This window comes from Vigna umbellata, chromosome 5, assembly GCF_029865625.1.
Source record: "Vigna umbellata cultivar VRB3 chromosome 5, Vumbellata_1.0, whole genome shotgun sequence".
NCBI classification, from domain to species: Eukaryota; Viridiplantae; Streptophyta; class Magnoliopsida; order Fabales; family Fabaceae; genus Vigna; species Vigna umbellata.
In genome coordinates this window covers 39,647,177-39,719,265 of record NC_142169.1, presented here as the reverse complement: position 1 = coordinate 39,719,265, position 72,089 = coordinate 39,647,177, and the positions used below count along the sequence as shown (strand labels likewise).

General features: G+C 36.2%; 2 protein-coding genes across 8 annotated transcripts; both read right to left on the bottom strand.

Annotated features, from left to right (window-relative positions):
• Positions 1–12,217: 12,217 nt before the first annotated feature.
• Positions 12,218–14,903, bottom strand: LOC124819751 (coniferyl alcohol acyltransferase-like). The gene is made up of 2 exons (XM_047291323.2): positions 14,420–14,903; positions 12,218–13,401 (listed from the first exon to the last, which is right to left on the bottom strand). The coding sequence occupies exons 1-2, from the start codon at positions 14,867–14,869 to the stop codon at positions 12,436–12,438; spliced, it is 1,416 nt and encodes a 471-aa protein (XP_047147279.1). The 5' UTR covers positions 14,870–14,903; the 3' UTR covers positions 12,218–12,435.
• An 18,533-nt stretch (positions 14,904–33,436) lies between these two features.
• On the bottom strand, positions 33,437–56,274 carry LOC148198337 (uncharacterized). Of its 7 annotated transcripts, none has more exons than XM_088116495.1 (5): positions 56,081–56,274; positions 55,692–55,954; positions 55,552–55,606; positions 55,059–55,138; positions 33,437–33,467 (listed from the first exon to the last, which is right to left on the bottom strand). In XM_088116495.1, the coding sequence occupies exons 2-5, from the start codon at positions 55,865–55,867 to the stop codon at positions 33,464–33,466; spliced, it is 315 nt and encodes a 104-aa protein (XP_087972621.1). In that variant the 5' UTR covers positions 55,868–55,954; positions 56,081–56,274; the 3' UTR covers positions 33,437–33,463. The 7 variants fall into 7 exon arrangements, 6 of the variants coding, with proteins under 6 accessions (XP_087972621.1, XP_087972618.1, XP_087972615.1 ...); XM_088116492.1 differs by lacking the exon at positions 33,437–33,467 and adding an exon at positions 44,242–44,753; XM_088116489.1 differs by lacking the exon at positions 33,437–33,467 and adding an exon at positions 44,760–48,396.
• Positions 56,275–72,089: the final 15,815 nt, after the last annotated feature.

Below are 72,089 nucleotides of genomic sequence, written 5' to 3'. Positions count from 1 at the left end.
TGCTCAGGCTTCCTCTTCACCTTTCTAGGGTTTTATCTTTCATTCTTTCATTGTTATTCATCTAGGTTCACCATGAATATGGTGAACTAAACTCTGTATGTTTGTTGGGGAATCAATGTAATCTTTTGAAGCTCTCATATATGGAATTTGTTTTTACATCTTTTATTTAAGATCTATGCTTTCTTTCATCATTAGTTAGGGTTTTTCCTCTTTGCTCAATGCTTGCGTTGTTTAACTCATTCGATGCATGATTTTTGGTTTTGTCGATACGGGCACGTACGAGGAAGTCTAGATCCGGGGAATTTCTCCCAATCTTATATTGGTTGTCGTTAAGCTCCTGCACTTATGAACTAATTATTAGGAATGCTAGGAATTGTATGAACTCGTAATTAGGGAGAAGCCTTCTTGAAAGGTACTTTAGAGAGTGGCATTAACAATGATGATTTGAATGTTGAATTCCTAAAATATATGAGAGTGGATAAGATGAAATTGACCCCCAACAACATATTCATACATATATTTCATTGAAAGTGTTTATCTTTTGCTTTTGCCATTGATCAAAACTTCATGCATACATATTTAATTTTCGTCTTTTGCATATAAAAATCCAAATATTTCGTCTTTAAGTCTTAGCTAATCAATAAACCACACAACTAAACTAGGCCGTGAGTCCTTTGGGAAGAATGATACTTGGTCTTACCAAGTTTATTACTTGAACGATTCGGTCATACTTGCCGATTGAAAAACAAGTTTGTGACATCATATTTTGGTGTTCATAAATTTGTCCATCATCCCCTACAACGGCGCCAAAAACTTGATGACAAATTTATGAACACCGAAAAACGGCGCCAAAAACTTGTTTAACAATCGGCAAGTGTGATCGAATCGTATCAAGTAATATAACTAGGTAAGACCAAGTATCGTTCCCCCAAAGGACTCACGGCCTAGTTAACTATATGATTTGTTGAATATTTGAGACTTGTGAACAATTGATTGTAAGTTTTAAATGCATAAGACAATAATTAAACATGTATGCATGAATTTGATCAATGGAAAAGAGGAATACAAACACTTTAATGAATTAGATGGATGAGTATGTTGTTGGGGTTATCAATTTCATCTTATCCACTCTCATATACTTTTAGGAATTCATCATTCTTTTCATCAATGCTAATGCCACTCTTTAAATTACCTTGCAAGAAGGCCTATCCTTAATTACGAGTTCATACAATTCCTAGCATCCCTAATAATTAATTCTGAAGTGTAGAAGCTTAACGACAACCAACTCTCATATTCCTATGTCTAGGCAATATGCTATTGGGAGATTTTCCCCGAATCTAGATTTCCTCATACGTTCCCATATCGACAAAATCAATAATCATGGCATTGAATGAGTTAAACAGTGCATGCTTTGAGTAAAGAGGAAAAACCCTAACTAATGATGAAAGAAAGCATGTATCTTAAAATAAGATGTTAACACAAATTCCATATATGAGAGTTTCACAAGATTACATTCATTCCCCAACAACAATACAAGGTTTAGTTCACCATATTCATGTTGAAACTAGATGAACAATAATGAAAGAATGAAAGATAGAACTCTAGAAAGAGAAGAGGAGAGTTATCACCATCTCCCAATCTACCCCCAAGGGGTGAAAATTGTGTTTCTGCTTCCTCCCAACATAAGATTCAAACCCTAGGAAGACCTAAAGCTTATATACTATTCATAATATTACAGAAAAGTGGGCCTAAGCCGAAAAGACCACCCCTCAACGGTAAACTGCCGCTCAGCGGTAAGTGTGTGTGTTGAATTCTTCCCCTCAACTGCATTTTAACCCCTCAGCGGAGCCAACGGGTGTTTCTGAGTACCGCTCAACGGTAAACTGCCGCTGAGCGGTACTTGCGGCTTCTCTTTTTGCACTTTTTGAGTTCTTTTCTGATTCCATCTCTATCCTTCTTCAGTTCTTTCACCAAATTCACCTTAAAACCTGCATAAAACACTGAAATCAAGCATAAACCTGTCCAGCTCTCTTATTTCACAAAATATGAACAAAAGTATGATTCCAAGCTAGTTTCTAAGTGTTAAAGGTTGCTTTTAGTATCAATTTTAAGCATGAAAATAAAAGTTTTTCAACTATTATCAGAGGGGAAAATAAAATATATCCAAATATACTTCATCGAAATGTACTTTTTGATCCAGCGAAATGCCGCATTCGACGTTAAAACATCATTCAGTGAAAAAACAATAAATATCTTTAGATTCATTTTAAATGTTGTGTTTTAAGGGGGTATAGGACGTCAATTATCACAAAAAATGGATGTGAACAATGAATAAACTCCAAGTCTTTGCATCAAGGGTACTCGACATTCGACGTCAATTGTGTAAATTGATTCCAAATTTAAATTGTCCATAACTTGCACCCTCTCTTAGAAAAAAGATAGCTTTGAAATCTAATAGAGGAGTGCAACTTATGGACAATTTAAAAAAGAATCATACAATTTTAAATGATGAAGTTGAACAACATTTTTATATAATTATTTTAGATCTTCAAATTGTTTCAACATTAAACATATTGTGAACCATATTCTTTTTCCTAAGCACTTCCTTTTCAGTAAGATATGTCAATCATTTATGTACTACAAAAACATTTTGTTAACTTGAACTTGAAAGGGCTCCTTCGTATGAAATGACGATGAATGAACCATTTTCAAGTTCAAGTTATCAAATTGCAATATGAAGAACAAAAATGCTTAGATATCTAAGGAAAAGAAAATGCAAAGGAGATGAAAAACATGAATTCTAATATGTTCAATACGAAAACAGGAGGCAGGGATTATGTGAAATGCAAGCTATATTTATAGATGAACCGATGACGTATATCGTGTAATTATGCTTAGTAACTACCACACTCCACTTTCTTTTATGAACGTCGATGCCCTGCCGAATTCGACGTTCAAACATCATTCAGAAAAAAATCAATAAATTTAATTTGATTCATTTCAAAACAAAATGACGTCCCGCTCCCCAGAAATTGTCTACTTTTCAATCACCCGCGAAGAAGGGGAGATTTGAAGGGTTTGAAGTTAAAAAGTTTGATGTGCCACTCTATATTCATATAATTCCACTCACTACTACAATAAGGGGAAACGACAGCGGTTATTTTTGCTTATAGGCAGCGGTTCTCGAACCGAGGCATATGCAGGCGAGGCAAAAAGCCAACTACTTTTTGCTTCGGGTGCGAACCGAGGCATAAAAGGAGAGGATTTGGCCTCGGTTCATCCTTAACCGAAGCAGTAGAGTTTTTGATTTTTTTTAATTTTTTTTTTCGTAGGACTTTATGCCTCGGTTCCCCCTGAACCGAGCCAGTATGTCCCACTCTACTGCCTTGGTTCAAGCTACAACCGAGGCAGTAGAGTCCTTTTTTTTTTCACCGCAAGCCTTTCTGCTTCGGATGTGACTATAACGGAGGCCATAAGGGGCCTTTCTACCTCGGGTATGACCTCAATCAAGGCATATAACCCTTTTTTTTTAAAATGAGGTCTGTTTCTACAACATTCCCAACTACAGAAACAGACCTGCATATATTTTTATAGCCAGAATAGTCCACAATAATCCAGAAACGTATATTTTGAATGAACATTATATTAAAACATAAATATATTCGATGGAATCATAAATCAACTTCTTAGAAGCTTAAATCAATTCAATGTAATCATAAATCAAGTTTGAAGCATAAATCAATGAAATGTACAAAGTTAAACTAATAATAATGTAGAAAAGCATAAAACAACGTAGAACTTACTATATCGTAATATCTATTACATACTATTATATAAATGAATTACATATTTAGCCAGTGTTTTCCTCACAAATTGAATTGACTTCTCTGGAATTGGAGCAGTCCTATTAAATCTCTGCATAAAACACAATGATTTCAATGTAAATCCTTAGAAACTCTCTTGTATGGAATTTGTTCCTCAAGATCATTTTTATGATACATGCTTTCTTTCATTAATAGTTAGGGTTTTTCCTCTTTGCTCAAAGCATGCATTGTTTAACTCATTCGATGTCATCATTATTGGTTTTGTCGATATGGATACATACGGAGAAATCTAGATCTGGGGAATCTCTCCCAACAGTATATTACAAACCTAGACATAGGAGTATGATGGTTGGTTGCCTTTAATATTAATGAAAAGAATGATGAATTCCTAAATACAAGAGAGTGGATAGGATGAAATTGATAAACCCCAACAACATATTCATCCATATATTTCAATTCACGTGTTTTGTTTCTTCTTGTCCATTGATCATCACATGCATACATATTTACTTTTCAGTCTTTTGCATTTGAAACTTACAACAATTTGTTCACAAGTCTTAATTAATCAACAAAATCACATAAATGTTGAGGGTCTTACCAGGTTTATTACCACGTTTATTACTTGATACGATTCGATTACACTTGTCGAGGGTTAACAAGTTTTTTACTCCGTTTTCGGGGATTGAAGATTTGTTCATCAAGTTTTTGGCACTGTTGTGGGTGACTCGTGGTTTAACTAGTCTATTTGCGTAATTTTTTTATTATTTTTGACTTGTTGTGAATTTTGTTTTTCTGTTTTTATTTTTCTATTTTTATTTTCTGTTTTTATTTTTTATTTTTGTTGTTATTATTTTATTTTATTTTCTGTTTTTATTTTTCGGTTTTTATTTTCTGTTTTTATTTTCTATCTTCTTATCTTTTCAATTATATCTTTTGATTATTTCTTCCATTTTCTATCTTTTTGTGCTAACAAAATTTTTCTAGGGTTTTGTTTCCTTGTGTATGCAGGGTAATATTCGGTCTAGAAGCAAAAAGATTTCTAAACCTCTTCTTGAAGGCCTGGACGAAAGTAGAAGGAGGAGGAGAATTCAAACTTCAAGAGAACTATTCCCTTCTCTTGAGACACTCTTACAACCTTCACCACCAAAGTCTTGCCATAGCATTGAAAATATGGCAGAGGAGAATAATGGTAGACAAACTCTTGCAGATTACACCACTTTGGTTGGCCCTCAACATTTTAACAGTATAGCATGGCTGAGGGTCAATGCTGCAAACATGGAAGTGAAACCAGCATTGATACAATTGGTGAAAAGTAATCAGTTCAATGGGCTATCACATGAAAGCCCATATTAACATCTCACCACCTTCAATGAAATTTGTAACACCGTGAAGATAAATAGAGTGTCGGATGAAGCAATCAAGCTTAGCTTGTTTCCTTTCTCATTGGGAGGCAATGCTAAGTTATGGTTAAATTCTTTTCCAGAAGGTAGTTTTACAGAATGGGAAGTTGTGGTTGCAAAGTTTTTGAATAAGTACTTCCCACAATCTAAAGTCAACAAAGGGAAGCAAGAGATCTCTTCTTTCAGACAAGGCATGGAGGAGACATTAGGTCAAGCATGGGACATGTACAAAAGTTTATTGAGAAAGACTCCCATGCATGGTTTTGATGAAGCAGCAATAGTTCTACCTTTCCTTGGAGGTCTTGGTTCACAAACCAAGTTGATGTTAGATGCCTCAGCTGGAGGTAATATTAGATGTAAGACTCCAGAGGAAGCAACATAATTGATAGAGAACATGGCTGCTAATGACAATGAAATGCATAGTGAAAGAGAAGCTCCTATTCAACAGAAAGGGGTTCTACAATTGCAATCAAATGATGCCTTACTTGCTCAAAATAAGATTATAACTCAACAGTTAGAGAATCTAATAAAGACACTTGCTCAATTGCCAAAGGAATTAAAAATTGTTGCTCAAGTTCAACAACAGATGTGTGAACTATGTGGTGGTGACCATATCAATGGTCAATGTGCTTTTCCAGTGGAGGCCCTAGAATATGTAAATTTCATGAACAATCAATTTCCATACTGCCAAGGTAATTTCAACCAAGGGTGGAAACCTCACCCAGGCATGGGTCAAGGTCAGGGACAATCTGGACAAGCTGGGCAATCAGGACAATTTAATAGGCCATAACAACAACCATCAATATGGCAAGAGATATCTACACTTACTGAAAAACATACAAAGTTGGAAGAAACTCTTAACCAATTTATGCAGGTAACCATCTCTAATCTTAACAACACTCAAGCATCCATTAGAAATATGGAGATGCAAATCGGACAATTAACTAAGAAGTTGGAAGAAAGGCTTGATAAGAGTTTTGGGGCTAATATTGAGGTTAACCCTAGAGAAGAGTGTAAAGTTTTAGTGAGTGTAGATGTTGAAAAAGTTGAGTTAGAGAGAGTAAAGGAAAAAGAAGAGAGAGTGGAGAAAAAAGAGGTGGTTGAGAGAGAAGAGAGAAACAAAATTTGTGTGAAGATTGAGAAAGTGAGTAGAAAAAGAAAAGAAAAAAAGAGAGTAAGAGAAAAGAAAATTTGCGCTACCTGGGAGACAACCTAGTTGATTTACTATATTTTGTTTGTTTGTTTTGATTCTGCTTTAGTTGCATGTTACGGATTGAATGTATGAGTGATTTGATAACTTAAATGCATGAAGTGAGTGAGAGGCATGAGTATAAGGCACCTAGGGCAAGCTAGGAAGAAGGAGAGTATGTCACGCAAGTGCCGCTCAGCGGAAATTTCCGCTGAGCGGTATCACTGCAACATGGGTTTTTGGGTTGCCCTTAGCGGGACTGGAGTCTATTAGGGTATTTTTATACCCTAGGGTGTGGTTTTGGTTTTATTTTTAGATTTCTTTCCTCCCACACACTCTTAAACACTTTTCCAAGAGTTCTCTACACCTTTCCCTTGATCCCCATTTACAAAACCTCTATTCCACTCACTTTCTCACTAGGGTTCCATCCAAGTTTGGGGTTAGGTTGCGTTGAGGGGTTTTGATTTCCCTCATCGGTGATTAGGAATGATTGTAGGGTGTTGTTTGTGGTTTACTAATGCTTAATGATGTTTCTTTTGGTTTTATGAATGGTGTTTGATGTAGGGATGGCCTCCTCATCGGACAAGATTCAAGACTACAATATTCAAAAGGAAGGAGAAGGAACCAGATCAACCCTATTCCAGCAAGTTCCTTTCCTGCAAGCATGAGCAACACTTCCTCATTGCCCAAGATAGCATGGCCAGAGGAGAACGCCCAAGATAGCAGAGCTGAAGCAGCTGAAGCTTCAGTTATGGAGGAAGATGAAGATGATGATGATGATGACGCACTTGAGGATGCTGAAGATAATGAAGAGGAGGAAGATTTAGATGACAACACCGATTGATGAGGAGCTCAGATAGCATTTCCTGATGAAGGCTATCAGCACTAGAGCAGGATCTTTTCTATCTTTGGTTTTGTAATATTGAACTTATTTGCTTTTGTTTTTTTTAGAATAGGGTTGATGTACTCAATTTGAAACTTGTCTGTTTTGATGGTTTGTTTGTGACTATTGTGTGATAAGTAATGCTTGATGTGTTTTAATCTTGATTGATGTTGAGAATGTGCACATTATATGCTTATACAGGTGGTTCACAAGCCTTGTGAACAAATGCAAGATGTTATGATTGTGATTATGATGCTAAGCAGGATGTGTATGTGGAATGTGAATGAGCTTATATGTGAGATTTTGAGCTTCAGAGTTGTTGTTGAATGTTATTACTTTGAAAGCATGGATGAATTTTCCCAGGTTTTCTATGATTGAATCACTTGTTTGTTTGCATCATATGATCAAGGCCATTTGTTGGTAACCCTTTTATTAGCCAAATGTATGATTGTATCCCAATCAAAAGAGAACATTGTGTGTTCTATCCTTTGAACCCGTAATCTTGAACAAGATAGAAAACCCTTTTTGAAAAGCTTTACCTTGAGTTAAGATGAAAATATTCTGCGGTATTGATAAATGTTCAAGTTTGGGGTTGTTGGAAAATAGAAAGGGAAAATAAAAAGCATTGAGCCAAAAGTTAAGCATGTGAAAAGCAAAAGAAGAGGAAAAGAAGAGCTCAATGCAAAAGAAAGTTGGGAATAATCAAGAATGATTGTGTTTAGATGATTCTCTTAACTCAAGGGTTTTGTGATCCAGAAAAACCAATTGTTATTGTTAGCCCAACCACATTATAAGCCATTGAAAAGTCCTTGTGATGATGTTTGCTTGTAAGCGTTTTTGATTATGGTTAAATGAAAGGCAAAGTTGATTCATGTGACATTGTAATAGTAGAGTGAATAAGTGAATATCTCCTATACACTTGTGTGTTTGAGTGAAACACTTTATCTAGTGAGGATAGATTCCATGAACACATAAGAACATCTTTGCTTAGTTGATTGATCATTCATGAAAATAACATTTGTTGGATAGTATGTGTTTGAGTGAACACTAAAAGCATGTGCACATCTTGATTGAAGTCTTGATGATGAGCTAAATTGACGTCAATTACAACCTTTATGACTTAGAAATTAGCTTGAACTCATGATTTTGTTGAATTGTTGGAAATAAGATAGTTGAAGGTGAATTTAATGGTTTTGCGCTAGATTACCTTGATTTTGTAGGCTAATTGAAAGGTTTGAAAGAAGAGTTGAAGTACCGAATGATTGGAATGTAGAAAAGTCAACCAGTCAACCCAAAAAGTCAACCAGTCAACCAGAATGTAGAAAAGTAAACCAGAATACAGAAAAAGTTGCGACCGAGTGGCGCTGAGCGATAATTTCCGTTGAGCGCCAGCTTTCAGGTGTCGAAATCACCACTGAGGGGCAAAACCAGGCGCTGAGGGGAAGAATTGGTCACGCGCTATTACCGGTGAGCGACACTTTTATGGGCTTGGGCCTAATTTTCTGTACTTTTTTTAGAATAGTATATAAGCTTTAGGACGTTCTATTAATATCTTTGGCTGGAACGAAGCAGAAACACAATTTTCATCACTTGGGGGTAGAATTAGAGATGGTGACGGCTCTCCTCTTCTCTTTCTCGGGTTTTTTTATCTCTTCCATTCTTTCATTCCATTGTTCATCTAGTTCTTCCATGACGATGGAGAACTAAACTTATTTTGTTGTTGGGGAATCAAAGTAAATCCTTAGAAACTCTCTTGTATGGAATTTGTTCTTATAGATCATTTTTATGATACATGCTTTCTTTCATTAACAGTTAGGGTTTTTCCTCTTTGCTCAAAGCATGCATTGTTTAACTCATTCGATGTCATCATTATTGGTTTTGTCGATATGGATACATACGGGGAAATCTAGATCTGGGGAATCTCTCCCAACAGTATATTACAAACCTAGACATAGGAGTATGATGATTGGTTGCCTTTAAACTTCTGTGCTTCATAATTAATTATTAGGGATGCATGGAATTGTATGAACTCATAATTAAGGATAGGCTTTCTTCACCGAGACATCGGGTTTAAAGTAATTTAGAAAGTGACATTAATATTAATGAAAAGAATGATGAATTCCTAAATACAAGAGAGTGGATAGGATGAAATTGATAAACCCCAACAACATATTCATCCATATATTTCAATTCACGTGTTTTGTTTCTTCTTGTCCATTGATCATCACATGCATACATATTTACTTTTCAGTCTTTTGCATTTGAAACTTACAACAATTTGTTCACAAGTCTTAATTAATCAACAAAATCACACAATTGTCTAGGCCGTGAGTCCTTTGGGAGAACGATACTTGGTCTTACCAGGTTTATTACTTGATACGATTCGGTTACACTTGCCGAGGGTTAACAAGTTTTTGACTCCGTTTTTGGGGATTGAAGATTTGGTCATCAGTTGGTTGCCTTTAAGCTTCTGTTCACTATAATGCATGATTAATTGCTATGGAGACAAGACATTGTAAACTAGTGATTATGTTTAGGCTTTCTTTGTCGAGACATCGGGTTTAAAGTAATTTAGAAAGTGGCATTAACATTAATGAGAAGAATGATGAATTCCTAAATACAAGAGAGTGGATAGGATGAAATTGATAAACCCCAACAACATATTCATCCATATATTTCAATTCACGTGTTTTGTTTCTTCTTGCCCATTGATCATCACATGCATAGATATTTACTTTTCAGTCTTTTGCATTTGAAACTTACAAAAATTTGTTCACTTGTCTTAATTAATCAACAAAATCACACAACTGTCTAGGCCGTGAGTCCTTTGGGAGAATGATACTTGGTCTTACCAGGTTTATTACGTGATACGATTCGGTTACACTTGCCGAGGGTTAACAAGTTTTTGACTCCATTTTTGGGGATTGAAGATTTGTTCATCACACAACAAACCGGTGCCTAAACCATTTAAAATTCATATTATATGCCTCAGTTGGCCTTCTACTCGAGGCAGTAACATCTATAGGCATCGATTCATATATAACCGAGGCATATAACCGCTCAATATTTACAAAATTGTCATCGCCCTTTTATACGCTTCGATTTCAGTAGAACTGAAGAGTATATAGCACGTTGAAAAAGCTTATTTTTACTAGTGTGACTATTAGGAGTTGATGAACTTTTTAAAATATTTATGTATTGATTTTTATTTTAAAACTTAATTGTTTGGTGTGGGTTGAATGATATCATCATACAATAACCAATTTGAATTAATGATATAGATGTTGAATGATTGCATTGTCTGAATTGGTAATTCTGAGTGCATCGATTCCTTCATTGGCAAGTATATTGTGATGGGTAAGGAGCATAAGCAATAGCACTAGAAATTGTCATAATCATTACCGACGCACTTACCGATTTATCCATCGGTAATGAAAAACATAGTCATTGATTTACCGACAAATCTTGGCCGTCAATAATGTCTGCATGTTTCGTGCTTCATTACCGATGACCCATGGCCCTTGATAATTACCGACGACCATTATCTTTCAGTAATTATCGACAGCCTAAGGCTCTCGATAATTACCAAGGGCCATAATCTGTTTGTAATGTTTTCCGACAAGGTATTACCGATGAATTTTGTGCGTCAATAATTCCTTTTTTTTTTGTAGTATATTAATTTGAAATAAATGATAATAATCAATTGAACAATAACTTATGGATAACCTATGATGAATCTATTTTGGAAAAGTAATGGAATTAGCCTCTTTTAACATAATTTTTTTGAAAGTCTTTATATTGATATTCAATATTAATTCCATTAGGATAACTTTTTTCTTTTACCTTTCAGTATTTGCATTATTTCTTACTAACTTTTTTAGTAGGATTTCATAAAAAAAACATTTCGTATTTGTTGGAACAAGACTCAAGATTAACTTAACCCTATCCAGTTTTTTAACTACTATCTTCATAATATTGTCTTGGTTAATTAGTGATAATTTGATAGGTCAAAAATAGTGTATCACTCACCAAAATCAATCTATTTTTCATAATAAGAATAACCTTACCATCTTTTAACATATTTGTCCATTCTATAGTTGAAAATTAATATTTAAGACTCAACTTTTTGCATAGAAACATAACATTAAACTACCATTTGACAAAATTCACAAATATTTCCAAAAATTCCCAAATTTTGAATAGGAACAATGAAAAATCAACACTATAACACAATCATTAGCTTCCCTTACTTTCAAAGGACCACTCACAACTTTAGGAATCCCGAAATGTGTTCAAGCCCGTCAACCTAGAGACAGTGAAAAGAAACAATTTAATCAAACCAAACGAACCATAAATTAACCAGGAAAGAAAACAAAGACTCCAAGAGCATGTAACCAAAGAAGAATTACATCCACTTCCGAAAACAAAGTGGGTATTCGAAGAAGGTGAAATTTGACTTGCCCCAAAGAGAATTTTGTTTTGTCATACTCGAAAGAAGCTTTGCAACTATTGAAAAATACATCATTTGTTCAAGAATAGGAGGAGATATGAGCGAGTTCATAAGGGAGGGAGATGGAGTTTTCATAGAGGGAATTGAATGAGAACATGAAATTGCAGCCTAACTTTGTTAAAGAAGTTGACCTTGGTTTTACAAGAAGAAAGAAAAGAGGTTTTACAAAAATTAGATTTTATTTATTTAGTAAAAAAAGTTAAGAAAACTAAACATCATCTAAGAGTAGACTAAGTGAACACTTTCAACAATTAATTCATTTAACATTAATTTTAAGTTTTTAAATTTTTTATGAAAATAATTAAAAACCTTTTACATTACGTTACAATCGATTTAGTCAACTTGAATAGTATCACAATTTGTCCTACACTAATATTTAATATTTAAAAGTTAGTTTAATGATAATACATCGAGGAAAAGTAGTACAATTTTTTTTTCACTTTCAATTTAAAGTTACACTTTTAAGCATATTTTCTTGCTGTGTTCATACATGCGAACTCTCCGTAGACATATATAGCCTTTCCAAATAAAAAACGTTGCATGTATTACAAACCCAACCAACAAACCATCTATCTATGATACCACAGTATTTATGTTTTGGTGACATGAGAATAATCTAAAAGAGAGCTCTAGAATATGAAGTTAGGGTTAAGGTAATCCCAAGTGATGGGTCTAAAAACATCACCAGCCTCACATTCTATGACTTCCAATTGGTCCTTGGTAAGATGCACGTACACAACCCAATCACCATTCCCTAGAGGGCTCTTCATTGGCATCACATAACCAGCTTCACCACCCCAAGGAAAATAGAATGACCCAAACACAACCTTCCCCCACCCGAAATCCATCTTCCCCTCCAAAAACCTTTGCCCACAAGACACCACAAAGCTCCCTCCTTCACTTCCATCACAGTAAATCCTTGCCAACCCTCCCTCTGGTCTATGACCCTCCACCCAATCAACCAGCCCCAAGAAATGCTCCTCCGTCGTCGCCTCCGCCAAGAACTCGTGAACCGCATCAGCCACAAACCCTAATGGCTTCTCCATCAACTCCTCCACCACCTTCTCTCCAAAGGGTATCGAAAGCACGTTCCCGAAGTAATTCCCCATCAACGCTTCCTTCACTTTCTCACTTTTCCACAGTCTTCTCCTTCCATCAACCACGACTCCCACTTTCGCCACCATCCTTTTGCCGCTCCCCTCTCTTGAAGCCGCACGTGCAACCATCTTCCACAACAACGCACAAAAACACTCCAGCTTCGTACGTTTTCCGCCATTGCCACTCGCAAGGGCTTGCATGCTGTGAAGTTTCTCAGAAGTTACGTAGTATATGCGACTCAAGAGAGGGGCGGTTACGGTTTGAGATGGGGTGAACTTCGAATTAGGGGTGTACATTTGGTGAAGGGAAGTTGGCACAGAACATGGACGACGAGGAGTGAGGAGGGACCGACAGAAACATGGGCTCTTAGTTGTGGCCTTGGTGGGATGGGTCGTGTCGGCCCATGAAGTCAGAAACATGTTTGCTGAATACCCATCTGCAATGCGATGATCAAATGAACATGCTACAACTATTCCACCGCACTTTAGTGATGTTGCCTGCATTAGGGTAAATTCATGTAAGAGAATTAATTAAACTACTCTAATCCTAGTTTTCTGTTTTCTTTTCCTATCACGTTTTTTTTTTTGTGAAATCAATTTCTCTCATTTAAATCGGTCTCGTTCCATGAAATAGCAGCCACATGTTGATTAAGACAAAGTTGCCAAATAGAGAAAAAGATGGTTCTTAAAATATCCTTTTTCGTACAAAAATATAGCAGCCACGTGATAATAAAGAATAAGCTGCCAAATAGTGTCTGAGAAAAACATGTTCCCAAAATCTCCTTTTTGAAGAAAGAAATAGCAGCCACACGTTCTACGTCACGAAACTAAATATTTAAATAGCTGCCAAATAGCTGCCAAATAGTGTCTGTTTATTTAAATTAATAAATAAATATTTCTATATTTTATTTTTCTTATATTAAAAAATTACCGTTTTAATATTAAAATTTAATTTTTTTATCTTTGTTAATAATTTAGATAATTGAAAATATTTAATTATTACGATGTATATGTATTAATGACGATGAGTTAGTGTTATAATATTTAATTATTCGGTAATCTTTAAAATAAATCTTTCACTTTTTATGTTATAAATTGAAATTTAAATATTTAATTATATAATAACATTAATTTTATATTAATTATTTAATTATTAAATAATTTAAATAAAATTAAAATAATATAATTAAATTTATTATACTAATATTATATTTTAAAAATGTAAAATTGACCGTTAATCATATACATAAATGTAATATTTTAAAAAATTTTAAAATATGTGGAATGCAGTCAGAGTATACTTTTTCTCATGGTTAAACTAACATTAGTTCAACAAGTACTTCAAGTGTTGTTTTATATCAAAGTAGTTTCAAGTTTGATTTTTTTTTATCTGTAAATAGTATTTTATATCTATAAAGAGAACATTTTAAGGTCAAAATGGTTTCAAGTTTGACTGCTATGTATATTTAAAGAAAAAGTTTTATAACCAAATAAAATATAAAAAATGAAGTTGTACCTGTACAACAAGCACACCATTTTTCTTCTTTGGAACAAACTTGCCTTCAATAGATTGGTCTGGGTTGTAAAAGTTGAGGTTCTTGAGTTCAACATCTGCCTGAGCTTCAACAAAATCAACACCACGATTGTTACAGAGAACTTCAGGTTCACCCATGCTGTTGAGCATGACTTCACCTGCAAACACATAATAAGAGATTAGGGTTTGAGCCAAGGCCTTCTTCAAAGACTCCACCATGGTTCCAAAGCTGCTTTTGTTGGTGGCACTATCTTCCATGGGTTTGGATGTGATAATAGGGTTCTTGTAGCATAAGAATACTCCTACATCCAATGGAGGTAGAAGCAGGTCAAGGTTAGAGAGTGGAAGCCAATGTTCCTGCATTGGTAACACTGCTGCCACCACCTCTTCATTCGTCACATGCACAGAGAAATCACCATTTTCAGAACACATTTTTTTATTAAGACGTGAAGGGTGGTGTGAAGGTTTATTGGGTTGGTGTGGTGAAGTTGTTTGTCCAAGTGGTGCATTTATAAGCGTGGTGATGAGAAGATATATATGGTGGGATCAAACCACGTTCTGCTGTTACTTTTTCATTCCCTGGATTGGAATGATCCACGTCAAATAAAGTCGAATTCACACCCAATCGTATTTTTAAGGCAACAAGTAGTTCTTTATATATTCATTTCAATGAGTCACTGTATAAAAGGAATTTGTGTTTGTTTTTATTTGTTTTTTCTATTAAAAAATTTTCAACTACTTAAAATTGAATATTTTAGTTCTTAACGAAATGAATAAACTTTTATTTTGATCCTTGCAAAGTGCATATTTTTATTTTAATTTCTTTAAAATATGAAATGATATACTTTTAGTTTTTATTAAAGCTCATTTTTAAATAAATAAATAGCACATCTTTTAGAAATCTGGATTTCTATTTGGTGACATCAAACCAAACATGGATATATAGTACGTATATGTCCACCACATGTCAATGTTATTTGAAATAAATTTTTACGACGTAGAATAATTTAATGACTTAAAAGTTTATTTTTTTACATAATAATAAAATTGTTTAAAAAATATGTTAATAATATTTGTTATTTGTTAAACTCATCATATTCGGATTCTAGAATCACTAACGTGTCATCACATGTTCGAGATGATATGTCTTGACATGAGTAAAAGTGTTGAAAATTTCTTATATTTATAATATATAAGTGAAAATAAATCTTATTTTACATCTAGTTTAGTAAAATTGAATTGAACTTAAAACAAATATATCTTTAGTTGATTATTTATGTTATACAAATCAAAACTAATTAATTTTACAAAATCTAAAAATAAAATACTATATTATTATATAAACTATTTCGAGACCAAATGTTTTTTAGTTGACAATGTTAATTATTAATTAGTATTTGTTAATATGGGAAGTTGAATCCATAATCTCTCTTGCCCTCTCTTCTAAACCCACCAAACAAAAATTGCTAGGTGTGTACATAAAGAAAATAATCCTAAAAACTACTCCATTTTAGCTATGTCGAAAGAGAATTATAAAGAAAAATATAAAATATGTGCAATAAAAAGAAAAGTCTGCCTTTCCTGACTACATCAACCTCATCATAACCTAAACTTTACTTCCAATTCTAATTTATTCAAAACAACTCATACACAAGAATCCCACATTCACATAATCCATTATCTTCATCAACACCAAACAATGAGCAACCTCAACAAACACAGGCACTAATCCAAGCAAGTTTCACCAACACGAAATGTTGCATTCTGTATAAATCTGCATTATGAGTCACGCTGAATGCAAGCTCCACTATGCCTAAACTCGATCTACTACCACAAACATTATATGAAACCAAATTGCCTTGCGCATCGCTACAAAACGTGACTGATAACGGTTGAATTTATCGTTATTTATGATGCAATTTTGATAATAAATCAACCCTTTTTGACTTAGAAACTTGCTTGAACTCATGTTTTTAGTTTAGTTTTGTGAATAAGTGAGTAGATGGTATACTTATGTCGGAACAATCGGTACCGTTATAGAGTTGTGCAGCGGAATAAAATAAGCGGAAAGCGTGTAGTAGTCAATAAACAAGATAAAATAGTCAGTTTAAAAATCTTTATTTTCTTAGAGAACTTTTATCAAACAGTTGATGTGCTAAGAGTTTAAAGAGTATAGAGTTCAAGAAAATCAACATAGAAATTTTATCCTGGTTTGAATCAAAAGATTCTACGTCCAGTCGTTAATCACTATGAATAGTGATTAACCTTTTTCACTAAAATAATGTTTGTACAAATTACAAGATATGAAGTAAAGATTAAGAAACGAGAACATCTTTCATTTGATAAACGAACGGAATAACCCTCTTTCGACAAACGAACCGGAAGAACCTACTCAGCCAACTTGAAGAGAACCACTCCGACCTTAGACACACTGTAAGCGCGAACTTCTCCTATTCACAAGACTTGACATAAGCAACTCTATCACTTGAGAACTTCCTCAAACAAACTGTATTATCAAATGACATCGATCCCTTTTCACTCTCAAAGAGCTTCCCTTAGGCACAAAGCTCTAATACTCTCAAAATGAAAAGTTTTTAATTGCAAGAGTTGAGGAAAAATCTATTTATAAGCCCAGGGTCAGAAACTAAAAAGACATCTCCCAACTGCCACAAATAATCTATTATTGTAAGCGATAATCGATTATTTGTGTTCGTTATGGGGTTTTCAAAATGTGATAATCGATTATCCTGAGGCATAATCGATTATTCCAGAGACTTGGACAATATTAAATGAAATAGTGATAATCGATTATTCTGTGTAATAATCGATTATTTGCGCGAGAAACTCTTTTCTAAATTGGCTCGTGATAATCGATTATCACTCTTGATAATCGATTATTTGCGTAATGACTCACTAAATACGAAAACTTCTAAGAGTTTTTACATCATTATAATTTATTCTATACATTTGCTTCTACAAAATGCGTTTAACAAAGATGCACTTAGATTCTTTAATTCTTCAGCTTTTATCATCATCAAAACTTGACAGTAGCTTCAAGCTACCAATGCTCCTCATTGGTAACAATCTCCCCCTTTTTTATGATGATAAAAAATATCTTCTTGTTAAAAGCATTTCTAATTTCCTGCACAAATTTCATACTTACAAACATACAAACATGTTAGTAATAACTACACTACTTAAATTAGAAGTTTTCTCCCCCTTTTTTATCATAATCAAAAAGTAAAAAAGTGGAGAAACTCCCCTAAAATTTTTCTCTCCCTCAACAAAAGAATTGATGCATTTCAAAACAAAAATAAAATTGAAATTTCATAACATGAAAGAACATAATACCTCATGGAATATAAGAAAAACAGAAATTCAACTCTATTTAAGAAGTACAAACACTATTAATTAATCCATAATAGAGATAAAAAAAATAAGATATCTAACAAACTCATATCTTCCCTCCTTTTTTTATTTATTTTTATGACAGTTATCACAAGATTATCACAAAAGATCTCAATGAAAAATTTCACCGCCCCCTTTTTTTATCATAAAAAATCATCTAATCTTTATGCTCCCTAAATTAGGTAATTAAAAAAAATTAAGTCCTTTTAGTTTATTAAAACTACTTCCCCAAAAGTAATATTCCCTTTAAAATTAAAAACAGATTCCCAAAAAAAATTTAATTTTTTTTTTTACGTTTTAACTTAAGATAATCGATTATTACACAAAATAATCGATTATTTACGTTAATTTCCGAAAAATGCAAATTTGGGCCAAATTTTCAACCTAAGACACATATAACATTCATAAATTATTTCAAAGCTCTTAAAAAATACTAGGATACCATAGAGTCTTCTTTTCCTTTTGAAAAATTAACCTGTAAAACAAAAACAATAGAGTTTTGGTCCCCATAATCTAATTTGGGTCCTTTAAGGTTAGAGGCAAATTACTTTATAATAGGAATCCAAGCATATTTTCCATTTGGAACATCAAAATGTTTAATTCTACATTTGTTAGAAGTGTGCCCCTTTTTCATACAGTAAAAACATGTGACATCGTTTGGGTGTCTATAACACATCGTTCCTTTTTCAACTCATACCCTACGAGTTCTTTTAATTTGGTTCTTACTTTTAAAAACACTTTTGTTTTTATAAACCTTTCTAACAGTTATAGGCATTTCAACATTATTATTTCCAGTTGCAACTTCAAGAATATTTTCAAGAATATCAATATCAAGCATATGACTCTTACATGAAAGACATTCAACAGGATGTTCAACATTTGAAGACCCTTTCATTTCCAAGATGCAAATTTTATTTCTCAAACTTACTTCCTCATCTAATACCTTCTCATATTTAATTTGCAATTCTTTAAATTCCTTTTTCAAATTTTTATGAGCAACATTCAGTTTCTCAGATTCATCAAGCAATTCAAGAAAAGTCTTTTATACATCAAATTCACTAGTGTCAAGGCTAGAGCAACTTATTTGTCTTGTAGTGTCATCAATATTGACCGTCAAACACAAGTTGGCTTCTTCATTGGAGACATTTGAACTAGAAGTTCTTGATGCATTATCCTTCCAAGAAATGTAAGCTCTTTTCTTCTTGAGAGACTTCTTTTCTTCATCCTTTTTTATGTTTGGACAATCCGCATTAACATGCCCTTTTTCTCCACGACCATAACACTTGTAATTTGAAGAAGATCTTTGTTTCTTCTTTCGGTCCTTTTTAATTTGTTCCTTGCCTCTAGATTTCATGAACTTGTTGAATTTTCTAAACTAAACATATGAATCATATCCTCGTCATCTGAGTCTCCATCTTCAGATTCCTCATCCTTTTCTGAACTCGTACTTTTTTAATGTTCAGATTTGAAGGCCAATGTTTTCTTCTTTCCTTGGACTTCCTCAGCACTCAGTCTATTCAACTTGAGCTCGTGCTATGCAACTTTCCAAAAAGCACAACCATAGACATGGATGTCAAGTCCTAAGACTCAATTATTGCAGTAACCTTTGGCTGCCACGTCTTGTTCAAAGATTTCAAAATTTTAACATTTAATTCGTTAGTGTCAAATTTCTTACCTAAACCAAAAAGATGGTTGACGATATGTGTGTAGCGTTTTTGCACATCAGCGATGGTTTCACCCTGTTGCATCCTAAACAAATCATACTCTTATATTAGGGTGTTCTTCCTAGCATGCTTCACATCGTCAGTTCCTTCATGGGTTACTTGAAGAACTTCCCACATCTCCTAAGCCCTTTTGCACACTGAAATCTTGTAAAATTCATCTAATACCAAAGCAGAGGATATTATATTGCGAGCTTTGATATCAAATTAGGCTCGTCTATTTTCTTCAGCAGTCCATTGCAAATATGGTTTTTCTTCCTCTACACCATTCAAATTTATAGTAGGAATAAAAAGACCATTCAAAACAACTTCCCAAATACACCCTCAAAATAAACTTGGTTATGACCGCCCATTTTAAAAAAATTTGAAAAACTATCAAAGCAAGCTCTGATACCAATGAAATCGGTACAATTATAGAGTCGCGAGCGGAATAAAATAAGCGGAAAGCGTGTAGCGGTCAATAAATAAGATAAAATAGTCTGTTTAAAAATCTTGATTTTCTTAGAGAACTTTTATCAAACAGTTGATGTGCTAAGAGTTTAAAGAGTGTAGAGTTCAAGAAAATCGATTATCCTGAGGCATAATCTATTATCCTGAGGCATAATCGATTATTCCAAAGACTTGGACAATATTAAATGAAACAGTGATAATCGATTATTCTGTGTAATAATTGATTATTTGCGCAAGCAACTCTTTTCTAAACTGGCTCGTGATAATCGATTATCACTCTTGATAATCGATTATTTGCGCAATGACCCACTAAATATGAAAAATTCTAAGAGTTTTTACATCATTACAATTTATCCTATACATTTGTTTCTACAAAATGCGTTTAACAAAGATGCACTTAGAGCCTTCAATTCTTAAAATGCGTTTAACAAAGATGCACTTAGAGTCTTCAATTCTTCAGCTTTTATCATCATCAAAACTTCACAGTAGCTTCAAGCTACCAATGCTCCTCATTGGTAACAACTTAATGATTTTATCACTAAATTTTCTTAATTTTGTAGGTTGTTGGTATGATTTGGAAGAAGAGCAAAAGTATCAAGGAGTTAAAACTCAAGAGGGACAAATAAAGTTCTAGAGAAGAAGGTTGAAGAAGCTCGTAAGGCACCTGGTTGCCCCTTTAAGGGCCCTCAGCGCAGGATGTCATGCATCACCGCCTAGGCGCCCCATTAAGGTGTTGAGCGCCAGCCTTCAAGTGCCGCACCACGCTTGGGCGCCCCATTAAGGGTGTTGAGCGCCAGCTTCCTTATGTCGCACACTGCTTGGACGTCCTCTGAGGGGCCCTGAGCGCCACTCCTCTCGCAAGCTCGCCCGGTTGCACTAAGTAGGGGCCCTGAGCGCCAACATTATTGGGCTTGGACTTTATTTTTGCTCTATTTAAGAACTTGCACGCCCTAGGGTTGGTATCTCTTGATGGCTAGAGCATAGAAACACATGTTTTTCCCCTTTGGAGGCAAATTTGTGGATGCGGGAGCTCTCCTCTTCAGTTTCTAGGGTTTTTCTATCTCTTTCATTCCATTGTACACCTAGTTTCTTCATGATGATGGAGAACTAATCTTATTTGTTGTTGGGGAAGATGTAACCTCTAAACTCTCATGTATTTGAATTTGTTCTGAATTATTATATGCTTCTTTCATTATTTGTTAGGGATTTTCTCCTTTGCTCTATGGTTATTATATTTGGCTTTCTTTATTATCAGGAAATACCTAGAAACCAAGATCTGGAGAATTTTTCCCAAAAAAAGTATTGCCCAGGGATAGGGATAGGAGATTTGGTTGTCTTAAGCTTCTATTCGTAATGTAGAATTAATTATTAAGGATGTAAGGGATTCTGGTCTAATAATTAAGGATAGACTTTCTTTGCCGAGAGATTTGGTTTTTAGTAATTTAGAGAGTGACATTAACAATTTAATGAAGAAGATGAATTCTTATATCCATGAAAGTAAAGGTTCATCTCTTGTGGTATCAAGAGAGGTGGTTTCTAACCTCTTACAAATTGTTTCTATGTGATTGTAATTTGTAATTGTTTTGTGAGCAGTGAACTGTTTATCTTGATTTGAGATAAGCGACTGGATGTAGGATTGATAAGATTCGAACCAGGATAAAATCATCCGTGCAAATTTCTCTCAACCTTACTCCTTTTATTTATCATTATTATTTGCTTAGTAAGTTAAACTAAGTAGAAATTTTAAAAGGCACACGTTGGTATTAAAACCCAATTCACCCCCTCTCTTGGTTTGTTATCCCACGTTAACCATTCCGCTGCAGCCGCTCTGACATCCCTGCTCTGACAAAGTTGACTTACACAACGACTACTATGAAAAGAAGAAATAGAAGACACAAGTATCAAGGCTATAAACTACAAACTCAGTCTAACGGATAAATATCCATGAAGCCTATAAATATAAAATCTCTCAAGAAGAAAATCAAGAGGATAAATTAAGAGAATATCTTAAGAAAGGAGAGCTTATCCATCTTTAAGAGAAATGAGAAAGAGCTCAAGAAAAAGAATACAATTGAGCAGAAGAAAAGAGAAAGAGATACTATCGAGCTTCATTGTCAAATTGGTTACTACTGTAAGAGAGAAGAAAGAATCACTTGCGAGTGTTTAGATTGCATTGTATTGTATTCAAATCTTCTCATTGAGAGATATAGTCTGAACTACTTGTAAGTAATCGTTAATTGCAATTCTGTAGAAAATTAAAACACTTACAACTGAACTCAATTTGAGTTGAGGAATCTAAGCGTGATAGTCTAGTACCAGGAGTGGTTTGAATACTCAAAGAAAATCTCGGTAGGGAGCTAAGTACCAGGAGTGGTGAAAATACTCAAAGGAAAATATCGGCAAGGTGCTGAGTACCAGGAGTGATGCTAATGCTCAAAGGAATCTTGACGAGGTAGTTGAGTACCAAAAGTAATGCTCATACTCATTTGTAATCGTGTGAAGATTATAGTGGAACCCTCTGTAGAGGAGACTAAACGTAGCTCAATTGGAACGAACCAATATAAAGTTTCTTGTATAATTTTCTCTTCTATTAACTAAACGATCCTCTTTGAAAACATGTAGTTGAGCTTTATATTTCAAATACAGGAACTTCCAAGCTAAACAATTATTTTTCTTTATGAAAGTTCTTACAAAACACTATAGTAGATATATTCTGAATAACATGACACTTATCAACATTTAAACATATATCTCAAGTCGAGTGTCTACGCTTTCAAAAGAATATTGCAAGATCTTGATATCATGCTATATCAGAAGGGTTGTGAAAGCGTTTTTTTATATTGGTTATAACTAGAATCAATGTAGAAAGTTTTTTTCTTTATTACAAAAATATCACGTCTATTTTTTATGCCTATTATAATTACAACTTGTATAAAAAAATGGTATCTTATTTACCATTATGTCACCGTACCATTTTTAATACTTAATGGATTATAACCCGTATAAATAGTTGCCATAAAAAGTACTTTTTTACATTAGTGAATTAGATTTAAATTCAATATCAACTTTCCATTTAAAAAGGTTTTTTTCTTAATGAAAAGAAGAATATCATTGCCAATGGGTCTGGGGTTAATTCAATAATCAACTAAACATTATTACATTTTTATACTAAGTAAGAACGGCCACTAATTAATGTTCTTTTGGTTAAAGAAAAAAAGGAAAAATGGAAAAGGAAAATATAGATTCGAAAATTAAAATTTAAACTTTTTAATTATTCTAATTTTATTCCTACTTATCTTACTATTTTTTTTTCTTTTTCTTTTTTTTTCTCCAACTAAGTTTTCATTTATTTTTATTCATATAATGTGGTGAGGAAGGAATCAAATGAATTATTAGATTCTCCTTTGTTTTTATTGATCTGAAGATAAGCGAATGATTTGTTGTGTGGATCTCAGTTTAAAACATTCAAAATGATCAAGAAAGATAGTGACGGTGGGGAATGCTGTTTCTTCTTATTTAACTGTCATTTGTATAGGAAACACAGAGTAAGTTCTTTTTTTTTATCAGCAAAGTATTTGTATTTATATATATTAATTAAGCATTTTGAAGGGTATATATCTTTATATTTTTGAGGGTATATATTAATTAAGAATTTGTGTAGTAAACACAGATTAAATGCGTTTATACTCTTTTTGCTGTATTACATAAATCACATCATTGGTTATATATGATTTATAATAAATTATGTTGAAGGGTATAATGTAGTTTGTCTTTACTAATAATCGTCTCTATTTTACTTAAAAAAAACGTGTCAAGTTACATGCATGTTTCTCTTTATATTTAATTTTGTTTAAATTTTAAAGCAATATACTTTGCTAATTCTTTAATCATCTAACTATAAAATATATCTCATTCTTTCAAATTATATATAACTACCTATTAATTTTTAACTCATTTTTTATTTTTCTTTTTTTTTTTCATTTCTAAACAACTTATAATCCTAATTCTATTTCTCTTTTTTATTCTCTTATTTTACAAATTTCCAAACAAAACCCAAGAGGCATAGATGTGATACTCGACCTAATAATTTATAACTTCTTGGAACTATACTAGATTTTTTTAGTAACTGGTATGTGTCTTCTTGCAATTATATTATATTCATACTATATTTCTTTTCTAAGAAATTGACTTGACTTATGTACTTCGTGATGATGAATATACACAGAGAAAAATAAAATAAAGGTAACTTATAATTGAAAGAGTAAAAATAATTTTAAAAAATTAGTAAGTTTTTTACATAAAGAAGATCAAGCTAAGAGAAATTGAAGACCTCCTTAAGCATGCAAAAGTTGTATGCAGATGAGAAGAAGAGCTTTGAAATTCTTTGCAAATAATCATGTGGTCTTGACATTGGTGTAGGAATAGAGCCACTGACATAAATAATGTGTTCTTGACATTGGTGTAGGAATAGAGCCACTTACATGTATAATCACGTGCAACTAGTGAACAAAATCTATCATTTGAAATCAAACTATTAGTTAGTATCATAGATTCATAAGTGAAACTGTTGCTTGGTAGAAACATCAATATGGTTAAAGTGCATTGGGATATGAAATCAAGTGATTATACATGGGAGATGGAAGATAATTTTGACCCGCTCACTAAGAACCCGACTCATACGGGTTGAACCTGTGGTGAGTCGGTGATTATAGTTGAAAAACTGTTATTTTTATACTTAATTTTGACATAAAACAACCTTTATGACTTAGAAACTAGCTTGGAATCATGTTTTTGTTTATGTTTTGGAAATAAGAGAGTTGGATGGGTTTTATGCTTGGTTTTCCTTATTTTTGCAGGTTTTAAGATGAATTGAATGGAAGAAGTGAAGAAGCCAGAAGTTGGATTAAGAAAAGGAAGAAAATGTTCATAAAAGAAAAGCCGCAAGTACCGCTCAACGCCACTTTTACCGCTGAGCGACACTCTGAAGTCCCGCTGTCACCGTTCAGGGGCAAAGCTGCAGCTGAGCGTCAAATAGAATAACCGCACTTACCGCTAAGTGGTAATTACCGCTGAGCGCCATTTTAATGCGCCTTGGGCGACTTTTCTGTAATCTTTAGGAAGCTATATAAGGGTTTAGTCGACCTAGGGTTAGTATCTTTGGTCAGAACGAAGCAAAATCACACTTTCTTCACCCTTGGAGGAGGATTTTGGATGCTCAAGCTCCACTCTTCAAATTCTAGGGTTCTATCTTTCATTCTTTCATTATTTTTCATCTAGTTTCACCATGATTATGGTGAACTAAACCTTCATTGTTGTTGGGGAATCAATGTAATCCTTTGAAACTCTCATGTATTGAATTGGTTCTTTAATTCATATGCTTTCTTTCATTAATTGTTAGGGTTTTTCTTTTATACTCTATGCATGCTTTGTTTAACTCATTCAATTGCATGATCATTGATTTTATTTGTATGGACACATATAGATAAATCTAGACATGAAGAAATTCTCCCAAGAGTAATATTACCTAGACATAGGGATAGGAGGATTGGTTCCCTTTAAGCTTCTACGCGAATGTAATGCATGAATAATTGCTAGGGAGACAAGACATTGTAAACTAGTGATTAGGAGTAGGCTTTCTTCACCGAGACATCGGGTTTAAGGTAAATTAGAAAGTGACATTAACATTAATGAAGAAGGTGAATTCTTAAATACATGAGAGTGGATAGGATGAATTGAAAACCCCAACAACATCATCATTCCATAATTTACATCAATCACTTTTGTTTCTTTTGATCCAATTGATCAATACATGCATTCATATTTAATTTTTAGTATTTGCATTTAAACCTACAAGAATACGTTCACAAGTCTAATTTAATCAATAAATCACATAACTGTTTAGGTCGTGAGTCCTTTGGGAAATGAGACTTGGTCTTACCATTTTATTATTACTTGATACGATTTAGTTACACTTGCCTAGGATTAACAGTCGGGTTGGCTCACCAACCCACCTATTTTTTTTAATTAAATCAAATTAATTAAATTAATTATTCAAATCCTATTTTTTTATTCAAATCAAATTAATTAAATTAATTATTCAAAACGTAGGAGCTTTACTTAGCAAAAGAGCCTTTCGCTCTGCTGTCTTTCCAAAAGTTCCCTCTACAAATAAAACCCTAAGATTATAGATTGGATAATATTATAGATGGAGATAAAGAAGAAGATGCTCCAAGAGAGCATAATACTATGGATTTATCCATTCAGGACTCCAATTTAATAGAGGGATAATATTATAGATTGGATAATTCAGGAATATATCATTTGTTTTATCTTATTTTTAGACCTATCTACAAGCATGACAATTTTATCTTGTGTTATATATTTTTGTTAACGGCTATATATAGTTTCTTGGTCAAACGATTGTGTATGCCTTAGAATATATATAACAAAATATTTTTTTGTTTCATTTTCTTTTATATCAATTGGTCCAATTATTATTGTTTCAATTCGATCGATCAAAGTAACATGTTATAAGAATCTGAGAAGAAGAGGGTAAAAAAAAGTTAATTAAGTGAGCCAATGAGCCAACCCGTTTAACCCACCAACCCGTAGTGGGTTAGGTCGGGTTCGAATTTTTTTGGCTCACTAATAAATGAGCCGGGTTGGGTTTGCTCACTAAGTGGTCAACCCGTGGTGGGTTGGGTCGGGTCGGGTCGGGCTGGGTTACCTGTTTTGCAGCTCTAGTTTTGACACTAACGGGCGTTCATTTTATCCATTTTTTAATAACTAATTTGTTTTTACAATTTTATACCTAAAATACAGAAAATCATTCCAACACATCACAAAATTAGTTTTGCTGTTTTGCTGCCCATTCTTGTCGTATCTTTTTAATTATATTCTTTAATATATGTGATGTATTCTTGAAGCGCTGCAAAATTAGTTCAAATTCATTATGTTTACATACTAATGTTCAAAGATGAATGTGATTTGTAATGTATGGATGATAAGTATTATTACCTCAATCCAGTCATCTGTATTTTCTGGTCAAATGATGATTTTAATCCAAGACATGACATAGTATCCACATTCCCATGAATCTAGTTGCTTGTTACACTAAACATGACAAAGGAAATATTCACTTATGTAGATCATACAATAACATAGAAAATGAATAAGAAAACTATCAATACGTTACAACCTTTGGATATAGGATTTGAACTAGCTACCCTCTCGGTTTACCCATAACTCTATTTACATTTGAAACATAGGTTAATATTAATATAACTATATTCATCATAAGAAATCCATATTTTTATAACATGAATTTGTAACATTTGAAACATAAAAAAAACAAACACTTATGCTTGTAACATAGATTTTAAGTCATTTTTCATCCTCATATGCAGGGAACAAAACCATAGAATTGTGCATTGTCTTAGTATGATGACCATCAGTTGCCAATGAGGGCTATCATGAATCACAAATAATAAGGGAGCACCATGAATAGTCTCCCCTCCCTCAAGTACTTGTCGGACAACTACTACGCGTGGGAGATCTCCATCAACCAACAATTCATACTGACAAATGGAGTTAGTAGGATCTACAGCAGAGCATGAGCCTTTTATGCTGACACAATTTCCTATTAGAGCTTTAGTGGGCAACCTCATGCTCGATTGGGTCATCGACTGAAACTTTTCTTCAAGCGCTCTTTGAATTTCCCGTTGTTGTTGTTGCAATTGCTCCATGAATCGTTTCCCCATAACACTCATGCATTGATTGAGCCTTTTCTCCATTTCGAGCTCCATCTTCCTCAATGCCTCCAAACTCAAGGATTCACTACTTCTTTGTGTAGGGCCAAAGTAGTCTTGAAGACCAATCACACCTCCAACGCCACATACACACCTTCGATGCTCTGACTTTCCAATGGCCATTGTGAGAATATCGTCCTTATGTTAAGATGTCGACAAATGTACCGAATCGTACTAAGTAATATAAAATGGTAAGACCAAATATTATATCCCAAAGGACTCACGACAATAAACAGTTGTGTAATTGCTTAACTAATTAAGACTTAAGAACATTTTTTGGGGTTTTGAATGCAAATGCAATAAAAATAAACATGAATGCAATTTAATCAATTGAGGCTAAACACTAGAATGAATGGATGAAGTTGATAATATGAGATGTTAATGTTGTTGAGGTTTAGATTTCACTTAATCACTCTCATGCATATATGAATTGTTCTTTATTAATTATTAATGTCACTTTCTAAAGTACTTAGAACCCGATGTCTCGACGAAAAAAGCCTATCCTTAGATACTAGTTTACAATGTCTCGTCTCCCTAGTAATTAATTTTGCATTACGAACGGAAGCTTAAGACAACCAAGCGTTCTATCCCTATGTCTGGGCAATAGTTTCCATGGGAGAAATTCTCCAGTTCTAGGTTTCTTCGTATGTGTCCATATCAAAGAAAACTAATAATCATGCCATCAATGAGTTAAACATAACAAACATAGAGCAAAGGAGAATAACCCTAACAATTAATGAAAGAAGCATAAATAAATTGGAATCAATTCAAATACATGAGAGTTTAGAGGTTACATCTTCCCCAACAACAAATAAGGTTTAGTTCTCCATTATCATGGTGAAACTAGATGAACAATGAAATGGAAGAGATAGAAAAACCCTAGAAACTGAAGAGGAGAGATCACACATCCCCAAATCTACCTCCAAGGGGCGAAAAGTGTGTTTCTGTGCTCAAGCCATCAAGAGATTCTAACCCTAGGTCGTGCAAGTCCTTAAATAGATCTAAATTGGATCATGGGCCAACGTCACTGGCCCTCAGCATCCTAAGTGGGGGCAAGCAGGCGAAATTGGGAGAAAACGAGCACTCAAAGCCCCTAAAAGGGCACTCAAGCTTTGAACGATACATGAAACGAACGCTCAGCGCCCCTTTCTGGCGCTCAGCCTTGACTGGCTGGCGCTCAGCTTTAGCTTGAATTTTTTGCACTGCGTCTTTTTCTCTTTTTCTGCATTCCAACTCCTTGGTACTTTAACTCCTCTTTCAAATCATTCCAATAACCTACAAAATCAAGAGAATTTAGTGAGAAAATCATCAAGTATACCCTCTACTCACTTATTCACAAAACTAGGCTAAGAACATGTGTTCAAGCAAGATTCTAAGTCAAAAAGGGTTGATTTAATATCAAAATTGCATCACAGATAACAATATTTTCAACCGTTATCAAAACCCCAAACTTGAAACTTTGCTTGTCGTCAAGCAAAATGTAACTTGGCTTAAACAAAATAATCATACTACAATGGTCTAGCACACCAAAAAGCATTTTCCTCTAGGATAAGTAAATCACTCATGTTTGCTCATCATAGAAAGATTAGTCAAGATATAGTGATGTTTTAGCCAATCAAGCTTCAACTATGGTGCTCACATAATCAAGACATACACAACAAATACAACAACTTTATGAGTGATCACCAAGCAGACAAAATGTTACCCTATGTGCATGGAACTATTCCTCACCAAAGACAGTGTTTCACTCAAGCACTCAAAAGTGTTTCACTCAAACTCAAAGGTGTATAGTGAGGTGACACTCTTACACTCTACCATCACAATGTCACATGAATCAACTTTGCCTTTTGATGGAAGCAACCTCCACCTTCAAGAATGGAGTGGGTCCTCGGTCCAAAAGTGGCAGCGGAAAGAAATCAAGGTTGAAGTTATCGGTGCATGTCAGGTGTTTGCTCGAATGGTTGGCAATGTGGTATGTGGTGTAAGTGAGATTTCTAACTTCGAAAGCCTTCCAAAGGGGAAGGAAGCTAGAGGAAAACGTGCTTAAAGAGGCACAAGGGTTGAATTCGAAGCAAAGAATGGTTGTACAAATCTCAACAGCATTTCATTAAAGCATTCAAGTTGATTTACAAGAATGAGAAGCTCTCTTTTATAGAGTAAGAGAAGCCTCTGAAATGTGCAAAGGAAGCTACCAATTTACATTTAAACGTGCGTGAAGCTACCAGCTAGATATGTTTCACATGGGAAATGTGCTTCAAAGGAAGAAGATGCACGGTTTGGATGTGTTTCACGTGGGAAATGTTTAAAATGTGAAATGGTTGATGCAAAGATAATGGCCACGTGCTAGCAGCTTGTTGACTACGGAAATGGCATTTCTTCTTTGCTTTCTTTTCTCTCCTTTGCTTGGCAAGGTTTCCCACCTTTATTGGTGACCTACAAAACAAGGTAAATGTATTTAGTTAAAGAGAACATTCTAAGACTTAGAAAGAAAAGATCCTTTTGTTTATTGAACTTCCCTTTCTTAATCTTAAGTTGATACTTCTTTGGATGGGAAGTCCCTAAAGGGGTTGCCATCACCTTTTGATAACGGTTTAAAATACCATTCTCTGTGATGCAATTTTGATACTAAATACTCCCATTTTGGCTTAGAAACTTGCTTGGACTCATGCTTTTTCATTAAGTTGTGTGAATAAGAGAGTTGAGGTTGAATTTGATGATTTTATGACTAATTCCCTTTGTTTTGATAGAAAATGAGTTAATACAGGAATATAAAATGGTAAGACCAAGTATCATATCCCAGAGGACTCTCGGCACTAGACAATTGTGTGATAACCCGATTAATTAAGACTTAAAGAAATAAAGATGATTGGTTTCAGATGCAAAGACAGAAAATTAAATATGAATGCAATTTGATCAATAGTAGAGTAGCACAATGATGAACGAATGTTGTTTAATATGAGATGAGTATGTTGTTGGGGTTACATTTCACCAAGTTCCCTCTCATGTATGTAAGAATTCTTCTTTATGCATTAATGTTAACGTCACTCACTAAATCACTTAAACCCGATCCCTCGGCGAAGAAGCCTGTCCTTAATCACCAGTTCATGCAATTCCTAGCATTCCTAGTAATTAAATGTGAAGATCAAGAGCTTTAAGACGACCAACACTCATACCCTCATTCCTGAGCAATATTACTCTTGGGAGAATTCAACAAGAACCTGAATTATAAGGAACCTCCCGGCACTCATGCAATTCATACATCATGCTATAAATGAGTTAAACAAAGAATGTAATAAGCACAGATGAATTACTCTAACAATTAGTGAAAAAGCATGTGTTATTAAGAATCAATTCAAATACATGAGAGTTCACATCATCCCTCTTGATGAGCAATCCACTGATAGCCGACGGGTTTAGGACTAGGACCCCCGTGCCCAGCCCTCAAAGCCAATCCTTTTCCCGAGGTTATGACTCCATTTTGCCGACTTCCCTTGCCTACATTGTTCCATCTACTAGAGGTTGTTCACCTTGGAGACCTGATGCAGTTATGAGTACGACGGGGCTTGGGAGGCACTCGGTCCTCCAGATTTTCAAGGGCTGTCGGGGGCGCACCGGACACCACGCAAACGTGCGGTGCTCTTCCAACTGCTGGACCCTACCACCGACTGAGCCGTTTCCAGGGTGGGAAAGCGGTTAAACAGAAAAGATAAATCTTTTCGGGGCCCCCGCCGACGTCTCCGGACTCCCTAACGTTGACGTCAGCCGCCACGTCCTGGTTCAGGAATTTTAACCCGATTCCCTTTCGGAGTACGCGCTGAAAGCGTTATCAGATGGGCTTCCCCCATCCCTTAGGATCGATTAACCCATGTCCAAGTGTCGTTCACATGGAACCTTTCCCCTCTTCGGCCTTTTAAGTTCTCATTTGAATATTTGCTACTACCACCAAGATCTGCACTGACGACCGCTCTGCCCGAGCTCACGCCCTAGGTTTTGCAGCGACCATCGTGCCCTCCTACTCATCAGGGCTTGGTCCTTGCCCTGACGGCCGGGTATAGGTCGCGCGCTTTAGGGCAATCCATTTTCGGGGCTAGTTGATTCGGTAGGTGAGTTGTTACACACTCCTTAGCGGATTTCGACTTCCATGACCACCGTCCTGCTGTCTTAATCGACCAACACCCTTTGTGGGGTCTAGGTTAGCGCACAGTTGGGCGCCGTAACCTAGCTTTCGGTTCATCCCGCATCGCCAGTTCTGCTTACCAAATAGAGTTTAGTTCACCATAGACATGGTGAAACTAGATGAATAATGGAAAATCATGAGATAGCAAAACCCTAAAAGTAGAGGATGGAAGCTTCCACCTCCAAATTTGCCTTTAGAGAGTGGAAGAGTTTGGTGTTGTGCTGCTCCAGCCAGAGATACAAAATCTAGGACGCCTGAGTCCTTTAAATAGAGCGAAGACAAAACAGAAACAAAGCCCAGGCCCGTGTCACCGGCCCTCAAGGGCCCCACTTAGGGCACCCGGGCGGTGAGCGATGGTCTTCCACGCTTAAGCCTCAGACAGGACGCCCAAGCTTCGTGCTTCTAGTGCTCTAGCACCCTAAAAAGAGTGCTCGGGCGGTGAGCGACACTCTGTTGTGCTTGAGCCTCCAAAAAGGGCGCCCAAGCTTTGAGCAATCCTCCCTTCTGGTGCTTTTCCAGCCTTTCTGAGCTCCATCTTCATGGCACTTCATCCCTGCTTTCCATATTATCTCATTTCCTGCCAAAACAAGGGGCATTAGTAATCAATCAACCAAGAAAATTTGTAATCAGAAATTCAGAGAACTACTCCTCACCAGGGAAAGTGTTTCACTCAAGCACTCAAAAGTGTATCACTCAAGCACTCAAAAATGTATCACTCAACTCATAGGTGTATAGTGAGGTGTTCGTGTCTTTTTCACTATGCTATCACAATGTCATACAAATTAACTTTTCCTTTCATTTAACCACAATTAAACATACTCAAAAGCAGGTTTTCATCACAAGGGCTTTTCATGGCTTGTAACTTGGCTGGGCTACGAAGGAAATTGGTTTTTCTGGTCAGCAAAATCCTTGAGTTAAGAGAGACATTTATGATTTCATCATTCAAGCATAGACTCTCTTTCTTTTTCCCAGATATCCCTTGCATTGAGCTTTTCTTTTCTTTTGATTTTTCTTTTCTTTTTCTTTTGATATATTCACTGCTTAGCTCAATGCTTTTTCTTTTCCTTTCTCAATCTTTTCAGCAACCCCAAACTTGAACCTTCATCAATACCTCACAAATGTTCTCAACTTAACTCAAGGTAAAGATTTTCACAAAGGGTTTTCAAAACATGTAAAAGGCTCAAGGTTCAAGGTTCAGAGGACATAAATCATGTGAAGGCTAAGAAGAGTAAGGGATATCAAAAGATGGCCTTGATCATATGAAACCTGCAACCAAGTAGTTCAATCACAGAAAATTTGGGTAAAATCATTCATGCTTCCACAACAATAGCAATTATTCACAAAAACTCTGAAGCCCAAAACTCTCATAGGTAAACTCTCAAGTCCCAGAATTCAAAAAAGCACCCTACTCAGTATCTCAATAAAATTTTACCTTAAGCACCTGTTTCATAACTGTGAGCCATCACCTGTATATCAGCAAATTATGCATCATCTCAACATCAATCAATACACTAGATCATCACAAAGCAATACTTATCACAAAACACAACAGTTGAACCAAAGCAGTGTAATTTATCCAAGCAAAGTACAATAACAAAACAAATGATTAAAAAGAAAACAATGAAAACAGAAACAAAATAAAGTTTAAGAATTAAAGCAATAAAAACAGAAAAATAACAAAAATCCTCGTCTATAACAAAGGTTGCATCCATCAGTAGATGCTCAATACAACTCATCACTCATCATCAGAGTCCTCATCCTCCTTAGCATCATCATCCTCATCCTCAACATCCTCATCCATAGCTGAAGCTTCAGCTGCTTCAGCTCTACCACCCTTATGTGCTGGGTCAGTGGGCCATGCCACATAGGTTGCAAAGTCATCTTGAGATATGAACTGTCTCTTAGGGAATGCGGACGTGAGTGTTCTCAACAGCTCCTACTCGCCCCTGTATAAGGCAGCCAGTCTAGAATCCAGTAAAGAAAAGTACATGTCTTGCATCTGGAAAGGACGATCTCATGGACTAGCTCCTGGGCTGGTGGTGGTGCTCTCCTGTGTGCCCTAGGCTGTTGTGGTGGTGGCGCTGGGTGGCCTGGCTCATCCACTGCACAGTATGTGTGAAGTAAGCTGCGTCCAACTCCTTTCTTGGATGCTCTAGTGGTGGCCTAGAAACATCAATACCAGCAGCCTCACAAAGATGGGTGATCAAGGAGGGATGTCCCAGGGGTGCCCTTCTGGTTCCACCACGGGCACAACTTTGGATCTCATCAGCTATAACTTGCCCAACATTAATGTTGAGGCCCCTAAGAACCCAATAGAGGAAGATTGACCTTTGGAGAGTGATGTCCGACACATGGGAGCATGGTTGAATGTTGGCATGAGAGCATGCCATCCAATACTTTGGCAGAGGCGTCAGATGGAGTCTAATGATGTGGATGGGTGCTCCAGACCCATTCCTCTAAAAGTGCCCTCCAGGCACACATAAAGTCAACTCCACGTCCTCATAGTCAACTCCTTCCAGCCTGGACGTGGCAAACTGACATTGCTCCCCCTACAGTCTATACCAAGAAAGCAGTTAATAGTGACAACATCAAAGGCAACCTTCTTACCCCTAACGTAGCTAAAGTATGTCTCATCCTCTCCCCCCAATGCTTTTGCATTTGTGTAGAATTCTTTGGTGATGTCAACATTGGCGGGAGAGGGGTGATAACAGTTGAAAAACTGTTATTTTCATGCTTAAAATTGATACTAAAAGCAACCTTTATACTTAGAAACTAGCTTGAAATCATGGTTTTCTTCATATTTTCAGAAATAAGAGAGCTGGACAGGTTTATGCTTGATTTCAGTGTTTTTGTGCAGGTTTTAAGGTGAATTTGGTGAAAGAAGTGAAGAAGGAGAGATATGAAATCAGAAAAGACATCAAAAAGTGCAAAAAAAGAAGTCGAAGTCACCGCTCAGCGGCAGTTTACCGTTGAGCGGCACTCAGGAGCTCACGGGAGGACCGCTGAGGGGCAAAATGGCCGCTGAGGGGAAGAAACGTGACACGCACTTACCGCTGAGCGGCACTTTAATGGGCTTGGACCTAATTTTCTGTAATTTATGAATACTATATAAGCTTTAGGGTTTCCTAAGGTTAGGTATCTTTGGCTGGAACGAAGCAAACACTCTCTTCCACCCCTTTGAAGGAGGATCTTGGATGCTGAGGCTTCCTCTTCACCTTTTTAGGGTTCTATCTTTCATTCTTTCATTGTAATTCATCTAGGTTCACGATGAATATGGTGAACTAAACTCTGTATGTTTGTTGGGGAATCAATGTAATCTTTTGAAGCTCTCATATATGGAATCTGTTTTTACATCTTTTAATTAAGACTTATGCTTTCTTTCATCATTATTTAGGGTTTTTCCTCTTTGCTTAATGCTTGCATTGTTTAACTCATTCGATGCATGATTATTGGTTTTGTCGATACGGGCGCGTACGGAGAAGTCTAGATCCGGGGAATTTCTCCCAATATTATATTGGTTGTCGTTAAGCTCCTGTACTTATGAACTGATCATTAGGAATGCTAGGAATTGTATGAACTCGTGATTAGGGAGAAGCCTTCTTGAAAGGTACTTTAGAGAGTGGAATTAACAATGATGATTTGAATGTTGAATTCCTAAAATATATGAGAGTGGATAAGATGAAATTGACCCCCAACAACATATTCATACATATATTTCATTGAAAGTGTTTATCTTTTGCTTTTTGCCATTGATCAAAACTTCATGCATACATATTTAATTTTCGTCTTTTGCATATAAAAATCCAAATATTTCGTCATTAAGTCTTAGCTAATCAAGAAACCACATAACTAAACTAGGCCGTGAGTCCTTTGGGAAGAACGATACTTGGTCTTACCAAGTTTATTACTTGAACGATTCGGTCACACTTGCCGATTGAAAAACAAGTTTGTGACATCATAATTTGGTGTTCATAAATTTGTCCATCAAGTTTTTGGCGCCGTTGCCGGGGACTCGTGGTTTAACTGGTTAATTTGTGTGATTATTGATTATCTTTGACTTATTTTTTTTTTATTTTTAATTTAAATTTCGAATTTTTTTTATTTTATTTTATTTTTCTGTTTATATTTTTCAGTTTGTATTTTATTTGATTTTATTTTATTTTTCTGTTTTCTGTTTTTCTGTTTTCTGTTTTTATTTTCTGAATCTTATATCTTCTCTTATATCTTTTTGTGCTAACCAAATCTTTTCTAGGGTTTTGTGTTCTTGTGTATGCAGGAGGCAATTCGAACTAGGAGCAAGAAAACAACAGAACCTCTACTTGAAGGATTAGAAGACAGTAGACGGAGGAGAAGAATCCGAACATCTAGAGAACTTTTTCCTCCTCCGGAAACTCTGTTGCAACCATCACCATAAGGTTCTGTTCATAGCACAGAAAATATGGAGAACAATAATATCAGAAGAACTCTTGCTGATTACACCAATATAGCTGGACCTCAGCACTTTAACAGCATAGCTAGACCAAGAGTCAATGCAACTAACATGGAGGTCAAACCAGCACTGATCCAACTGGTGAAAAGTAGTCAATTTAATGGGTTATCTCATGAAAGCCCATATGAGCACCTTACTACATTCAATGAAATTTGCAACACAGTCAAAATTAATGGTGTGCCAGATGAAGCGATCAAACTTAGTTTGTTTCCTTTCTCATTGGGAGGCAATGCTAAGCTTTGGTTGAATTCTTTCCCAGAAGGAAGTTTCACAGAGTGGGAAGCGGTGGTAACAAAGTTTTTGAACAAGTACTTTCCACAATCAAAGGTGACAAAAGGCAAGCAAGAGATATCTTCATTTAAGCAGGGCATGGAAGAATCACTAGGGCATGCATGGGATAGATACAAAAGTCTACTAAGAAAAACACCCACGCATGGCTTTGAAGAACAGGAAGTAGTCTTAACTTTCCTTGGAGGTCTTGGTTCACAAACCAAGATGATGCTTGACGCCTCAGCAGGAGGAAATATCAAATGGAAAACTCCAGAGGAAGCTACAGAAATCATTGACAACATGGCTACTAGTGATAATGAGCTGCACAGTGAGAGAGGAGCTTCTATGCAACAAAAAGGGGTTCTTCAATTACAAGCACATGATGCCTTGCTAGCTCAAAATAAAATTCTAACTCAACAGTTGGAGACTCTGACTAAAACTCTTGCACAATTATGTGGAGGTGATCATATCAATGGTCAATGTGCTTTTCCAGTGGAAGCCTGATAACAGTTGAAAAACTGTTATTTTTATGATTAAAATTGACACTAAAAGCAACCTTTACACTTAGAAACTAGCTTGAAATCATGTTTTTCTTTATATTTTTGGAAATAAGAGAGCTGGACAGGTTTATGCTTGATTTCAGTGTTTTTGTGCAGGTTTTAAGGTGAATTTGGTGAAAGAAGTGAAGAAGGAGAGAATTGAAATCAGAAAAGACAACAAAAAGTGCAAAAAGGAGAAGTCGAAGTCACCGCTCAGCGGCAGTTTACCGCTGAGCGGCACTCAGGAGCTTGCAGGAGGTCCGCTGAGGGGCAAAATGGCCGCTGAGGGGAGAAAACAAGTCACGCACTCATCGCTGAGCGGTATTTTACCGCTGAGCGGCACTTTAATGGGCTTGGATTTGACTTTTTGTAATTTACGAATGATATATAAGCTTTAGGGTTTCCTAGGGTTAGGCATCTTTGGCTGGAACGAAGCAAACACTCTCTCTTCCACCCCTTTGAAGGAGGATCTTGGATGCTGAGGCTTCCTCTTCACCTTTTTAGGGTTTATTCTTTCATTCTTTCATTGTAATTCATTTAGGTTCACCATGAATATGGTGAACTAAACTCTGTATGTTTGTTGGGGAATCAATGTAATCTTGTGAAACTCTCATATATGGAATCTGTTTTTACATCTTTTAATTAAGACTTATGCTTTCTTTCATCATTAGTTAGGGTTTTTCCTCTTTGCTTAATGCTTGCATTGTTTAACTCATTCGATGCATGATTATTGGTTTTGTCGATGCGGGCACGTACGGGGAAGTCTAGATCCGGGGAATTTCTCCCAATTTTATATTGGTTGTCGTTAAGCTCCTGTACTTATGAACTGATCATTAGGAATGCTAGGAATTGTATGAACTCGTGATTAGGGAGAAGCCTTCTGGAAAGGTACATTAGAGAGTGGCATTAACAATGATGATTTGACTGTTGAATTCCTAAAAATATATGAGAGTGGATAAGATGAAATTGACCCCCAACAACATATTCATATCTATATTTCATTGAAAGTGTTTATCTTTTGCTTTTTGCCATTGATCAAAATTCATGCATACATGTTTATTTTCTGTCTTGCATTTTAAACCCCGAATATTTCGTTTGTAAGTCTTAGTTAATCAAGAAACCACATAACTAAACTAGGCCGTGAGTCCTTTGGGAAGAACGATACTTGGTCTTACCAAGTTTTATTACTTGAACGATTCGGTTATACTTGCCGATTGAAAACAAGTTTGTGACATCATAATTTGGTGTTCATAAATTTGTCCAACCTTTTGGCAACAGTTATCTATGCTTAATGAAAGATCAACAAGGTTGGAAGAAACTCTTCAGCAATTCATACAGAAAACTGAATCTTCTCAAAAGAGCACTGAAGCTGCTATAAAGAATTTGGAGATTCAAATGGGTCAGATTACCAAGCAATTGGAAGAAAGACCAAATAGAAATTTTGGGGCTAATACTGAGGTTAACCCAGAGAAGAGTGCAAGGTGGTAAAGAGTGTGAATGAAGAGATAATTGAGTTAGAAGAAGGAGAAACAGAAGAAAGAAGAGAAATAGAGAGCGAAAATATTTTTCCTTTTCCAATAAATCAAGAGAAACAATTGGATTTCACAGAATTATTCAAGATGTTGGATAATGATGCACCTTGGGAGCAGATTCTACAGAAAATCACAGTTTACACAAAATCTGATGAGAACATCTCTACAAAGAAAAGACGTAGAGGTGATGAAGCAAAGAAATGTATAACTGTTAAAAACGAGCCATTCCCTCCTAAAGCATTAGATCCAGGTAGTTTTTCTATCCCTTGTACCATAGGGAAGAAAAAGGTGAAGAAAGCTCTCCTTGATTTAGGTTCAAGTGTTAACTTGATACCTTACTCTTTACTGGAGCAAATCGGCAATGTTAAAGTGAAACCTGCAAAGGTTAAAATAGTAATGGCCGATGGATCTTCAAAGGAGCCATGTGGAATTGTAGAGGACATTATAGTTTGTGTTGGCAAACTTCAGTTCTTGGCAGACTTTGTGGTGATGAAGATGGAGACAGAGAAGATACCTATCATACTTGGAAGACCGTTTATGAAAACTGCCAGGGCTATCATTGATGTAAATGAAGGTATAGTGGTGCTCCAGGAAAGAGAGGAGAGAGTGGTGGTAGACGTCTTCAAAGATGAGACGCAAGCAAAGGAGGAAGAGGCTAGTTATAAAGCTGCATTTCGATATGCACCCATGACTAGCCATAAAGATGAAAATCTCAAGATTGCAGGTAACCATTGTTTGTTGTTTCAGGTACCCAAGGAAGAAGAGACTGGAAGAGGAGAAAAAATTCCTAGTGACTGGGAGAAAAGAAAACTCCAACTTGGCACACCTGTAAGAATCAAGAACAAGTTGTGGGTTGTGAAGGGCTTTAAAGAGAAGGAGATGATAGAGATAGAGTCTCCATATTCTAGAAGAACCAAGACAGTTCAAAGGAAACAGCTGAGGAGTTGGTGGAATGACAACATCAACTATAAAGAAGATGGAACTTGAACTTTATAGGGTCAAGCTAATGAAGTTAAAAGAGCGCTTGCTGGGAGGCAACCCAGTGGATTTAAAGACTTTTGATTTGGTTTTGTAATTTTTAAATTGTGAACATTATTTTTGTAATTATTTTGTTGGAAATAGCATCTTGTGAAGGATGCTAAGGTGGTTAAGTATCTACTGAAGGATACTATGTTTGTAACACCTACTGATGGGTGTTGGTAAGAAAATTTTGCACCTACTGATGGGTGTTGGTGGATTTTGGGTCAGGCTCGTGACGTTAAACAAGCGCTACCTGGGAGGCAACCCAGTTGATTGAATATTTCTGTTTGTTTATTTTAGTTAGGGTTTGCATAAACATTTTTAACATTGAATTGCAGGGAACCAGTGAGGGGCATGTATGGGAGGCACGTAGGTTAAGAAAAGAAGGAGAAGAACACATCACGAAAGTGTCGCTGAGCGGTACTCTCGCAGAATGGGTTTTAAGTTCCCCTTAGCGGGACCCGAGCCCATTAGGGTATTTTTAAACCCTAAGCTGCGCACTTGCTCACACTTTCAGATTTTTCTCTGCACAAACACTCCCACATACCTTCTCCAAGGTTTTCCACATCTTTTCACTCATCCCTCTTAAGAAAATTTCTCTTCCACTCATTTTTCACTATTGTGCCATCAAAGTTTGGGGTTGGAAGAGAGCATTCTAGCTTGGAAGCATTCTTTTTGCATCTAGTATCTCCACCCAAGTAAGTAAAATGCATTTTGTTCATTCTAGGGTTCTTGAATTTGAATGTGATTGTCAAAGCATGAATATTTAGGGGTTTTGATTTCTATGCATGATTTGATGATATATTTGATGTTTGAACCGATTAAACTGCATGATTATGAACTGGAAAACTGAAAATTGCATTTGGGTGGAGTTAGGAAAGCTTTAAAACAGGTTTTTCAAAAATCTGCAGAGTTACCGCTGAGGGGTAAACTGCCGCTGAGCGGCACTCTACCAGATTTGGTTTTTCTGGTTTTTTGTGATCTGGAATGTGTTACTGGTGGCGTTGAGGGGAAATTCTGGCCCTCAGCGGTGGTTTAGCTTCGAAAGGAGTTATGTTTTGTGTTTTACTAATGATTAACATCATGTTCTGTGGTTTTGTATTTGTGTTTTGAATGTAGAAATGGCATCCTCTTCAGGAAAAAGATTGAAAACCATGGCAACCAAGAGAAAGGAAAAGGAACCAGAGCAACCCCACTCTAGCAGGTTCCTCTCTAGGAAACATGAGAAGCACTTTAAAGTGGTTCAGGACAGGAGACTTCTAATGGAGAGAAAGGTTGGAATGATACCTAACTTTGCTCCTCAATTTGGAGAGCAAGTTTTAGGGAATGACTGGGGAAAGCTAGCCACTTATCCTGCACCTGCCAACATAGCTGTGGTAAAGGAATTTTACACCAATGCAAAGAAGATTGGTGATTATCCAGCTGAGAATTATTTGGGCTATGTCAGAGGCCATGCTATCAGGTATGATCCTGATTCTATTAATAACTTCCTGGACACTGTATGGGCTGGTGAGCAGTGCCAGTTTGCTCTTTGCATGGAGGAAGGTGCTGATTATGAGGATGTGGAGAGAGTATTGTGTATACCTGGAGGACACTTCCAAAGGAATAGATCTGGCTCAGTGGTTAACATTAGGAGGACGGATTTGACTCCTCTTGCAAAGTATTGGATGACGTTTTCTCATGCCAACATTCAGCCATGTTCACATGTGTCAGATATTACTCTCAGCAGGGCATTCTTCATTTACTGTGCTATCAGAAACTTGAATGTTAATATTGGGCAGGTGATAGCTGATGAGATTAGTGTGTGCGCCAATACTTCAAACAACAAAGCACCACTAGGACATCCTTCTTTGATCACGCACCTTTGCAAGATAGTTGGGGTGGACACTTCTGCTCCACCATTTGAGAGGCCAAGAAAAGCTATTGATGAGGCCTATTACAGACAGTACTGTGGAGGTGAGGATGCAGCTCAGCCAGTTCCACCACGCCGGGCTCGTAGAGAGAGAGGGCCAGCACAGAGCCAGACATCTGCTGATGCACATGAAGTAGAACCATTCCAGATGAGGGATATGTATATGTCTCTTATAGGTGCTCAGTTGCAGTCCATTCACAGAGGGCAGATGGCTACTGCTGAGATGATTGTGGGGATGTATGATACACCTCCAGCCCACAGGTGGACTATGGATGAATTCCATAATGTGGTAGCTTGGCCAGAAGAACCAGTGCATGGAGGAGGAGCTGGAGCAGCTGAAGCTTCAGCTAAAGAGATGGAAGAAGATGAAGCTGATGATGATGATGCATTTGAAGATGCTGAAGATGAGGAAGAAGAAGAAGATACAGAGGACAGCTTAGACTGATGAGGAGCTGAGATAGCATTTACTGATAAACGCTATCATATGATTATGCTTTTGTGGTTTAAGTTTTCTGAACTTATTTGTTTTTGTTTTTAGATTAGGGTTTGATGTACTCTATTGAACACCTGGTTTGATGATGGTTTGCTATTAACTATGATTGTGTGATAAGTAATACTGAATGATGCTTATTGATTGATTGATGTTGAGATGATGTGCACATTAAAATGCTTATACAGGTGATTCACAAGCTTTGTGAACAAATGCATGATATCATGATTGTGATTGTGAAATTAAGCAGGATGTGTATGTCAAATGTGAATGAGCTTATATGTGAGGTTTTGAGCTCCAGAGTTGTTATTGTTGAATGCTATTACTTTGAAAGTATGAATGATTTTGCCTAGGTTTTCTATGATTGAATCAATTGCTTGTTTTGCATCATATGATCAAGGCCGTTTGTTGGAAACCTTTTTATTGGCCAAATTCGTAAAATTAGCCCCCTAAAAGAGAACACTTTGTGTTCTATCCTTTTGAACCCTTAGCCTTGAACATACACTGAAACCCTTGATTGAAAATCTTTACCTTGAGTTAAGTAGAAGATCTTATGTGATATTGTTAAATGTTCAAGTTTGCGGTTGTTGGGAAAACATGAAAAGCATTGAGCTAAGAGTTAAAAAGTAAGAATATACAAAGAAAAAGAAAAGAAAAGAAAAAGAAGCAAAGCTCAATGCAAAGGCAAAAGAAAGTTGGGAATGAATAAGATGATTGTGTTGTTATGATTCTCTTAACTCAAGGATTTTGTGATCCAGAAAAACCAATTTTCTTGTTAGCCCAGCCACATTATAAGCCATTGAAAAGTCCTTGTGATGATGCATGCTTGTGAATGTTTTTTATTGTGGTAAAATGAAAGGCAAAGTTAATTCATGTGACATTGTGATAGTAGAGTGAATGAGTGATTACTTCTTATACACTTGTGTGTGAGTGAAACACTTTATCTAGTGAGGAAGTATTTCATTAGCACATGAACATCCATGCTTAATTGATTGATCATTCATGAAAAATAGCATTTGTTGGAATTTATATGACTTTGTGAACACTAAAGCATGTGCACATCTTGATTGAAATATTGGTCATAAGTTTGATTGAAGTTTTTACTTATCTTGAAAAGAAGACTTTTGAATAAGTGAACCATCATAATAATTGGTTGAAGATTGAGTTACATCTTGTTTGCTTGAGGACAAGCAAAGTTCTAAGTTTGGGGTTGTGATAACAGTTGAAAAACTGTTATTTTCATGCTTAAAATTGATACTAAAAGCAACCTTTAGTATCAATTTTACCGCTGAGGGGAAGAAACGTGACACGCACTTACCGCTAAGCGGTATTTTACCGTTGAGCGGCACTTTAATGGGATTGGACCTAATTTTCTGTAATTTACGAATACTATATAAGCTTTAGGGTTTCCTAGGGTTAGGTATCTTTGGCTGGAACGAAGCAAACACTCTCTTCCACCCCTTTGAAGGAGGATCTTGGATGTTGAGGCTTCCTCTTCACCTTTTTAGGGTTCTATCTTTCATTCTTTCATTGTAATTCATCTAGGTTCACCATGAATATGGTGAACTAAACTCTGTATGTTTGTTGGGGAATCAATGTAATCTTTTGAAGCTCTCATATATGGAATCTGTTTTTACATGTTTTAATTAAGACTTATGCTTTCTTTCATCATTAGTTAGGGTTTTTCCTCTTTGCTTAATGCTTGCATTGTTTAACTCATTCGATGCATGATTATTGCGTACGGGGAAGTCTAGATCCGGGGAATTTCTCCCAATATTATATTGGTTGTCGTTAAGCTCCTGTACTTATGAACTGATCATTAGGAATGCTAGGAATTGTATGAACTCGTGATTAGGGAGAAGCCTTCTTGAAAGGTACTTTAGAGAGTGGCATTAACAATGATGATTTGAATGTTGAATTCCTAAAATATATGAGAGTGGATAAGATGAAATTGACCCCCAACAACATATTCATACATATATTTCATTGAAAGTGTTTATCTTTTGCTTTTTGCCATTGATCAAAACTTCATGCATACATATTTAATTTTCGTCTTTTGCATATAAAAATCCAAATATTTCGTCATTAAGTCTTAGCTAATCAAGAAACCACATAACTAAACTAGGCCGTGAGTCCTTTGGGAAGAACAATACTTGGTCTTACCAAGTTTATTACTTGAACGATTCGGTCACACTTGCCGATTGAAAAACAAGTTTGTGACATCATAATTTGGTGTTCATAAATTTGTCCATCAAGGGGTAGATTGTCAGGTGGCCCCAATCTTTGTTGTTTAGCTCCCTTTCAAATTGAGGAGCCAAGGATGGTATGTTGGCCACCTTTCTCTCCATCAATAGTCTTCTTCCTTCCAAAATTGGGAAGTATCTCTCATGAGCAGGAGTTCTGAACTTGTTTGAGTAGAACTACTCCTTCTCCTTACTCTTGGTTCCCTTGTCTTTGGTACTAAGGGTTTTGATCCTTTTACCTGAAGAGGAAGTCATTCCTGCACATAAAGATTCACAAAACAAGCACAAAAATCATAAAGCATTAGTAAAAAAAATCAACAAATTCTTCTCATTCAGGCTGAGGGTTAAATAGAGATCCCTCAACACTACCTGCACAGAACAAAACAGCCAAAAATACAACAGACCAGAAAAACAGCCACTGCCGCTCACCACTCGGGCACCCCTAAGGGGGTGCTTGAGCGACACGCGGTGCAGCCAAGCGTTGCCTTGCTATATTTTTCACTTTCCAAATCAGTTTCAACTCAGTCCAAACCACAATTAGCACAATTTAATCGGTCCAAATAGTGGTAAATCATGCATAGACAGTGCCAATCATCAAAAATCAAACTCTTTCGTCAACATTCTTCAAAAATCAAACTTTTTAGAACACTAGAATGCATGACTTACTTGGTTGGAGACAAGGAATTAGTGGACAAAACTCAAACAATTTGTGGAAATTTGCACTCTTAGCAGCAACACACACCAAAACCCCAAACTCGAATGATTGAATTGTGCAAAAATGGTCAGAAAGAGGGTATTTGGTGGAGGGATGAGGGGAAAAGTGAGGAGAGAACTTAGGAGGAGTGTTTAGGGAGGCTAGGATGAAGGAAATCTGAGAGAGGAGGATTGGGCGAACCCTAGGGCGTAAAAAGAATGAAGTGGGCCGAAATCTCGCTTGAGCCCCAACTTAAAATCCAACTCTGCACTCGCGTCGCCCGGGTGCCCCTTAGGGGGCGCTCAAGCGGCGAGTGACACTATTCACCCTTTGCTTTTTGGCTCTTTCTGGGTATTCTTGGCCTTGGGTTCTCAGATTCAACTTAGAATTTTCAAGTTTCTTTTCCCTAGCTCACAAAACAACACTCAAACCAAACAATTAATCTCTCTCCACCCCGCAAACATTCAGTTATTACAGACTAAACACACTGGAATCAAATAAACACAAAATAAACAGAAACAAAATTCAAATGACAAAAATCCAAACTAAAAAAAATAAACAAAATAAAAGTTTGTAAAACACTGGGTTGCCTCCCAAGAAGCGCTTCTTGAATGTCACTACCTTGACCCAATAAGCTCATGTCACATCTTTTATCATGGTGTCATCTTTTCTTTCTCCACACCAACTGCTCTTCAGTACCTTCTTGTTCACCTTTTTTATTTTTCTGGAAGGTTGAGATTCAATCTCTATCAGTCCATCAGTCCTGAGTTCTTTCACAATCCAAAACTTTTTGTAATATCTCACTGGAATGCCTGGTCTAAATTCTTCATAGTTCTCCAGGAAGTCTTGATAAACACTTTCTCCTTTGTTGTCTTTCTCTTCTTCCTTTACTTGTGACAAAAAACACTTTTTACCCTTCTTACCTGGCTTTGCAGCTTTAGTCCTAACCTCTGGTGCATCTCCACATGCAGCTTTGAGACTAGTCTTCTTGATCTGGATTTGCTGCTCAACATTGAAGACATTGAAAATCACCTTCTCTTCTTGGTCTTTGAGTGTTATAGTTCCATCATCAACATTAATGATCACCTTGGCCGTCTTCATGAATGACCTTCCAAGAATAATAGGGATCTCCAATTCTTCCTCCATCTCCATTACTACAAAGTCCACCAGGAATCTGAGGTTGTCAGTTTGAACGATCACATCTTCCACCACACCATAGGACATTTTGGTGGATCCATCCATCATAAACAGAATCATCTTTACAGGCTGGACTTCAAGACCACCAATCTTTTCAAGAACAAATAAGGGCATCAAATTGATACTAGACCCTAAATTCATTAGGGCTTTCCCTATTTTATGGCTCCTGATAGTGCAAGGAATGGTGAAACTGTTGTCCATATTAACACATTTTCTATCAAAACAAAGGGAATTAGTCATAAAATCGTCAAATTCAACCTTAACTCTCTTATTCACACAACTTAACAGAAATACATGATTCCAAGCAAGTTTCTAAGCAAAAAAGGGTGTATTTAGTATCAAAATTACATCACAAATAACGGTATTTTCAACCGTGAACAATAAGCAGGGATTTGTTGCAGTGTTTCAGTCAAAGACATAGTAATCTCTAATTGCTTGAAGATCTCCATGAAATGCACATATTGCTTCTCTTTTTCAATCTTTTAACACTCCTTAAGATAAGGAAGAATCTTTTCAACTTTTTCAATTTTTTTCTCTCCCCTCTCCTTTTCTTTTTCTTCTATCTCAACCTCACCTACTCTCTCTTCTTTTTCTTCTTTTAACTCAACTCTTTCTTTTTTTCTCCTCTACTCGCTCATCACTTATGCTCACAATCACTTTACATTCTTCCTTGGGGTTAACCTCAGTATTAGCCCAAAATTTCCTCTCAACTTTATCCTCCAACTTCTTGGCCAGTTGGCCCACCTGCATCTCCAAATTCCTTATAGCAACTTCAGTGCTCTTATGGTTATAGATAGTCACCTGCATAAATTGTTGAAAGGTTTCTTCAAGCTTTGAAGTTCTGTCAGATAATGCAAATATCTAATGCCATTGTGGTTGTTGTTGCGGTGGTCTATTAAATTGTCCTGCTTGCCCAGATTGCCAAATTGACCTTGACCCATAATTGGATGAGGTTTCCACCCTTGGTTTAAATTACCTTGGCAGAATTGATTGCCCAAATAGTTGATATCTTCTTGGGCCTCCACTGGAAAAACATATTGACCATTGATATGATGACCACCACATAATTCACAGAGTTTCTGTTGAACGTATGAAACATTTTGCAGCTCCTTTGGCAATTTAGAGAGTTTCTTCGTCAAATTCTCCAATTGTTGAGTGATAATCTTATTTTGTGCAACCAAGGCATCATGAGATTGTAACTATAGGACTCCCTTTTGCTGAGATGGAGCTCCTATTTCATTATGCATCTCATTTTCAATAGTAGCCATGTTGTCAATCAATTCATAGGCTTCCTTTAGAGTCTTATATTCGATATTACCTCCAGCCGAGGCATCTAGCATCAATTTAGTTTTTGAACCAAGACCTCCAGGGAAAAGAATGACTATTAAGGCTTCATCAAATCCATGAGTGGGCGTCTTTCTCAACAAGCTCTTGTATCTATCCCATGCTTGACCTAACATCTCCTCCATGCCTTGCCTAAACGAAGAAATTTCCTGCTTCCCTTTGTTGATCTTTTATTTTAGGAAGTATTTGTTCAAGAACTTTGCAACCACATCTTCCCATTCAGTAAAACTATCTTCTGGGAAAGAATTTAACCATAATTTAGCATTGCCTCCCAATGAGAAATGAAACAAACTAAGCCTTATAGCGTTATCCGACACTCCATTGATCTTTACAGTGTTGCAAATCTCATTGAAAGTTGTCAGATGCTCATATGGACTTTCATGAGACAGTCCATTAAATTGGTTGCTCTTCACCAATTGTATCAACGCAGGCTTTACCTCCATGTTTGCAGCATTGACCCTCAACCTTGCTATATTGTTAAAGTGATGAGGGCCAACAATTGTTGAGTAATCTGCCAAAGTACGTCTACCATTATTTTCTTTGGCCATCTCTTCAGCTCTCTGATCACATATTTGCGGTGAAGGTTGTAAAAGTGTCTCTGGAGAAGGGAATAATCCTTTAAGAAGAGGTTCCGAACTTTTCTTGCTTCTAGTTCTAATTGTATCCTACATACACAAGAAAACAAAACCCTAGAAAACTTTGTTAGGACAAAACAAAAACAAAATTATAAAATCAAGTCAAAGTGAATCAATAATCACACAAATAGAATACTTAAACCACGAGTCCCTGGCAACAACGCCAAAAACTTGTTAAGACTCCGGCAACAGTACCAAATTGTATCAAGTAATATAAAATGGTAAGACCAAAAGCTTGTATTCCAAATAATTAATTCTGAAGAACAGAAGCTTAAGACAACCAGAATTCATATTCCCCATTCCTCAGCAATACTACTTCTGGGAATAATTCTCCGGATCATGAATTGTAAAATACCTTCCGGTACTAATGCAAATCATACATCATGCTAAAGAATGAGTTAAACAAAGCAAGCATTACGTAAAGAAGAATTAACCTAACAATTAATGAAAGAAGCATATATAATAAAGAATCAATTCAATACATGAGATTTTACAAAGGTTACATCATCCCCAACAACAAATAGTGTTTAGTTCACCATTGACATGGTGAAACTAGATGAACAATGGAAAAGAATGAAAGATAAAACCCTAGAAATTGAAGATAAGAGCTTTCGCGTCCAATTCCGCCTCAAGGGAGCAAGGAGTGTGTTCTGAGCCTATTTCGTCCAAAGATATGAACCATAGGACGTCCAAGTCCTTAAATAGAACATCAAAATAATAGAAAATGGGTCCAAGTCCACAAGAGTGGCGCTCAGCGGTGTGCGGGTCACAAGTTACGCTCAGGGTCAACTCAGAAGGCAAGAAAGTGTGGTACGTCTCGTCAGAGTTGCGCTCAGCGCCCCTGAAAAGGGCGCCCAGGCACGAGCCAGAAAAGGGCAGCCAAGCGTGAGACAGTGTACTTTGGAACTAAGGGCCCCCAAAGTGGCGCTCAACGATGTTGCGATCTCCCTTCTTTGATGCTTTTCCATCTTTTCCTGAGTTCCAACTCCTTACTAGTTTCAAATCTTCTTCCAAATCATCTCAATTCCTGTTGAACATTGAAATCTAGCACAAAGCCATCAAATTCACCTTCAACTCTCTTATTTATCAAAACAATGATTCCAAGGTAGTTTCTAAGACAAAAAGGGTGTGTTTAGTATCAAAATTAAGTATCAAATAATGGTAAATTCAACCGTTATCAAAAACGAACATGAAAAACGTAGCCCGTGGAGAGAAAACGCGAGGAAGATGATGAAAAGTAAGTACACATAATTCTTGTCTCGCGTTCGTGGTGTTTTAATGCAACCATATAGAAGTTGGTTCCCCCCACATCAGATGTCTAAAGGGCTTTAGAAGTCGGATTGGCGGGATCAGACGTCTAAATGAAGTTAAAAAGTGACTTTTTATATTTCAAAATGAGTATATAGAAGTCGGTTCCCCCCACATCAAACATCTAAAGGTCTTTAGAAGTCGGATTGGCGGGATCGGACGTCTAAATGGAGTTAAAAAATGACTTTTTAGATTTCAAAAAATAAGTATATAGAAGTCGGTTCCCCCCACATCAGACATCTAAAGGTCTTTAGAAGTCGCATTGGCGGGATCGGACGTCTAAATGGAGTTTAAAAGTGACTTTTTAGATTTCAAAAATGAGTATATAGAAGTCGGTTCCCCCACATCAGACGTCTAAAGGGCTTTAGAAGTCGGATTAGTGAGATCGGACGTCTAAATGGAGTTAAAATGTGACTTTTTAGATTTCAAAATGAGTGTATAGAAGTCGGTTCCCCCCACATCAGACGTCTATATGGCTTTAGAAGTCGAATTGGCGGGATCGGACGTTTAAATGGAGTTAAAAAGTGACTTTTTAGATTTCAAAAATGAGAATATAGAAGTCGGTTCCTCCCACATCATACATCTAAAGGGCAATAGAAGTCGGATTCGCGGGATCGAACAACTACATGGAGTTAAAAAGTGACTTTTTAGATTTCAAAAATGAGTATATAGAAGTTTGTTCCCCCACATCAGACGTCTATATGTCTTTAAACGTCTGTTGCCTCTAGAACAGACGTCTATATGGTTGTTTTATTTACGAAAAATGCCACCGGTCATTTTTCATGTTCAATATTCGAGGGTCAGACGTCTAAAAGGTGACGTTAAAGGCATTTTCTACACTAGTGTCAGTTGATTTATAGTTATTAGACTTTTTACATTATGCTTTAAACATTATGTGTTCTAAATATTGACTGTTGTGTTGAATCTATGTTGTAAATATTATGTTTTATATGTAGATTTCTTTTTGTGATAGTGGATGTCATAAAAACATACCTTCTATTAAAAAAAATAGTATAGTATAGGCCTCAGTTGTGGCAGAAACGGAGGTAGAAAGCAGTCTATGGCCTCGGTTCTACCACAACCGCTGCCATAGGGTAGACCAGATTTAAAAAATTAATTAATTTAACGAGCTATTATCTCGGTTGAATGTTAAACCCTCGGCAAGTGTAACCAAATCGTATCAAGTAATAAACCTGGTAAGACCAAGTATCGTTCTCCCAAAGGACTCACGGCCTAGACAGTTGTGTGGTTTGTTGATTAGCTAAGACTTGTAAAACCGATTGCTTAGGATTTAAATGCAAATACTCAAAAGTAAATATGTATGCATGGATTGATCAATGGTAAGAAGAAACAAAACACGTGAATTGAAATATATGGATGATTATGTTGTTGGGGTTTATCAATTTCATCCTTATCTAATCTCATGTATTCAGGAATTCATCTTTCTTCATTAATTGTTAATGTCACTTTCTAAATTACCTTAAACCTGATGTCTCGGCGAAGAAAGCCTAATCATAATCACTAGTTTACAATGTCTTGTCTCCCTAGCAATTAATCATGCATTATAGTGAATAGAAGCTTAAAGGCAACCAACTATCATACTCCTATGTCTAGGTTTATACTACTATTGGGAGAGATTCCCCAGATCTAGATTTCCCCGTATGTGTCCATATCGACAAAATCAATGATCATGACATCGAATGACTTAAACAATGTATTCTTTGAGCAAAGAGGAAAAATCCTAACAATTAACGAAAGAAAGCATGTATCTTAAAGAAGATTTTGAAGAACAAATTCCATACATGAGAGTTTGAAAAGGATTACATTTATTCCCCAACAACAACAAATGTTTAGTTCACCATATTCATGGTGAAACTAGATGAAATACAATGAAAGACTGAAAAAATAGAACCCTAGAAATTGAGAAAGGAGCCTTAGCATCCAAAATCCTCCTCCAAGGGGTGAAAGAGTGTGTTTCTGCTTCGTCCCAGCCAAAGATGACTGACCTAAGTTGACTAAGACCTTATATAGTATTCTAAAAATTATAGAAAAGTGGCCCAAGGCCCATAAAAATGGCGCTCAGCGGTTTTTACCGCTCAGCGGCAAGTGTGACACTTGAGATTGGCGCTCAGCTGCGTTTTTTTTTTCCTCAGCGGTGATTTCGGCACCTGAAAACTGGCGCTCAACGGTAATTACCGCTCAGCGCAACTTTTTTTGCACTCTGGTTGAATTTTCTACATTCTGGTTGAGTGGTTAACTTTTCTGGTTTCTGGTTGACTTTTCTGCATTCCAACCATTCGGTACTTTAACTCTTCTTTCAAATCATTCATTTAGCCTACAAAATCAAGGGAATCTAGCACAAAACCATTAAATTCACCTTCAACTCTCTTATTCACAAAACTAAAGAAAAAACATGAGTTCAAGCAAGCTTCTAAGTCAAAAAGGGTTGATTGATTAAAAAAATTAAGTATAAAAATAACGGTTTTTCAACCGTTATCATTGAACTATTTGGGAAGACTTTGCAGTATCTTGTCAATATGATCGAAGTTATCATATGACTTCCCCAGGGATTTCAGCTCATTGAGGATCGTTTGGAATCTATTGAACATGCTCTGAATGTTTTCGTTTTCAAGCATCAAAAACAGTTCATACTATCTTGTCAACAAGCTCAACTTACTCATTTTGACTTCGTTTGATCCTTCATAAGTGATGACCAAGATGTCCCACATTTCTTTAGCTCCTTGGTAAGTGTAAACCTTCATGTATTCTTCTTCAAAGAGAGCGTACATTAGAGACTTGTGAGCTTTAGAGTTTAATAGGTAGTATTGTTTCTACTCATCAGTCCACTTGTTTCTACTCGTCAGTCCATTTGCTTCCAATAGTCAAACTTTTCACCCTTGAATAGGGGAGGACGATTGATGGCGTATCCTTCATTTTCCATCTTCCAGGATAGTTTCATCAAGTCCTGTTAAGAACTAATCCCGTGAGGTTAGCTATGATATCAATTGAAGTACCTTAAAAATACTAGAAGGGTGTAGGATTGAATAGTCTTAATGGAAAAATTCTTTTTGCTACCCTTCTGATATAGCACGCAGTCGATCTTTAATTATATCTTATGAAATCTTAGACACTTGACCTAATAAAAGTTGTAAACAATAATTTCTTTTGACGTGTTATTAAGAATACACACTGCAGAGTTTTATGAGAACTTCCTTAGTTGAAGATTATTGTTTAGCTTGGAGAGTTCTTGTATTTGAAAATAAAAGCACAATTGTAGATTTTTATAAGAGAAACGTTTAGGTAAGAGAAGAGATAGATGCACAGTTATTTTTATATTGGTTCATTCTAACTAAGCTACGTCTACTCTCCTCCGTAGAGGGTTCCACTATAATCTTCACAAGATTACAACTAAGTATTCTCACCACTCCTGGTCTGAGTATTCGCACCACTCCTAGTACTAGACTACCACGCCTAGATTTCCATTAAGTATTCGCATCACTCTTGGTACTAGACTATTGCATGTAGATTTCCTCAACTCAAAATGAGCTCAGTTGTAAGTGTTTTAATTCTCTCCAGAACTGCAATTAAAGATTGTTTACAAGTAGTTTAGATTATTACTCTTGTAGAAAGGATGTGAATACAATACAAAGTAGTCTAAACACTTGCAGGTGTTTCTCTCTTCTCTCTTTCTTACAATCAGTAAGCAATACAATAATGAAGCTTGAGAGTATTTCTTTTCTTCTATTCTCTTTTCTCTTATTCTCTTTTTTTGCTTAGATAAGATCTTTTTCTTGAGCTCTTTCTTTTCTTCTCTTTTGATAGCTTCTTAGGATAGATATTTCGTTGTAAGCTTTTCTCTTAGCTATCCTCTTGATTTTTCTTTCGAAAGCTCTTCTATTTAAAGGCTCCTTGAATAAATGTCTGTTAGACTGAGCGGTTGCCTTGATTCTTGTATTTTCTCTTTCTTCGTGTACAATAACCATTGGATAAGTCAACTTGTTAGAGCAGACATTCTTTTTCAGTACTTTGCTTGAAGTATGTAGTACATCCTTTTAGGCATGGCATCAAGTGAAGAATATTTTGTGAATATCTCTTTTGTTTCTAACGTCCACTTTCTGATATTTCATCTGAAGCTCTATACATGCGTGTAGAATAGCTTGTTTGCAAAGAGTAAAGTAAATTGTGCATGCAGTAGATAGGTCTTTTCTTATCACTTTTGTTGCTTTTGAACATTGAGCATTTAATGTCATTTAATGCTTGCTTAGAACAACAAAGTGCTTTTTGATTTCCTACCGTAAGGTAAAATTAGACAATTAAGCTTTTCTTCTAAAAATACCAAGTGTTGAGTAAGACTTCATCTTTGGACGAAGTATGTTTTAGCTCATGGTATTGTTAAGCCAACTAAACGATTATTTTGATCTATGTCTCTTCTTTAGACAGATACCGTTGAACTTGTTTATGTTTTCTTTTGTATTTTATCTTTTAGTCTTTTAGAGTGTTTTGTCAAAGATATTGTTTTGACATTGTTTTGTTTTCGAGAGCTAAACTGAATATCCTTTGGGTATGATAAGCTTTAAGCGTTTAGCTTTAACTCTCTTAGATGCTTTAGGAATAACAAGCATTTAGCATAGCGTCTGGATCTTTTTGACCTAGATATTTTTCTATTTTCTAAGAGCCTAAATGTTTTCCTAAGATTTTATGTGTTGGGAATTCAAGTTTTAAGTCTTGTGTAGGTTTTCTATGTTGAGGATTCAAGTTTTAAGTCTTTGTGTTTTAATCCTAGATTATTATCCCATTTTAATATTATTTGGTTAAACTTCAAAATACAAGAACGTTTAGGATTTTGAATATATGTACTTACAGAATTCTCGCACTTCCTTAAGATTTACAACCTGGTAGTAAAAGTTCTTCAATGAAGTGCTATAGGCAACTAGAATCAGAAAGCCTTAGTTTTGAAATAATTACCTACCAGATTTCATTTGTATTATACATTTGTATTATACAACAAAAGGTTGCATATGATGATAGATGTCATAGGTGGTGCCCTACAATAAGAGTAATGAATGAGGATATCATAAAAAGATTTGGGGCAGAACTAGATTAAGTCACACAAAGTTTCATTTATAAATTGCCTTTGAGACAAACACAACAATCTATATCACACATAATGTCTATGATAAGAATGAAGATTGTCCCCTCTAAATCACCCATTATATTCTAACGACATTACAAGAAACACAATTTAGATATTGCATCAATCCCAGCTGGGAACAAGATATTAGTATCAAAACTTGATAAGGTTGGTAAAACATAAATTATTAAATGATAAATAAGATATTGAATAGAGCAATGGTTTAAAGCATTGGCTGGTATCAAGAACTTACCATGTTGCTCCCCATGACAACGAGAACACAAGTTTTAAGCAATAGATTGTTTGAATTTGTATAGTCATACCATCGGCAATCTGACAATCACCCCTAGTTAGTAAGAACTATTAACAATCAAACAATATAATTAGATTCATGGACAATTGATCAACCTAGGAATTTCAAGCCTAATAGGAAGGATAAAATTATTAGGCTGAACAGCACTACAATGTTGCAATCTTTTATTGCATCCTTTTCCTTTATTAGGCTTAATAATAGACTAAAATTAGTCATCTCTCCTTATAATCAATAAATTATCTTTATGTACATTTTACTATGTTATTAAGAATTTTTCCTCACAATATAAATATTCAAATTCAAATCTCACCAACCTTGTTAAAATTGCTACAAAATCAACTGAAGCATGATTTGACTACGAACAACTCCGTTAACAGTATACACATGTATGGACTCATGCTTAGATAAACAAAGAGCAGAATCAAGCTCAAACCTTATCAGCGAAACCATAACCACTTCCCTTGGTAGAGGCAACCGACGACGCAAAACTGTAATAATAGACAAAAGCAAAAAAAACGTTAAACAAACGGCAACAAAACCATAAAGCATCATCAACCTCGTTTCATTATTTACTAGTTCAAGCTAAGCGATGCATCAAAATCAGAATTCTCCTCGAGAACCAGATCGAATGTATCAATATGCACAACGATTGGCTCCGTCTGCACAATGCTCACAGACCGAAGCTGCAAAAAAGCCACAAACAGCAAATCACAATTCACGACCGAAAACACAACGAAGAAGTGAAACATAATCAGTTACCGTAAGCAACTCAATTGTTATCTCATAGTTTTTCGACTTTGGCAGTGGTAACGTTGAGTGCTGACGACAATCCGACACTAGAATGCAAGGTATCTTTGTCAATATTTGAGAGCAAGAATCGAATCAAAGTTAGTAAATAATGAAATTTGAGTTTGAAATTTAGATTTGAATGTAACTAAATTGGAGAGGTGAATGGTGCGTGCCTACAACTTGAACTCGTCTTGGGAGAAGGATTTCAGCCAGTACTTGAGAGTGTACTCAAGAGCCCCACCCATTGAGATATATGAAGCTCTATTTGGTGCAAATGGAATCACAATTTCGTCGGATAAGTTAATAAAATAAAAATTAAAAATAAAGATAAAAAGAAAAAAAAATAAGAGAATAATAATCAATGGTAGATAAAGAAAACAAAAAAAAATAATAAAATAATTTTCCTTAATGCAGTACACATCACTATAACATATTTTTAAAATATTAGTTTAATATGATAATAATTTGAATCAATATTATGCCAATAATTATAAGCAGTAATTAAAATAGTAATTAAAATAGTATGTTAATATATAATTTCCTGTGTTAGTTGCTTTTAAAGAGGAAAATATGATTTTAAAAATGGACAAATTTTCTGACAATAATTATAATCAATGTCTTGAATATTATTTGATTTCTTTTTCTTGGAACAAGACATTTTCTTTTCCTATTTTGTTCATTGTCAATTAATTCACAATTAAGGGCAAGATTACCATAATATTACAATGTGTATATAAATACGCACCTTGTCGTGGAAAAAGAGGAGAAAAAAAATAGAGAGATACTCTGAAATAATAGAGATAGAAAGAGTGAGTGAGAGTATAAAGGAAAATAAGTTTTCACGCTAGAAGAACTCTGCCAACAGAAACTACCAAAGAAGAACTAGGGGAGTACTAAAAGCTAAAAAGGTATGTTACGTCTGCACCATTCTTTTTCTCTTTTTATTGTACTTTGAAAGGTTTTTGTTTCTAAAGGTTTTATTTTTTTACTACACACAAATAATGTTTTTTTAAATCATATTTCTTTCCTTTTTCCCACCATTCTTGAAATAAAAAAACGAAATCTTTAAAACCAAAAAATGTCAAATTTTGTTAAACTAAACCTTTTATACCATAACTACGTGATCCTTAATTCTCCATCATAAATGGATATATGTAGAGCAAGGACAACCCTTGTCGGGTTCACTTTTCAAAAATCTCAAACAATTCATAATTAGTTTTAAACAAACTCACAAACCTTTTTCTATATAAAGAACTACGTGATCCCTGATTGTCCATTATAAATGGATATACGTAGGAGCAAAGTCAATCATTGTCGGGTTCATAAAACAAAAAATATTTTTTTGTTTCTTATTAGTTTCTTTATATAATTATTTTTAGGAAAAATTAAATATTTTGAAAAAATCACGTCAACTTTATACATTTAATTAAAGGTACTATCTTTGGGCAGGCGTAGTAGAGTGCTAACACCTTCCCTTATGCGTAACCGATTCCCGAACCTAAAATCTAGTTTTCGTAAACCATGTCTTATTTTATGGTTTTCCATAGTTTTTCCATAATAAATTATGGTGGCGACTCCCAAAATCTTTTTCTCAAACCCGTCTACTTTTCGACTCGTCATCCCGTCGCAATTCTGGTTGCGACACACTCAATGCTTGATCGAACAAAAAAACCTTAGAACAAAAGGGAATTCGTTACCCGACCCTTCCCAAATACTTCTCGCAAACTCGATCTCTTCAATTGATGGATTTAGGGAACGTGAACAAGAAATTAGGGATTTTATGACCAGCGAACTCGACGATAGTGTTCTTGCACAGTGTTGATGGTTTGGTGACCGGAATCATGAACTAAGAAAAGAGAGGATACAAGGAACATGAATAAGAAATTAGGGATTGAGAAGCGTGAAGATGTGGTTAGAGAGGACACGTGAAAATTAGGATATAAGAGATTCGATGACAGGTTCTTTAATTTCGAGTTTGTCACAGTGTCCCATGTATTATGACAGATGCTAAGTTAACAACCATAAAAAAGGTCTACTATGACAGGTCTTCCTAGACCTATCATAATACATAATTTTAATTTGCCACCACGTTGATATATTATGACTAGCCTTCAAAAGTACATCATAATAACTGTGATGGAAGACCATCTAAGACACACATTGGACCTCTTACTAGAGCCATGGCAAAGAGGATTCAAGAGGAAGAAGGAAAACCTACCATTTTGCTTCTATGAAAGGTAATTTACATTAATCATTATTCCCATAATTAAAAGCACATTTTTCTTTGCTTTGTAGGATTAATGAAATTGGAGGAGCAGCTGCCAGCATAGCATTTGAGCACGTGAAAAGAGAGACTTGGAGGGAGAAGTTTGCTGCCAAAGCTATCAAAAAGCTCAGCCAATAACCTAGCTAGCCCAACGTTTCAGAATTGGTGTTGTCTCACGTGTGCTGCTTAGTTGGAATGAGGCATGTTTGAAGCTGAAGCAAATTGGCGCCTTTCTTTTCTTTAATTTCATTTGCTTTTGGATTGAATTTCATTTCAGATTTGAGGCTCTTATTTTCCTATAAATAGGAGACCTCTTCCCCCTTTTGTAAATACTTTTGAGCTTAGTCTAATTGTTGCAGAAATGAAATTCCAGCTTACCTTTGCTCTTGAGTCAACCCAATTCTTCACTTTCTTTCTCCTTACCTCTAGCTTCCTTCCAAAGTAGAAGGCCCTCTGAGCTGAGAGGTTCTAACCCACTCTATTCTTCACCGCAACCATACCATTCTCTGCATAATTCCGCTGCCTTAATTCTACTCACTAGAATGTTTGTTGTTTGGCTTCCTGGTTCAATGATTTTCACCCATAGCAAGCTTCCATCAAGTGGTATCAGAGCTCTGGTTGTCAACGCAAACCATAGCTAAGTGCCTTTCCATTCTGCTGTTTAATTCCAATCCACTTTATGCTATTTTTGTTTCTGTTTTCAGTCTAGTTTGTGCTGTTTTCAATTCTATATTGCTTTTCCAGTCATTCAATTTTAGTTTCCTTTGTGTGCTTTGATAACAGTTAAAAAACTGTTATTTTCATGCTTAAAATTGATATTAAAAGCAACCTTTATACTTAGAAACTAGCTTGAAATCAAGCTTTTATTCATATTTTCAGAAATAAGAGAGCTGGACAGGTTTATGCTTGATTTCAGTGTTTTTGTGCAGGTTTTAAGGTGAATTTAGTGAAAGAAGTGAAGAAGGAGAGAGATGGAATCAGAAAAAACATCAAAAAGTGCAAAAGGAGAAGCCGCAAGTACCGCTCAGCGGCAGTTTACCGCTGAGCGGCACTCAGGAGCTCACGGGAGGACCGCTGAGGGGCAAAATGGTTGCTGAGGGGAAGAAACGACTGACGCACTTACCGCTGAGCGGTACTTTACCACTGAGTGGCACACTTATGGGCTTGGACCTAGATTTTTTGTAATTTTAGAATAGTATATAAGCTTTAGGACGTCCTAGGGTTTGTATCTTTGGCAGAAACAAAGCAAACACTCTCTTCTCCACCCCTTTGAAGGAGGATCTTGGATGGTTGATGGACAAATTTATGAACACCAAATTATGATGTCACAAACTCGTTTTCAATCGGCAAGTATGACCGAATCGTTCAAGTAATAAACTTGGTTAGACCAAGTATCGTTCTTCCCAAAGGACTCACGGCCTAGTTTAGTTATGTGGTTTCTTGATTAACTAAGACTTACAAACGAAATATTTGGAGTTTAATATGCAAGACAGAAAATAAACATGTATGCATGAATTTTGATCAATGGCAAAAAGCAAAAGATAAACACTTTCAATGAAATATAGATATGAATATGTTGTTGGGGGTCAATTTCATCTTATCCACTCTCATATATTTTTAGGAATTCAACAGTCAAATCATCATTGTTAATGCCACTCTCTAATGTACCTTTCCAGAAGGCTTCTCCCTAATCACGAGTTCATACAATTCCTAGCATTCCTAATGATCAGTTCATAAGTACAGGAGCTTAACGACAACCAATATAAAATTGGGAGAAATTCCCCGGATCTAGACTTCCCCGTACGTGCCCGCATCGACAAAACCAATAATCATGCATCGAATGAGTTAAACAATGCAAGCATTAAGCAAAGAGGAAAAACCCTAACTAATGATGAAAGAAAGCATAAGTCTTAATTAAAAGATGTAAAAACAGATTCCATATATGAGAGTTTCACAAGATTACATTGATTCCCCAACAAACATACAGAGTTTAGTTCACCATATTCATGGTGAACCTAAATGAATTACAATGAAAGAATGAAAGAATAAACCCTAAAAAGGTGAAGAGGAAGCCTCAGCATCCAAGATCCTCCTTCAAAGGGGTGGAAGAGAGAGTGTTTGCTTCGTTCCCGCCAAAGATGCCTAACCCTAGGAAACCCTAAAGCTTATATATCATTCGTAAATTACAAAAAGTCAAATCCAAGCCCATTAAAGTGCCGCTCAGCGGTAAAATACCGCTCAGCGGTGAGTGCGTGACTTGTTTTCTCCCCTCAGCGGCCATTTTGCCCCTCAGCGGACCTCCCGCAAGCTCCTGAGTGCCGCTTAGCGGTAAAATACCGCTCAGCGGTGAGTGCGTGACTTGTTTTCTCCCCTCAGCGGCCATTTTGCCCCTCAGCGGACCTCCCGCAAGCTCCTGAGTGCCGCTCAGCGGTAAACTGCCGCTGAGCGGTGACTTCGGCTTCTCCTTTTTGCACTTTTTGTTGTCTTTTCTGATTTCAATTCTCTTCTTCTTCATTTCTTTCACCAAATTCACCTTAAAACCTGCACAAAAACACTGAAATCAAGCATAAACCTGTCCAGCTCTCTTATTTCCAAAAATATAAAGAAAAACATGATTTCAAGCTAGTTTCTAAGTGTAAAGGTTGCTTTTAGTGTCAATTTTAATCATAAAAATAACAGTTTTTCAACTGTTATCACAACCCCAAACTTAAAACTTTGCTTGTCCTCAAGCAAATAAGATGTAACTCAATCTTCAACCAATTCATATGATGGTTTACTCATTCAAAAATCCTCTTTTTCAAGATAAGTAACAACTTCACTCAAACTTATGATCAAGATTTTAATCAAGATGTGCACATGCTTTAGTGTTCACAAAGTCATTTAAATTCCAACAAATGCTATTTTCATGAATGATCATTCAATTAAGCATGGATGTTCATGTTTTCATGTGATATTTCCTCACTAAGTCAAGTGTTTCACTCACACTCAAGTGTATAAGAGATGATCACTCATTCACTCTACTATCACAATGTTACATGAATCAACTTTGCCTTTCATTTTACCACAATCAAAAACATTCACAAGCATGCATCATCACAAGGACTTTTCTATGGCTTATAATGTGGCTGGGCTAACAAGAAAATTGGTTTTTCTGGATCACAAAATCCTTGAGTTAAGAGAATCATAACAACACAATAATCTTATTCTTTCCCAACTTTCTTTTGCCTTTGCATTGAGCTTTGCTTCTTTTTCTTTTCTTTTCTTTTTCTTTGCATATTCTTACTTTTTAGCTCGTAGCTCAATGCTTTTCATGTTTTCCCAACAACCCCAAACTTCAATATTTAACAATACCACACAAGATCTTCTACTTAACTCAAGGTAAAGATTTTTCAATCAAAGGTTTCAGTGTATATTCAAGGCTAAGGGTTCAAAAGGATTGAACACAAAGTGTTCTCTTTTAGTGGGCTAACTTTTACAAATTTGGCCAATAAAAAAGGGTTTCAACAAACAGCCTTGATCATATGATGCAAAACAAGCAATTAATTCAATCATAGAAAACCTGGTGATGGACGAACGCCCGAGAAGCTGACGACCGAAGCTGTGCGAGCTCGATTCGGACTCCTCGAAGCTTCTCCGACGAGTGAAGACGCAGCGGAAATGGACAAAAACTCGAAGAAGAACAAAAACAGAAGATTAAACTCGAATAGAAAACCCTAAAATCATGAACGAACCCTAGAAAAGAGGGAAAACTCAAAATGAACCGATTAATCGGTTCAAACATAAGATTGGAGGAAAACAATCGGTGAAAAGTCTGGATCGAAGGTGAAACAAGGTTTTAATCGGTGGAAATCAAAAGAAATGGTGAAGATGAGGTGCAAATATGGAAGGAGATGTATATTCATGAAGAGGAATGAAACTTACGGAGGAAGAGACGTGGATCTGTGAAGATAGAAATGGAGTAGAGGCTTACTGTGATGATGATGCGTTTGAGAGGGAGAAACCCTAGCAGATGAGGTTTCTTCGAAATGGAAAATGAGAGAAATGTGGATGCAAAAGTGGGAAAATGGAAAGTGATGCGTTCGACAGAGAACGCGTGGCTGAAGAGCGCTGATGCAAGGAAGCTGGAGACGTACTGGCAGCTGACGCGTGCCAGATGTGGCAGTGGAGGATCAGCGTGGAAATGAAAGAGAAGCACCGTGAAGTTTGAAGAAATGAAAGAATGAGAGTGTGCTTGGAAGGTGGCTAGAGGGAGTCTTTGGACTCTCTAGCCTGACTTTCAAGAGAGAATTGTTTCTATTTCAGAAAACTTAATTCTCATTAATCTCAAAAGTGACAATACAATAAAGGAGCTGGGTATTTATAGTAACCCATGCTCCTTAAGAGCTAAACTATAAAAAGTAAAAATACAAAAGGAGGACTACGTCAAGTACGATTCCATCATACCCTCCCTCTTAAAAAAAAGATTTGTCCTCAAATCTGACAATCGCCTTATGAAGAAACTCCACACAATCTTTGGGAGCATGGCCATCTTCGAGTGGCCTTATTCTTTTAGATCTAGTTTTCTTCCTCCTGGATCAAACACAAATCTGCAATACACATCAAATATATCTTCGGTTAATATCAATCCAAGAAAGAATTTTTCTTTAAAAACAAGAGAATAAGAACTTCTAATACTTTGATTAGTAATCTTTGAAATTTTTAGAAGTCCAAATTCAATTTTATCTTGAGTTAATTGTTTTCTTAAAAATAAGAATAACTCAAGATTTGAATTGTCAATTTTTGAAAATGTTTTCATGACAATTGGTTTGAAAGAGAAGTCAAAAATTGAAAAGTGATCAATTATTGGAAAAGAAGTAAAGATTTGGAAACCTTCCCTTTTAGGTTCCACCGTCTTTGAAAGAATAGGATTTGTCATCAGTAACAAATTCTCCTTTTCTTTCTTCTCTTTTTCTTGCCTTTCTCTCTTTTCTTCTTTTCTCTCTTCTTCTCTTCTTAATTCCTCTCTTCTTCTCTCTTCTCTTTTCTCTATTTGTTCTCTCTCTCTCTTCTCTTCTTCTTTCTTTTCTTTCTTTTCTTTTCTCTCAATCTCTCGTTCTCTTTTCTTATCCTTGATCTCCTTAAGTGTTGCCCCAAATTCTAATTCTCTACGAAGAAACCCATGATCATTTAAACTCTCAAGAAATAATTTTCCATTATTAATGCAATCCCTAATTAGTTCTAGGTTTCTTTTAATGCTTGAAGGCACAAACTTTCTTCTCATGCAAGCTTTTAAATCATGCCAATCACGTATGGAGGACTTTCTACCTTTCCTAACATGATATTGTCTTTCATCCCACCACTCACTTGCATGCACTTCTAACTTAGAGAGATATATACTAAGAACATAATATTCACTCTCTTCACAAAACCAAGGATTTATTTTATCAATTTCTTTTCCCAAGCTAGGTATGTTAATGCACCTATGTCTTTACCAAATGATGGAAGATTCCTAGCTTGTTTAAACATTTCATCAACTTTATCTAACCTAGAAGACCTATATGAACTATAAGAAAACATCTTTGTTTTTAAAAGTTTTCTTAATCTAAAGGGTTCAAAACTTTCACTTAGACAAGTCCCAGGTAAGAGAGGTGAGCTAAAGAGCTGCTTAAGTACCAAGTCTTGCCTTGCCAGAAATGTCTTAGGCTACTAACTAATTACCCCTTAAACTAAAATCACCTTTAGAAACAAAGTACACAACTCAAACAATTAAGCACAAATAAAAGACTAGACTCTCGGACTCTAATGTGAAAAGGCTTAGAGTTTAATCCCTTTTAGCCTAAATCACCCCTAAACGTAAAACTCAAAACAAATCAATATAAACAAAACACTAAGAATCCAGCGGACTCTAATGACCCCTACGAGAAACACAATTCAAATCAATATTAAAGTCTACTCCTATAGTGAAGCTTGTAGCTTTGGCTAACAAGACACATTCACCTGTCTAGCTATGCTAAAAAAATAAAAGCAAATAAAGTTGCCAAGAGTTTGAAAGAGCACCAAGGACTCTTCCTAAACACTTGGACTTTATAAAAGGCCCTTTTACAAAACAAAAACTAAAACTAACAGTGGGCAAACACAAACCCAGTACAAATACAAACAAAAATTGAAATCCTATGCTACGGTGCTCTTGGTACCCACATTCACGTAATCCACTTTGCTTCGTGTCAATCTCAGTCCTGTCCAATTAGAGATGTTGCTGCTGCCACGATCTGACCCAAACACCTTGTTCAAATGAAGATCCACGTGCTCAACTTAGTACTGCTGCTATCAAATCTTCTTGGTTTCTATTGATCAAGTTCTACAAACACATATGCCGAAACTGATGTGAGGATTCACTTAATTAAAACAAATGGCAGACAAAGATATAGGGTAGTAAACTTCCCTTTCTCTCGGTACAGTTGATGCAGATTCCTTTTGCTCTCAACTTGAAATCTGCATTCACGAGATACTATGATTTCAAGGCTATACTGCAAGAAAATCACCCAATTCAGCAAATCACAACATCCAACAAATTGCAAGCTATAACACAAACAGTTTAAACAAACAAAAGCAATATAGCTAAGCAACTTCCCTAATTAATGCTATTTCTAGTTGTTGGCTTTAGTGGACTTTGTTGTAGGTTCTTCCTTGTGCTCAACTAATCAGCAGATTCATTCTTCACTTTCTCCCTGCACTGATTCGGTTCAGATCTGCTTACAGAAATTGCACCAAATCCAGCAAAATACACAAGGACATGGATATTAAACCAGATGCAATGGGTGTAATTCAAAGCTGAACTAAACTGATTTAAACAACCATTCAATTCTAATTTAAATTCTGATCAATCCAATGGGTAAAAAGAATTATGTGCTTAATTCAACCACAACGTCAGAATTGGAAAATAAGTGCTTTAGTCACTTCTTCAAATGGAATGATGCTTTGGCAGTTAAAACAAGTTCATGCACAAGCCTAATTACTCCAAGCAAATCAATTCATGCATAAATCAGTCCATGAACAACTAACTAGGTGGCATGCAAGGGTATGCAATCAATCAATCTGAACAAAACTGAAATCTGCATGTGATTAATACCAGGAAAATATTTTCTATATGCATTTGGGAAAAATGATCTCAACAAAGAAAGAGTGATGGTGCTAATAAGTATTCAACAGATTTCAACAATTGTAAGCAAACCATGAAATCAGTAATCACATTCAGACATATAATATCTCAATGATTTCAGCAAGCAGTTTATAATCCAAAATGAATGCAATGTCAGTTTAAGCAAATCACAACTGCTCCAATCTAATTGATCCAATTTCTTTTCCTGCACAATGAACAATCACAAAACAGTTAGATTAACAATGAATTCTCTATTTCAAAGTGCCAAGGAATTAGGCCAAATCAGCCTTACAAAACTCACAACACTCAGGCTTCTTTTTAAAAGCTTAAAGCACTCAAAATGGAAAGGTTTGGAAGGGAGATTCTCCCTTGGCAGTTCAAGACTTGAGAGTCTTTTAGACCACCACCACCTAAGATGCTACCAAGCACACAAACCTTCTTTCAATTTCCAGAAACCAGAGTGTAACAACTTCTCAAACAGGCAGAGGCTAGACAATGCAAAGTGATATGCAGAACATAGTAAGACAGCCACAAAACAATGACAGCACAGCAGATCTATTGCTTAAGACAACTCTAGATCAGATGAATAAAGCAAGTAAAAGCTTCAAATTAAGATCAGCAGAATAGATTGCACATGTGATAGACAAAACCAGAGTTATCAACCAAGACAAGCAAGAAACAAAGCTTTGAATAATGTGAGCACTCAAATAGAACCTAAGGAATAGAACTAGAACAGATTAGTAAAGCAAGAAAAGGGACTTAAGTTGAACCAATACTGAACAGATTTGATTTATAAATTGGCATACCAAACTGTTTGACATTGTGCCTCAGAGAAACTTGTTTTATTTCTCATATTTGATGTTCCGAATTAGAGGCAGCTATTGTGAATTGCACTAAGTCCTTCAACTCTTTTTTTTTTTTTAACAGTAGGATTAATCCTTAATTGCTTCAAATGTTATTGACTTACAACTCTTGCTACAATCCACAATAGACTAAGATCAATGCAGCTTACAAATCAGCACTTGACTTGTATCAGATTAATGGTTCAACTTAATAAAAAAAAAGACATAATTGGTTTCATTGATAACTTTTGACTCTAGCATCAAATTTCACTTTTAACCAAAACTGTAGAAATTGAACTTGAATAACAAAACAGCAAACACAAATGACTCTTGAATATGATTGAACTAGAAGCTTAGCAATGAACTTATACCAAGCAGAACAAACACACACTCAAAACATTAACACAGACTTCAAAGAAAAACCAGTTCGGTGTAGCTGGCCAAATCACAAATCTGTTGATTAATCAATGTGCAACCGAGCTAGGCTGAGCCTTTCATTGCTCACTTGGTATGCACTTGTTATTGATTAGGCAGAAACCAAGCAAAGCTATCATTAAACAGATTCAAGAACATGAGATTCATTATCTCTACCACTGAAATCTGCCACCAAGCTCATTTATCTAAATGTCATAGCTTATATACGGTGAACAGAACTTACTCAGTGCAAGCAACACAAATGAATCACAAAACACAAGCATCAGCTAGTTAAACTCGAATTAAACTGACAATTAAAAACAATGCACAAGACTAGAACATGACAGAAATGTGATTTTCAAATGAAAAGACTCAAACCAATACTTGCACCGAAATAAAATGATAATAAGACTAAAAAATAATGACTCAAGCACAGATTAAACACACAGATGCACCGAATCACAATATAGAACTCAAAACAAGACAAAAACAAGATGAATCAACATAAGACATACCGAAACAACGCAAGACAGTTAAACGCATGTGTTGAACAACGCGGAAGAAGAAGAAAATTCAACATAGACGCGAAACAGTGAGAACAAAATCGAAACAACACAAACAATGAATAAAATAGGGAGGCGAAACAAACTTAACTCAGAAATTGAAGGAAACTCAGAACAGAAACAATGAACGAAACATAAACGCTAAAATGAAAGAAGTTAAACGCACAGCGTTAAACCAGAACACAAAGACAAACACAGATTACAACAAATCAACACAAAATACTCAGAATCAAGACAAAGCGAAAAGACGCAAGGAAAGTGATACTTATCTTCGAAGCGTGTTCAACCTGGCTCTGATACCACTTGATGGACGAACGCCCGAGAAGCTGACGACCGAAGCTGTGCGAGCTCGATTCGGACTCCTCGAAGCTTCTCCGACGAGTGAAGACGCAGCGGAAATGGACAAAAACTCGAAGAAGAACAAAAACAGAAGATTAAACTCGAATAGAAAACCCTAAAATCATGAACGAACCCTAGAAAAGAGGGAAAACTCAAAATGAACCGATTAATCGGTTCAAACATAAGATTGGAGGAAAACAATCGGTGGAAAGTCTGGATCGAAGGTGAAACAAGGTTTTAATCGGTGGAAATCAAAAGAAATGGTGAAGATGAGGTGCAAATATGGAAGGAGATGTATATTCATGAAGAGGAATGAAACTTACGGAGGAAGAGACGTGGATCTGTGAAGATAGAAATGGAGTAGAGGCTTACTGTGATGATGATGCGTTTGAGAGGGAGAAACCCTAGCAGATGAGGTTTCTTCGAAATGGAAAATGAGAGAAATGTGGATGCAAAAGTGGGAAAATGGAAAGTGATGCGTTCGACAGAGAACGCGTGGCTGAAGAGCGCTGATGCAAGGAAGCTGGAGACGTACTGGCAGCTGACGCGTGCCAGATGTGGCAGTGGAGGATCAGCGTGGAAATGAAAGAGAAGCACCGTGAAGTTTGAAGAAATGAAAGAATGAGAGTGTGCTTGGAAGGTGGCTAGAGGGAGTCTTTGGACTCTCTAGCCTGACTTTCAAGAGAGAATTGTTTCTATTTCAGAAAACTTAATTCTCATTAATCTCAAAAGTGACAATACAATAAAGGAGCTGGGTATTTATAGTAACCCATGCTCCTTAAGAGCTAAACTATAAAAAGTAAAAATACAAAAGGAGGACTTCGTCAAGTACGATTCCATCACCTGGGCAAAATCATTCATGCTTTCAAAGTAATAGCATTCAACAATAACAACTCTGGAGCTCAAAATCTCACATATAAGCTCATTCACATTTGACATACACATTCTGCTTAATTTCACAATCACAATCATAATATCCTGCATTTGTTCACAAAACTTGTGAATCACCTGTATAAGCATTTAATGTGCACATCTATCTCAACATCAATCAATCATAAGCATCATTCAGCATTACTTATCACACAATCACAGTTAATAGCAAACCATCACAAGAAACCAGGTTTCAAATAGAGTACATCAAACCCTAATCTAAAAACAAAAACAAATAAGTTCAAAAAACTTAAACCACAAAACATAAGCACATGATAGCATTCATCAGTAAATGTTATCTCAGCTCCTCATCAATTTGAGTTGTCCTCTGTATCTTCCTCTTCCTCCTCATCTTCATCATCTTCTTCTGCATCATCCTCATCAGCTTCATCTTCTTCCATATCTCTAGCTGAAGCTTCAGCTGCTTCAGCTCCTCCTCCATGCACTGGTTCCTCTGGCCATGCTACCACATTATGGAATTCATCCATAGTCCACCTATGGGCTGGAGGTGTATCATACATCCCCACAATCATCTCAGCAGTGGCCACCTGCCCTCTGTGAATGGACTGCAACTGAGCCCCTATAAGAGACATATACATGTCCCTCATCTGGAATGGCTCTGCTTCATGTGTCTCAGCAGATGTCTGGCTCTATGCTGGCCCTCTCTCTCTACGAGCACGGCGTGGTGGAACTGGCTGAGCTGTATCATCACCTCCACAGTACTGTCTATAGTAGGCCTCATCAATAGCTTTTCTTGGCCTCTCAAAAGGTGGAGCAGAAGTGTCCACCCCAGCTATCTTGCAAAGGTGCGTGATCAAAGAAGGATGTCCTAGTGGTGCTTTGTTGTTTGAAGTATTGGCGCACACACTAATCTCATCAGCTATCACCTGCCCAATATTAACATTCAAGTTTCTGATAGCACAGTAGATGAAGAATGCCCTGCTGAGAGTAATATCTGACACATGTGAACATGGCTGAATGTTGGCATGAGAAAACGCCATCCAATACTTTGCAAGAGGAGTCAAATCTGTCCTCCTAATGTTAACCACTGAGCCAGATCGATTCCTTTGGAAGTGTCCTCCAGGTATACACAGTACTCTCTCCACATCCTCATAATCAGCACCTTCCTCCATGCAAAGAGCAAACTGGCACTGCTCACCAGCCCATACAGTGTCCAGAAAGTTATTAATTGAATCAGGATCATACCTGATAGCATGTCCTCTGACATAGCCCAAATAATTCTCAGCTGGATAATCACCAATCTTCTTTGCATTGGTGTAAAATTCCTTAACCACAGCTATGTTGGCAGGTGCAGGATAAGTGGCTAGCTTTCCCCAGTCATTCCCTAAAACTTGCTCTCCAAATTGAGGAGCAAGGTTAGGTATCATTCCAACCTTTCTCTCCATCAGAAGTCTCCTGTCCTGAACCACTTTAAAGTGCTTCTCATGTTTCCTAGAGAGGAACCTACTAGATTGGGGTTGCTCTGGTTCCTTTTCCTTTCTCTTGGTTGCCATGGTTTTCAATCTTTTTCCTGATGAGGATGCCATTCCTACATTCAAAACACAAACAAAACCACAGAACACACTACAAGAAAAAAGTGTATTACATACGGAATATTATATACGGATCTAGAGTTGTATGTAAAGTGGGAATTATATACGGAAATTATGTACGGATGTTAAAGAAAGGCGTTATATACGGATATTATATACGGAATTTTATATACGGATAATCCGTATATAATATCCGTATATAATGTTGGCGCGGGGTGGCGGGAAAATTACCCAAGGATAGGATCTGTATATAACCTGTATTATCCGTATGTAGTTGGAACCAAATTTTATCTGCAGATATTACATACGGATTTGGGAAATAATATTAGAAAAATGTATTTCTAATTACGCTGAAGCTGGAACCCTACACTCTCAGCTCGAGCTTTCCTCTCATTCGAACCTGGTGCTTTGTTTTCACTTGAACCGTGGTGCATTCTTATCTCTCTCGAACCCTGTCGTATCCCTTCTTTCGAGCCCTTTCGGTCTGGTTGTTGTTGTCTCCATCCCTCTTCGGTGTGGCTTTGGTTCTTCCGTCTCTCTCTGTTTCGAACTGTGACTTTCATCAATCCTTCATCAAACACTGTCGTTGGGCCTCATTGTTCGGTGCGGTGCCGTAGTTGGGCGCTGAAAGAGTAGCTTCATCTGGTAAGTAAATTGTAATGCTTAGTAATTGTTTAATGGTGAAAATCGTGAACCCTAATCTCATTTTTGTGTGTTTTATTTGTCACATCTATGGTTCGGGTCGCAAGCCGTGGTTGGAGTGTTTGGAAGCATCGATTGAGGCTACTGTGTGGCGGGTTAAGTAGATTCGTACTGGTTTTATGGACTGAGACATATAGCATCTGGAGTTGCGAATGTGAGTGAGTTCGTTTGCATTTAAAGTTTGTTAGATGTAGAAAAATGATTTGTACTGTGTTATTTTGCTTCGTTTGGTAAACAATATGTTGTTTTGTATTTGAATTGTATAGACTGGTACGATTCTTTCTTCTTTAGTGTCACAGTGACTAAGTCTCTTTCCTTGTCAAGTGGCTGGGCCTGTAAATATTTAATGCAGTGCTAGAATGTTCTATATCAAAATTTAGTATTGCAACGTACTGAAGTAAGCTTAAGTCCCTTTTGAGGTTGTCATAATTGGTGTGGGTTGGTAGTAAAGGAAGAAGTTGGTTTCATGCATAAGTTCTTTGTATCAAGTACTGGTTAGGTTATATATATATCACATAGTTGGAAGAAAAAGGAAAGAAGGGTATAGTGAGGTGTGAACATTGAAGGGAATGAGAGTCGATTGGTAGAATAATTATGGAGAAAGGAGGTGGTGGGTGTAGGTGTTGTGGAAAAGGAGTATGAGTGGAAGAGAGGGAGAGGTTGGTAGGTTGCAGGTGAAGGACTTAATAGTGAGAGTGCCTCGGGTTGGGTAGCATGAATGAAATAATGTGTGAAGGGCTTAGTTTCTCATCGTGGTTATGTTGGGAAAGAAAGATAATAAGAAAGGGTTCGGCATGTGCAGGGAACATGCAAGGAATATTGTAACTAGGAAATATAGTTGGTTTTAGGGTGGAGATGATTCCAGGGGTCATAGTGAGTTTAAGGGTAAATTATTTGGGAAGAATAATGGTGGTATAGGGGTATAAGGGATTATAGAAGGGTTGAGCAGGGAATGGGTATACACATTCATTATATTGTACTAACTAACCCTAAACATATATATAACTAAGCTTAATTAGGTGTATAACCAGCCATAACAAACCTCTGAAACGCCATTGTGAAGGGTTTCAACTCTTGAAACGATGCATGTATTGTTCATGTGTTTTTTCAAATCATAATTGTAAACAAAAGCATTACAATTACTAGAACTCTCCACTGTTTTCAATGGCAGCAGCTGGAAGAGATAGTCTTAGCTCCAAATCTGGTTCTGTGGTGTTGAAGGATGTTCCACCAAGGTCTACTACTGTTAAATGTTTAGAAGTAATTTAGAAGTGCCACTCTATTTTAGATAAAATTTAGAAAAACTTGGCATCACCACAACTTTGTGACGTTAGTCTTGATGATATTGATGATCAACACTTCCTATGCTAATTAGTTGTTTTTAGACCATTATTAGTGTAGTGTCTTAAATTGATAGATTTCACTCACTTAGTTT

Coding starts and splice junctions, on each gene's coding strand:
- LOC124819751 (XM_047291323.2), bottom strand. CDS start 14,869: ATGTGTTCTGAAAATGGTGATTTCTCTGTGCATGTGACGAATGAAGAG. Junction 13,402..14,419: donor ATGGTGTGCTTGTTGTACAG/GTACAACTTCAT, acceptor ACCCTAATGCAG/GCAACATCACTAAAGTGCGG.
- LOC148198337 (XM_088116489.1), bottom strand. CDS start 55,867: ATGTTTCACTTCTTCGTTGTGTTTTCGGTCGTGAATTGTGATTTGCTG. Junction 55,607..55,691: donor GCATCGCTTAGCTTGAACTA/GTAAATAATGAA, acceptor CTATTATTACAG/TTTTGCGTCGTCGGTTGCCT. Junction 48,397..55,058: donor TTGTCATGGGGAGCAACATG/GTAAGTTCTTGA, acceptor TTGTGTATGTAG/GATACAATTAGAACTAGAAG.